Source organism: Triticum aestivum, chromosome 7A, assembly GCF_018294505.1.
Source record: "Triticum aestivum cultivar Chinese Spring chromosome 7A, IWGSC CS RefSeq v2.1, whole genome shotgun sequence".
NCBI lineage: Eukaryota > Viridiplantae > Streptophyta > Magnoliopsida > Poales > Poaceae > Triticum > Triticum aestivum.
In genome coordinates, this window is record NC_057812.1 from 96,836,137 (window position 1) to 96,908,225 (window position 72,089).

Consider the following 72,089-nt stretch of genomic DNA (forward strand, 5'->3'; position numbering starts at 1 on the left):
GTGTATCTTCATCTGGTTGCGTGAACTTGTTCCTTGCGTCCGCCATCCTAAAGAGTAGAAAAGATAAGAGGTCAGAAGAGAAGAGAGTGAATAGTGATCTAGGTCTTCAGATTAGTTGTCGTGTCCTATAGTCAGCGTGTGCTCTGAAACCATCTCTGTAGCGACCAGACCTCAAACAGTCTGATCTCTATGCTCCGGTGTCATCCCTGGACCAGTAATGCTGACACCACACAATACTTGAAGGATTTATAACAGAGTAGCAATCACACACTTATTTCATCGAGTGTCTCAAAAGAGAACTTATTACAATAAATATGACTTAAGGCCATCTAATAACGATAACAGCGGAAGGCTTGGAAGATAAGTGAGTCCATCAACTCCAATGGCATCACTGAGTATAGAACCACGACCTAAAACTCCTTAATCGTCGTCTGAAAGGTCTGCAACATTAACGTTGTAGCCCGAAAATGGGTCAGCACATGGAATATGCTGGCAATGTAACACATAGAGAGTAAAGGAATGAAACAGCTATTCTATATGCATCTTTGGCTGGTGGAAAGCTCTATGATTATAGTTTTGTGTAAAGCCAATTTTTCCCTACTGCAAAGGAATAAATTTATTTAGCTATCATGGTGGTTGTTAAACATTGAGAATGGTTGACAGCATTCTCAATCCCAATTAAACATCATTAAACAAAACCCAGCAAAATTAATTTAGAGTAACATGTTGAGATTCACATGATAATCCAAGTACTAGATACTCAAGATGTCCATAACTGGGGACACGGCTAATCATGATTAGTTTATACACTCTGCAGAGGTTTGCGCACTTTTCCCCACAAGACTCGATCGCCTCCGTTTGGTTTCTCGCACTACATGGTGTTTGAGAAGACGGATGACCGAGAGATAGTCTTTCAGAAGTGCTAGCACCTTACGATCGGGTAGACCGTACCACCTACATCCCCTACATCTGCTAGTCTACCACTATAAGAGTTCGCACGACTTAGTCAACTATGCTAGAGCCCATAATAGCTTGTGGCTGCACACGGAAGTTTCTAGCATGAATAATCTCATGATCCCTTTGAGCCTGGGTGGCGGTCCAAAAGAAAACAGGCAAATCCTGGAATACCCAGGTACCTCAATCCACCCAGATATGTGTTTAAGTTGCCACCTTAGATAAACCATTAATTAACAATCTCCCATCTGTCATGGATATCACTCACCCAATCCACGTCTACTAGCATAGCATGGCATAATAAGCAAACGTAGAAGTAACTCTCAAAGGTTTGATAATAAACTAGTAATAGGTACTACCTCAACTACTTCCCATCCCACAATTTAATTAGATCCTAATCATGCAATGTTTGAGGATTGATCTAATGCAATAAAACTAAGTAGTAGGAGATATGGTCAAAGTGTTACTTGCCTTGCTGATGATCCGCGAAACCTAGAGATTCGAAGTAACAGGCGGCACACTCCGGGAATTCTATCGCAGACAAACAAACAAGCATACAATAAGTACTCATCTAATGCACAGGTAAAAGTCAAATAAGAGAACTAACTAGAAAGTTCAACTTAAGAACTCCGGTTTGCAAAAAGAATCAAATCGAACGAAGCAACAAAAGTCAAACGGCGAAAGAAAACAACTTCGTTCTACTAATCTGGATCTAAGGTAATTTTTACAGTGGCAAAAACTTGTTTAAGTTGGTGAAATGGATAGAGGGTTTCGAGACGAAACTCCAGGTGCTTGAATTGCCTGATTCCGATAAACGAGCGAAAAGTTATACTAAAACGAAAATCGGATCAGAAATCGCGATCAGAAAATAATCGCGGAAAATCCGAGAAAAGAAAAACGACGAACGGATTAACGAATGAACGTTTGTTAACCGGATCTAAACGACGAATACGGTCGTTAAAACGGACGAACGAGCGAACGCTCGTTATTTAGACTAAACCGGAATAAAACCGATTTAATAAAAAAAACGGAACCAAAAAAAAATCGTCGAAAACTGACGGAAAACCGATTGTTTTTTTTGAGAAAAAACCAGGGCGCGGAAATCGAGGCGACCTCGGGCGGCGGATGGGCGAGGCGGCGGGCGGCGGCTCCGGCGAGGCGGCGGCGGGCGGCGCTGGCGGCGGCGGTGGGGCGCGGGCTAGGGTTTGAGTCGGGGCTGGGCTGCCCCGGCTTATAAAGCCTGCCGGGCCAGAGTCCCAGGCGGACACGGCCCGGTTAGGTCGGTGCGCATTTTTTTAAAATAATTACGTGTAGAAGAAAAAATAAAAAGAAATACTAAACTGACTCCAAAAATCCCGAAATAAATTTTCCCCGACTTCTAAAATCAAGCCGGAAAAAGTGAACATTTATTTGGGCCTAAATGCAATTTTGATAAACACACATTTTTCCTAAATTCCAAATAAAATATCGAAAAACTCCGGAATAAAATCTTATTTGATTTTTTATTAAATGCTCAATATTTCTTTATTTTGGAAAGTCATTTTATTACCTCTCTCATAATTTTGTAATAGAAATTATTGATGATAAAATAAATAAAATCAAATGATCCTATTCTCAGAATTTGAGAAAACTCAAATATGAAAATAACGAAATCCCCAACTCTCTCCGTGGGTCCTTGAGTTGCTTAGGATTTCTAGGATCGAAACCAAAAGCAAATAAAATATGATATGCAATGATGATCTAATGTATAACGTTCCAAATTTAAAATTTGGGATGTTACAAACCTACCCCCCCTTAAGATGAATCTCGCCCTCGAGATTCGGGTTGGCTAGAAAATAGGTGAGGGTGGTCCTTGAGCAAATCTTCCTCTCGCTCCTAGGTGGCTTCGTCCTCCATGTGGTGGCTCCACTGAACTTTACAGAACTTGATAACCTTGTTGCGAGTGACTCGACTGGCAAACTCGAGAATCTTAATTGGTTTCTCCTCATAGGTCAAATTGTTATCCAACTGGATTGCTTCCAATGGCACTGTATCCCTCAACGGCATGTCAGTCATCTCCGCGTGACACTTCTTCAACTGAGAAATATGGAACACATCATGAACTCCGGACAATCCTTTGGGCAATTCCAACTTGTAGGCCACTTCTCCCATACGTTCCAATACTCGGTATGGTCCTACAAATCGTGGTGCTAACTTTCCCTTAACTCCAAAACGCTTTGTTCCCCGAAGTGGTGATACTCGAAGATAAGCTCTATCTCCAACTTCGTAAACTGTCTCCTTGCGTTTAGAATCTGCATAACTCTTCTGTCTGGACTGGGCTATCTTGAGCCTATCGCGAATCAATTTCACCTTCTGTTCAGACTCCTTAATCAAGTCAGGTCCAAACAACTGGCGGTCTCCAACTTCATCCCATGACAACGGTGTCCTGCACCTTCTTCCGTACAAGGCTTCAAAAGGGGCAATCTTTAAACTGAATTGATAGATGTTGTTGTAAGAGAACTCTGCATATGGCAAATTGTCGTCCCAACTAGATCCGTAATCTAGCGCACAAGCTCTCAGAATATCCTCCAAAATCTGATTGACTCTCTCGGTCTTTCCATCTGTCTGTGGATGAAAAGCTGTACTGAATTCTAGCCTGGTTCCCAAGGTTTTGTGCAACTTCTTCCAGAACTTTGAGGTAAACTGGGTTCCTCTATCTGATACGATACTCCTTGGAACTCCATGCAGACATACGATCCTGATCATGTATATCTTTGCCAACTTTGCACTTGTATAGGTAGTCTTCACTGGAATGAAATGAGCTACCTTTGTCAAACGATCGACTACAACCCAAATCGATTCATAGCCTGAACGTGTTCTGGGAAATCCTGTGATAAAATCCATGCCTAGCTTATCCCACTTCCATTCGGGTATCAGCAATGGTTGTAGCAATCCTGCTGGCTTCTGATGCTCTGCCTTCACTCTCTGACATACATCACAAACTGCTACGTACTCCGCAATATCCTTCTTCATTCCGGTCCACCAGAAAATATCCTTCAAATCCAAATACATCTTGGTATTTCCTGGGTGAATCGAATATGGTGAATCATGCGACTCTTGCAGTATTAACTTTCTAATCTCCGGATCATTGGGCACGTAAACACGGTCTTCAAACCATAAGGTATCGTGCTCGTCCTCACAAAATCCCTTAGCCTTTCCCTTGCTAAGTTTCTTCTTAATAGAAGCAATCTCCTTGTCAGTCCTTTAGGCTTCTCTGATTTTATCCATCAATGTAGACTGAATCTCCAATGCTGCTACATAGCCTCTCAGGACTATTTCTAAACATAATTCTCGAAGATTTTCGACTAACTCCCTTGGTAATTCTCCCGTCATTAGGGTGTTGACATGACTCTTACAGCTTAATGCGTCGGCTACTACATTAGCCTTTCCGGGGTGATAATGCAATTTATATCATAATCCTTGATGAGCTCCAACCATCTCCTTTGTCTGAGATTCAACTCCTTCTGTGTGAAAATATACTTCAAACTCTTATGATCCGTATACACCTCGCAATGGTTTCCAATCAGAAAATGTCTCCAAGTCTTCAGTGCATGCACTACTACTGTTAACTCCAAATCATGCATAGCATAATTCAACTCATGAGGGTTAAGCTGTCGTGAGGCATATGAAACAACTCTCCCTTCCTGCATAAGCACCGCTCCAAGTCCTCGACGTGAAGCATCGCAATACACCTCATAATCCTTGGTCTGGTCTGGCAAAATCAACACTGGTGAAGTAACCAAACATTTCTTCAACTCCTGGAAACTAGCCTCACATTCCTCCGTCCATATGAACTTGGTATCCTTCTTCAACAACTCCGTCATAGGCTTCGCAATCTTTGAGAAATTCTCAATAAATCTCCGGTAGTACCCTGCGAGTCCAAGAAAACTCTGGATCTCTCCAACTGTTGTTGGTGCTTCCCAGTTGGTCACAGTGATAACCTTTGTGGGGTCAACTGCTATTCCTTCTCCGGATATAATGTGTCCGAGGAATCCTATCAAACTCACATTTGCGAAACTTGGCATATAGTTGATGTTCCTTCAGCTTTCCAAGAACCAAACGCAAATGTTCCTTATGCTCCTCTTCATTCTTTGAGTAAACCAGGATATCATCAATGAACACTACGACGAACTTATCCAAAAACTCCATAAACACTTTGTTCATCATGTTCATAAAATAGGCAGGTGCGTTAGTCAAACCAGATGACATAACGGTATACTCGTACAACCCATACCTGGTTGTAAAAGCCGTCTTGGGTATATCCTGTTCCCGAATCTTCAGCTGGTGGTATCCTGATCGCAGATCGATCTTGGAAAATACCTTAGCTCCTTTCAATCGATCAAACAGATCATTGATCATCGGTAGTGGGTACTTGTTCTTGATTGTTACTTCATTCAATCCTCGATAATCGACTACCATCCTTAACGATCAATCCTTCTTCTCCACCAGAAGTACTGGCGATCCCCAAGGTGAAGAACTTGGGCGAATATAACCTTTATCCAGTAACTCCTTAATTTGCTTCTTAATTTCAACCAAATCCTTTGCAGGCATCCTGTATGGTCTCTTCGATATTGGCCCTGTGCCTGGCAATAGCTCAATCAAAAACTCAATGTCTCTATCCGGCGGCATGCCTGGCAACTCCTCTGGAAATACATCAGGGAATTCCTTTACCACTGGTACTTCCTCCTGCACAATTTCTGTTAAGCAATTTACTTGAGTCCTCTTTGGCACATGTCGGGATACATACTTGATCCTTCTCCCTTCTGGGGTGGTAAGCAAAATTGACTTACTAGCACATTCAATATTCCCTTCATACTTTGATAACCAATCCATGCCTAATATCACATCCAATCCTTGGGATTCCAATACTATTAGCTCTGAGAGAAAAACAGAGTTACCAATCCTTAATGGTAACCGATCACACCATAGACTAGCCATATATTCTGCTCCAGGCGAGGTTACTAACATGGGTGACCTAAGGGCTTGGGTTGACAATTTATACTTATCCACAAATCCCCTGGATATGTATGAATGCGATGCACCAGTATCAAAAGGAACGAGTGCAGTAAATGACTTAACCAAAAACTTACCTATTACTGCATCAGGCTGAGCTTCAACCTCCTCCATGCTAACGTGGTTCGCCTGTCCCCTGTTGAAAGGGTTCGACTTCTTCCCAGAGCTTCCATTGCTATTTCCATTCTGTAATTCAGGACATTTATTGGCATAATGTCCGGTCTTCGAACACTTAAAGCAAGTGACTTGGCTCAGGTCTTTCTTGGCTGGGGTTGATGGGTTGGTGTGGTTCTGGCCGTTGCTTCCTCCATTACCATTACCATTCCTGGGGCCATTTTGATTGTGCGAGCTACCTCCTCCATGGGTATGCTGAAAATGTCCTCCCGGTCTGGGGGTAAATCGTGGCTTCTGCTGAGCTCCTGAATTGTACTTTCCTTGTGCATACTTCCTCTTACGATTTTCAATTTGCTGCTGCTTTCCTTCAATCATAAGAGCATGATCTACTAACTCCTGGTAGTTGTTGAAGGTTGCTACCATCAACTGCATGCTCAACTCATCATTCAGTCCTTCCAGAAACTTCTCCTGCCTAGCTGCATCCGTAGCAACGTCATATGGGGCATAACGTGCTAATTTACTAAAGTCCTCCATATACTGACCAACTGTCCGTCCTCCTTGGCGCAAGTTGCGAAACTCTCGCTTCTTCATGGCCATAGCTCCTGCTGAAACATGGGCAGTTCGAAAAGCCTGCTGAAACTGGTCCCATGTGACAGTGTCGACAGAGAAAGTGGCTGTGAAATTCTCCCACCATGATGCTGCGGGTCCTTCAAGCTGATGTGCGGCAAACTTCACCTTCTCCGCATCCGTGTATCCTGCGGTGGTCAACTCTCTAGCTGTCTTGCGGAGCCAATCATCTGCTACTACCGGCTCGGTGCTACTGGAAAACACCGGCGGATTCAGCCTAAGAAAACGGGCTAAATGATCAACAGGTGGTGGTGGTGGTGGGTTGTTGTTGTTGTTCCCCTGATTCTAATTCTGGACTAGCAACTGCATCAATGTGTTCTGCTGCTGGATCAACTGAGTGAGCTCCGGTGGAAAGGTAAATCCGGGATCACGTCTCGGTGGCATCTGAGGGTTTAGAAAAGATCAGATTTAAGAATAGAGGGGGTCTAAAGAGAAAACACTACCCATATGCACATGAGGCAAAAGCAAACAATTCACTTCATTCATTCAATCAAACAAGGGCATACAATCGATCTAACTATCGCAAAAGTGCTCGGACTATAATATTTACATGGTGGACTACTACTACTGATGAGGTGGTCTACTAGAAATATTCTTCGGTTGCAGAGTCCATGATATCTGCTCCGGCTTCATCAACATAGTCATCATCGCTATCATCTGGATCCGAGTCGGTGTCGTCGATGATGATGTAGTCTTCTGGGAGAATCTCCTTGGGTTCTTCGTCTTCATCTATTGGTGTAGGGCCTCCCATAAATATCCCGATCTTCATTGTTAGGTCGGCATTCTTGTCCACTAATACTTCAATTTCTTCTTCATAATCTTCACGTGTAGCCTTGAGTTCTTCCTCCAGTTCCTTGATTCTTGTCCTTGCCTTCTTCAGGTCTATCATGTCGGCGCACATCTGGTTCTCCTGTCGTCGAATGTGCTGGTTTAACTCCTGGATAAAAGCTGCAACTGATCTATCCTTCCTGGTGCTGATCATCTTCCAGTGCTCATCTCGGCGTCCACAAATCTGGTAGATAGTATCCTTGAGATCATTGCGGTAGACTTCTCCAATGCGTCCCATGGAGTGAGCTGCCATGCTCTTTCCTAGACTCCAAGTTGGTGCATCAAAAGAAAACTCTATGGGCTCAGTGACTGGCATGAACGTCCTTCCTGGAACTTGAACTTGAATCATCCAGCGCTCTTCTTCACGTAAAGTGGCATTGTAGGTTCCGGTGAAGCTTGGTACTCCTATGTTCAGGTATCTAGTGACTTTCTTCAAGTGACGTCCAAAGGGTGTAACTTCATCCGGTTGCGTGAACTTGTTCCTTGCGTCCGCCATCCTAAAGAGTAGAAAAGATGAGAGGTCAGAAGAGAAGAGAGTGAATAGTGATCTAGGTCTTTAGATTAGTGGTCGTGTCCTACAGTCAGCGTGTGCTCTGATACCATCTTTGTAGCGACCAAACCTCAAACAGTCTGATTTCTATGCTCCGGTGTCATTCCTGGATCAGTAATGCTGACACCACACAATACTTGAAATATTTATAACAGAGTAGCAATCACGCACTTATTTCATCGAGTGTCTCAAAAGAGAACTTATTACAATAAATATGGCTTAAGGCCATCTAATAACGATAACAACGGAAGGCTTGGAAGATAAGTGAGTCCATCAACTCCAATGGCATCACTGAGTATAGAACCACGACCTAAAACTCCTTAATCGTCGTTTGAAAGGTCTGCAACATTAACGTTGTAGCCCGAAAACGGGTCAGCACATGGAATATGCTGGCAATGTAACACATAGAGAGTAAAGGAATGAAACAGCTATTCTATATGCATCTTTGGCTGGTGGAAAGCTCTATGGTTATAGTTTTGCGTAAAGCCAAATTTTCCCTACTACAAAGGAATAAATTTATTTAGCTATCATGGTGGTTGTTAAACATTGAGAATGGTTGACAGCATTCTCAATCCCAATTAAACATCATTAAACAAAACCCAGCAAAATTAATTTAGAGTAACATGTTGAGATTCACATGATAATCCAAGTACTAGATACTCAAGATGTCCATAACCGGGGACACGGCTAATCATGATTAGTTTATACGCTTTGCAGAGGTTTGCGCACTTTTCCCCACAAGACTCGATCTGCTCCGTTTGGTTTCTCGCACTACATGGTGTTTGAGAAAACGGATGACTGAGACATAGTCTGGCAGAAGCGCTAGCACCTTATGATCGGGTAGACCGTACCACCTACATCCCCTACATCTGCTAGTCTACCACTGTAAGAGTTCGCACGACTTAGTCAACTATGCTAGAGCCCATAATAGCTTGTGGCTGCACACGGAAGTTTCTAGCATGAATAATCTCATGATCCCTTTGAGCCTGGGTGGCGGTCCAAAAGAAAACAGGCAAATCCTGGAATACCCAGGTACCTCAATCCACCCAGATGTGTATTTAAGTTGCCACCTTAGATAAACCATTAATTAACAATCTCACATCTGTCATGGATATCACTCACCCAATCCACGTCTACTAGCATAGCATGGCATAATAAGCAAATGTAGAAGTAACTCCCAAAGGTTTGATAATAAACTGGTAATAGGTACTACTTCAACTACTTCCCATCCCACAATTTAATTAGATCCTAATCATGCAATGTTTGAGGATTGATCTAATGCAATAAAACTGAGTAGTAGGAGATATGGTCAAAGTGTTACTTGCCTTGCTGATGACCCGCGAAACCTAGAGATTTGAAGTAACAGGCGGCGCACTCCGGGTATTCTATCGCAGACAAACAAACAAGCAAAAAATAAGTACTCATCTAATGCACAGGTAAAAGTCAAATAAGAGAACTAACCAGAAAAATCAACTTAAGAACTCCGGTTTGGAAAAAGAATCAAATCGAACGAAGCAACGAAAGTCAAATGGCGAAAGAAAACAACTTCGTTCTACTAATCTGGATCTAAGGAAATTTTTACAGTGGACAAAAACTTGTTTAAGTTGGTTAAACGGATAGAGGATTTCGAGACAAAACTCCAGGCGCTTGAATCGCCTGATTCCGATAAACGAGCGAAAAGTTATACTAAAACGAAAATCAGATCAAAAATCGCGATCAGAAAATAATCGCGGAAAATCCGAGAAAAAGAAAAACGACGAACGGATTAACGAATGAACGTTCATTAACCGGATCTAAACGACGAATACGTTCGTTAAAATGAACGAACGAGCGAACGCTCGTTATTTAGACTAAACCGGAAATAAAACCAATTTAATAAAAAAACGGAACCTAAAAAACCCGACGAAAACCGACGAAAAACCGATTGGTTTTTTTTGAGAAAAAACCGGGGTATGGAAATCGAGGCGACCTCGGGCGGCGGATCGGCGAGGCGGCGGGCGGCGGCTTCAGCGAGGCGGCGGCGGCGGGGCGCGGGGTTCGAGGGGTGCGGGCTAGGGTTTGGCTCGGGGCTGGGCTGCCTCGGCTTATAAAGCCTGCCGGGCCAGAGTCCCAGGCGGACACGGCCCGGTTAGGTCGGTGCGCATTTTTTTAAATAATTACACGCAGAAGAAAAAATAAAAAGAAATACTAAACGGACTCCAAAAATCCCGAAATAAATTTTCCCCGACTTCTAAAATCAAGCCGGAAAAAGTGAACATTTATTTAGGCCTAAATGCAATTTTGATAAACGCACATTTTTCCTAAATTCCAAATAAAATATCAAAAAACTCTGGAATAAAATCTTATTTGATTTTTTATTAAATCCTCAATATTTCTTTATTTTGGGAAAGTCATTTTATTCCCTCTCTCATACTGTTGTAATAGAAATTATTGATGATAAAATAAATAAAATCAAATGATCCTATTCTCAAAATTTGAGAAAACTCAAATATGAAAATAACGAAATCCCCAACTCTCTCCGTGGGTCCTTGAGTTGCTTAGGATTTCTAGGATCAAAACCAAAAGCAAATAAAATATGATATGCAATGATGATCTAATGTATAACATTCCAAATTGAAAATTTGGGATGTTACACCTCCATGGTCCGAGGACCAGAGGAGATGAGACGGACCGGCGCCGGCACCGGCAAGAGGCACATGAAACCCTAGCTGAGTGCCCTAGGGTCACAACAAGGGAAGGGGTACGAAGCGAATGCTGATATGACAAGTATGCTTAATTAGGTTATGTGTATGATCTGGGGTGCTAAACCGCATATATATATATATATATATATATATATATATATATAGCATATGAGTTACAATTAGGGTACAACATGTATTGCTTGGGGTATACTCCAAGTCGGCTGGTCTACCGCCGTGTCCTTCTCCAACACGCCCCCGCAGTCTGAACCAGGGAGAGGATCGATGTGAAGACTGGACCTGAATTCTCAGAACACGAGAGTCGGCAGCCCTTTGGTGAATATATCAGCAAACTGCAATGATGAAGGAACATGGAGGACTCGCACAGCACCAAGAGCAACTTTCTCATGGACAAAGTGAATATCCAGCTCGATATGTTTAGTACGACGGTGATGCACTGGGTTGGCGGTCATGTAAACAGTGCTGACATTGTCAAAATAGACAATAGTGGTTGTATGAATAGGGTTATGGAGTTCCTGCAGTAGTTGTTGAACCCAACAAGTTTCAGCAACACATGTAGCCACAACACGGTATTCAGCTTCAACACTAGAGCGGGACACAGTGGTTTGACGGCGAGAGGACCAACTGATAAGATTGTCTCCAAGATACACACAAAACCCGGAAGTAGGACGTCTGGTGTCTGAGCAACCAGCCCAATCAGCATCCGAATAGGCCACTAAGGAATGTGAGGAGGATCGGTGGAGAACAAGACCGTGAGCAAGAGTGCCTTTAAGGTAACGAAGGACACGTTTGATAAGAGAGAAGTGAGAGTCACGTGGGTCATGCATATGAAGACAAATCTGTTGAACCGCATAGGCAATCTCAGGTCTAGTTAAGGTGACATACTGAAGGGCACCGGCAAGGCTGCGATATAAGGAAGGATCAGAAAAAGGAGAGCCTGCAGTGGCAGAAAGCTTGGACTGGGTGTCAATGGGAGTGGAAACAGGATGACAGTCATACATGCCGGCTTAGGAAAGAACATCCAAGATATATTGTTTTTGAGAAAGATGAAGACTAGTAGGTGTACGGGTGACAGAGATACCAAGGAAATGATGAAGAGGGCCGAGATCCTTCATGGAAAATTCATGACTAAGAGCAGTAGTGATGGTGGTAAGAAAGGTTGGAGAGGAGGCTGTGAGAATAATATCATCGACATATAGAAGAAGATAAGCCATATCTGAACCACGACGAAGAATAAAGAGGGAAGCATCAGACTTAGATTCGACGAAGCCAAGTGAACATGCATGCGAAGAAAAATGTTGGAACCAAGCGCGAGGGGCTTGTTTAAGACCATAGGGAGATTTAGGAGACGACAAACATGAGTAGGTCGTTGAGGATCAATGAATCCAGGAGGTTGTTGGCTGTAGACCACCTCCTCTAGGTTACCATGAAGAAAAGCGTTTTTGACATCGAGTTGGTGAATAGGCCAGTTGTTAGTTAGAGATAGAGATAGAATGATACAGATGGTGGCAGGTTTCACAACAGGACTAAAGGTCTCATCAAAGTCGATGCCAGGTTGTTGTGAGAAACCTCGGACAACCCAACGAGCTTTGTGGTGAGAGAGAGAAAGCCATCAGAATTTAATTTGTGGCGGAAAATCCATTTGCCACTAACTATGTTGGTACCAGGAGGGGGCGGGACAAGGGTCCAGGTATAGTTGAGAGTTAGGGCATCAAATTCTTCCTGCATGGCATGGCGCCAATTAGGGTCATGAAGGGCGATAAGATAATTGTGAGGAAGGGGGGAAGAGGCTATAGCTGAGAGGTTAAGTTTGTTGGGTCGGTCGGGAAGACGACTGATTACTGACCGAGTTCGGTGTGTAGGAGGAGGTGGTGGTGTGGGTTGTGGTGCAGGGGAGGGTGGCGAGCTTGGGTGGTGGTGTTGGTCAGCCGGTTTAGGGGATGGTGGCGGACTGGGTGGATGGTGTGGTTCAGGAGAGGGTGCAGGGGAGGGGAGCGGACTGGTGTGATGGTGTGGTGTAGGAGAGGGTGCAGGGGAGGGTGGCGGGCTAGTTTGGTGGTGATGATCTGTCGGGGCAGATTGGGATGCATGTTGTAGAGGAGCAGGAAGGACATGATCAAACAAGTCAGGTTCAGGAGGTGTAGGCGTAGGTGTACGAGGGGTCGAGGCATAAGGGAAGGTGTTCTCGTCAAAGATGACATGTCGAGAGATAATAACATGTCGGGTAGCAAGGTCTAGGCATCTATATCCTTTGTGGCGAGGAGGGTAACCAAGGAAGACACATTTAGTAGAGCGAGGAGATAGTTTGTTGGGGGAGGTGGCAATGGTGTTTGGGTAGCATAGGCAGCCGAAAACGGGAAGAGTGTCGTAGGAAGGAGTGGTGCCATATAGGTTTTCGAAGGGTGTAGAGAAGGAAGTGGCTGAGGTAGGTCGGATGTTGAGAAGAAAAATTGCGGTGGAAAGAGCTTTAGCCCAGAACGATGATGGCATGGAGGCTTGAAAGAGAAGTGTGCGAATGACATTATTGGTGGTACGGATGGCACGCTCGGCTTTGCCGTTTTGTTGGGAGGTATATGGGCAAGAAAAACGGAGAAGGATGCCATTGGTGGAGCAAAAAAGATCAAGTTTGGTGTTGTTAAATTCTTGGCCATTGTCACATTGGGTAGAAAGGATACTGTGATTAAACTGAGTTTGAGCATAGGCATGGAAGGCGAGGAAGGTAGCATATACATCGGATTTTTTGCGTAAAGGAAACTCCAAAAGTAATGCGTATAATCATCAACAATAATAAGATAGTAGCACAAACCCGAAGGACTAGGAATCGAAGATGTCCATAAATCACAGTGTAATAGTTGAAAAGGTTTAATACTAGATGACATCGAAGAGTAAAATGGTAATCTACATGACGGCCTAATTGACAAGCATGGCAAAGTGTTGACGACGATTTATTGGGTGGTATGTTTTGACGTTGCTGAAGACGGGACATGGTATGATGGCCAGGATGTCCAAGACGGTGATGCCAAAGGTCGATGGTGGTGACAGCGAGGAGGGCTTGAGCTTTGGGTGGACTGCAGAGTGTGTAGAGGGCGCCAGAGCTATTGCATCGAAGAAGTACGGTCTTGGTGAGGAGATCCTTCACAGAAAAACCGAATGGATCAAACTCGATAGAACAAAGGTTATCCATGGTGAATTGACGAACAAATATACGATTTTTGATAATGCGGGGAACAACGAGAATATTATAAAGATAAAAGGGGTTAGAGGAGGAGGAGAAAAGGATGGATGAACCGATGTGAGTAGTAGGGAGAGATGCACCGTTGCCGACTGTTATTTTATGTGAGGAAGTGGGAGTAATGGAGGAGAGTGTACCATAGTCGGATGCCATGTGAGATGAGGCGCCAGTGTCCATGACCCATTCTTGATTTCCGTGGAGCTACAGGTTCTGGAGAGCAGTTAGCAAAGCATGGTCCAGATGCTGACGAGGTGTGCCAATGGAGCTGGGGGGTGCCATGTGAGATGAGGCGCCAGGAGGAAGCTGCGGGTGCCCATATGCCGTGTATGCGTGGAAGGGGGTAGCGCCAGGACAGGGACCCAGGACACCAGGAGCGTGCCAACGTGGCTGCCATGGTGGTGGTGAGGACTGCTGCTGCTGTTGGCCGGCCCGAGTTGGGAGACCAGTCCAAGGATTGAACATCCAGGGATTGTTGTTGTCGCGTCCTCGACCACGGCCACCGCCGCGTCCACGACAGCCGCCGTAGCCAACACCACGGCCAGTGTTGAAGGAGGGCATGGTGGCGGTGTTGGAGTTGGAGCCACGGTCAGCGGGCGGTGGAGGTGGTGATGCCGATGTGCCGCCATGAGGGAGGATGCTATTGCCACTGGCCCAGAGCGCCGTGGTGGACGCATGCTTCGCGTCGGTCTTCTTCTGGGTTTCCTCAAGAACGAGTGTTGAACGAGTCTGCAGGAAGGAGGGGAATGGGACATGATATGGCAGGAAGGAGCGAAGATGGTTGTATTGCTCATTGAGGCCGCGAAGCACCGTCAGGACAAGCGTCTCGTCGGAAACTGTCTCACCAACGTCGCCCAGAGCGTCGGCGAGAGACTTGAGCTTGGCGCAGTAGTCGTGGACGGACATGTCACTTTGAGGTGTGTTGCGAAATTCCGCATCCAGAGCAAGGGCACGGCTTTTCTTGTTGTCGTGGAAGAGGTTGGCGATGGAGTCCCAGATCTACTGCGCCGTAGACCCAGGTGCCATGATGATGCCGAAGAGCTCGGGGGAGATCGAGCCGTAGATCCATGAAAGGACAGTGAAGTCGTCACGTGCCCAATCAGAGGTGGGCGAAGTGTCGGATGGTGTGGCCGCGCCGTCGCCGGTGACATGGTGGGTGAGGCCATAGCGACCGAGGGCAACGAGAACCAGCTCGCACCACTTGATGTAGTTGGATTCATGGAGGTCTAGGGTTATGGCGACATTAGGTTTGAGGGAAGCGACATATGAGGAGGGGTTTGGGGTGGTGGCTGGGGCTTTGCCTGACTCGGCGAGGCGCCGGTCAAGCTCTTCTTGGCGAGTTCGGAGAAGGGACTCGCGTTCCTTGAGCTCGGCTTCGAGTTTCTGGAGTTCGGCGGCTGAAGCCATGGGAAGGGATCGAGAGTTGGATCGGGGAGGCTAGGGTTTAGGAAGATCGTGGCCCGGTGTCTGATACCATGTAAACAATGATCTGGGGTGCTAAACCGCACGCCCCAGCCTCCATATATATATATATACAACATATGAGTTACAATTAGGGTACAACATGTATTGCTTGGGCTATACTCCAAGTCGGCTGGTCTACCGCCGTGTCCTTCTCCAACAATGTGGATATTTAACCCTGTTTTCAACCAGGAACCTATAATTTGACTTAACAGAGTAGATACCATTTTTGGTAAGAACAAGGGCTGGGATTTCAGTTTATTGTCTGTTCTTCTCTGCTTCTTTCGGGCCTGATCCATTTCTATCCTAAAAACGTTTCATTCGTTTATTAAAACCAGTTAATGTGTAGATGCAATGCACGTTAATTTGAAAGTATATCAAGTGCATGCGAATATTAAGTAGGACATTATTTACGTATTATTATATGTTTAGCATTATATTTGATATGAAACTAACTGCACGCTAAACTTATTTAGCGCTCGACATTGAAACAGTCTAAATCGTTGGATTGACATGATTTAATGACCGAGATTAATTGAATCTACCCTTTAGGTCTCTTTATATTGCTATATAGATATAGATAATATGCCGCTCGGCAACAAGACACCGCAAATTTAACCTCATGGTCTGGTACAACATCCGGGCGTACGCACCAAGGACCAACTTACCGTCTTAGCGTTTATTCGCCAGAAGACACCAAGAAACCCTCCGGTGCAAGCGAGACTATACGGTGATCACTGACCACGTAGCAGCATAATCCGCCTCGACGGCAAGCGCTTGCCGTCGACGAATCCGAAGCTGCCATGCCTACGCGCTATACAAATACTACGCTCCCGGCGCTATCCAAAGTACGGCGCCAAACGCACACGCGTACGATGGCCGGCGCTGCCGCGATCAAGGCTGCCATCGTTGCCGTCCTCTTCCTCCTGGTGACCGGCCTGCATGCTACCGATCACGTTAGCGGCAACGGCGATGGGGGCGACGACGACGAGAGACAGGTCGGATCACGCGCATTAGTTTTCTTCAGGCAAATCACACGTAAGAACATGGAATTATGTGGTGCGTGTGCAGGTATACATCGTGTACATGGGGCATCCACCGGCAGGGGAGGAGAAGACGGCCGGCGGCTTCTCCGTTGCCCACCGCGAGCTTCTGAGCCGGGCCCTCGACCTAGATCACAGGTCAGGATAAATCCTTATTTCCAAACTCTTGGTCAACTTACACGTCACAAAACCCATTTCTCAACTACACCAATGACACAAAAGGAAGTAAACCGAGTTTGTGTTCTGTGCATATGGATTGCAGCTCCGCTCACGAGAGGATCATCTACAGCTACCAGAGGACCCTGAATGGATTTGCAGCAAGACTCACAAAAGAGGAGAAAGAAAAGCTCTCTAGTACGTACGCTCACCAAGTCACTATGGCATCTAATTCAGAAGAATTTCACCACCTTATGTCTCTCTTTGCAGAATTAGTCCGCATTTGTGGAGACAAGACTTTGCCTATTTTGGTATGGGGGATTTTAGCATTATTCGTAGGCGGGAAGAAAAGAATAACGATAACTTTGATGGCGGATGGTCATTCATGTTTTTTTTTGCGGGTGGCAATTCATGTTTAATACTCCCTCCGTCTCGGTGAATAAGTCATTCGCGTAGTTCTAGGTCGACGATTTAACTATCTAAATATGTACTATATGTGACAAAAAATATATATTTACAAACTACATGCGTGTAAAAATATAGTGATATACTTTTCATGACATATAACACATATTTAGTTCTTCAAATCGATGACCTAGAACTATGCGAATGACTTATCCACCTAGACGAAGGTAGTACTATAATTGAAAAACTCAACCTGAGGGAGATAGCTCTTACAGGTTGGCAATAGATAGACATAAGGTGAATCTTGACACGTCCGAAATTCTTCCGAATTAGACATATCTAGAATTCATCCAAGGGAGCATAAGGTGAATCCGGAAGTGGGGGAGCCACTAGATAGACATAGAGGTTGACATGATAGGTGGTGAAAAGAGAGATTTTATAGGCCATGGAGGAGGGATTAGGAGAAATAGGGAGCAAGTAGAGGAAGCTAGTCGACGTACCGATGCTAGCAGGACCGAGCTGCTACAAAAGCTCTTCGTCAAGGTGAACCCAATGAAACTTGCCATAGCTTCATTAGATTAGTCTTTGTTTTCTATACAAAAAAGGCATTGCCCGACTTTATATTGTCAAACCACAATGGCAGAGCACAACTAAACATAGCAAGATCACAAGGAACCTAAAAGCAAATAGGTTAAGTAGATCCAAGATAGGAATAACAACATGACCCAACAAAACATGCCTTGCTTCTAGGGGCATGTATGGGCGCTGTTGTAGGTCGAAGAACAACAAGCAATTATTCAATCTTGATGGCCATGCCAGTGAATGCATCATGGTCTCTAGCAACGCTAAGTGGATTCCACTGCTGAAGCAAGGCATCCATTTTGAAAAGAAAGACAACCAGATGGTTAGGGAACAGAGCTTCAATAGTAAATTTCTTCCTAGTAGTCCAAAGAACCTAGGTGTGGGCACTAAAAGCAATCTAAACTATGTGTTCCCTTTGTCTAGTCATATTAGAAATAAGGGCTAAGAATTGGGGAATGTCTGTGGGTTCGTTCAACCATGGCCGCACTCAAACTTACATGGATTGGGCTAGGACCTACAACACAAAATATGATCAATATGTTCATTGCCCAGCAAAAAGAGCACACAACATTAGCATTCACATGTTCGCCAGATGTCAAGCTTAGCGTCACCAAATCTGTTGCCATAGGAAAATCTTGATTTCTAAGAGGTATATGTGTCCTCTAAACAGCTTTGAAAAGTGATCAAGCGGTCTTGACAAACATGAGCATACATGGACTTGGTGGTATAAGTTGTCGTAGACAAACCAGGCCACATAATAAGGTCAGTTCCGGTAGTTAGTTGTTGTGGCAACTCTGCAATAAGGTTTTGCCTTGTTATCACATTGCCAAGAGAAAAGAGAGATGGGTGTCCCTAACAAAGGCCATGAACATTACATGAAAAAGGATCGACTTCCATCAATAGACATTGTAGTTTGTTCCCCATAAATAAGTTGCATAATTCTATGGACCTAGCCTTGATCAAAATCCTTCCTAGGAAGAACACTCTCAGGAAAGACTAGTGAACTTTGTCATATGATTTTTAGAAACTAATTTTAGGATGATCATCTTGCTCCCTCAAGAGAAAAGGTTGTGCAACGATCACCGGGAGAATAAGAACTGTGCCCAAAATATTACAGCCCTGCACAGTCTAAGTTGTACAAATGGTTAATGAGCTACTAGAGAAAGGCGGATCACATATCCATTGGAAAGGAATTTAAAGCCAACATTAATAAAAATGACTGGCAGAAATTGGCTAATGTTTTCGCGGCATATGGGCCTTGGGAATGAAGGCGAGGACAGCAAAGTTAAGCCATTTAATGACCTTGGATAAAAACCTTTGATAGAACGGTAAATCAGCTCCTTTAGGGTTTCTCCAAATTTCTTTACTTCCATTGGGTCTTGATATAATGGTTCACAGGTACAACCATTGGCACACTAAAAATGCGGTTGAGTTCAAATAGGCCGCTCCAATTTTCGGGAAAAGCAATTCTACCATTGACAGGATATCCCGTGCCATCGATCCTGTTGGAGATTCCTGTGCATGCGTGCTTGCCTCCCAAGTATGTTTAGTATTGGTCATTACCGGTAGAAATGCCACTTTGTGATTTATCATCCCATCAACCGCCTTCATCCCATGCATGCGTGTTTTTGCCAGAGATTGCATGCTCCGCCCATCTCATCATGCTAGTTCCACTCTCCCGTACTTTTTCATTTGATTTCCAATTGTGAATCTATTATATCTTTTGAACTGAAAGTCTAATTTATGTTTCATTTGCATATCTGTGCTCCTTGCAATGACGACTTTGAAACAAGATCACTCTTGAATATATTTGATAGGTTTTAAAATTTGAATTCCCAAACATGATGAAACACGGTAAAACAAAGTAATGCATTCTAGAACACAAAAAACTAATAAAACTTGATAAGAACAAAGGATACTTACAAATTCGTCATATTCAATTTCTGCCAAGTTTTACCAAGTTCCATATGCATCAGCTTGATGCCCATTGGCACACAATGTAACAATATGATACACCAAGGTACCCAATGTAAAACTAGTGATTGAAACGTTATGGAACACTATGGCACATCATGGAACATCTTGTACAATTTGCACGTAATGAATCTTGGTTAAAAGAAGTCACAGTACGTAAATTTACAAACAAGTCTAAAGCGTACAAAATTATGTTGGAACATACATTAGTAGAAAAAGGCCCATTTGTCCTACTTTCAAAGGGCCTTTAGTCCCGGTTCGTAACAAGGCTCTCCACGTGGCCACTGTCTGGAGCTCCACATTTAATCCCGGTTGGTAACACCAACCGAGACTAAAGGAAATTTTACGGATTTTTTTTTAAATTCCTGATTTTCAAATTTCTAAATTATTTTACAATTTAATCTCTAATCACCTCTCATCATTTCAAATCATCTAACTTCCCGGTCGGTCATCCATCCTCTCACTACTCCAGCCTGAGCACGCTTAACTTCTGGGTTCTATTCCCTCTCGTTTCCATGTCTACACTTGTTGTTTTCCTAACAATAGTAAGATGTCAATCCTATTCTACCATTGCTCCCTCCCCTCCCTCCCCCGCCGCCACCCGCGAGGCGTCGGGGAGGGTTCCCGATCCCGGCCGCCGCACCCCCTCCTCCTCCATCCTCTGCCTTCGCCGTCGCCAAGGGGCGCGGCCGGGCGAAGCTCGGCCATCACCGGCAGCGGGGGAGGGGGGGGGGAGAGGCTCCTTCGTCCCCCGCTCGCAGGGTTTGGCGCGGGCCAGATCTAGTGGCTGGGCGTGGTGCTCGATGCCGGGCACGGCGGTGCCCCGAAGCAGGCCGGCGATGGTGGCGTTCGACGGGCGGCGGGCGGCATGGTGGTGGTGGCGTCGGCGGCGGTGCCCCCGGCAGCGCTTCGCCGTGGTGTTCTGGTGAGGGGGCGGCGCGGCAGCGGTGGTGGTGGGCTGCCCCCACCCAGTCGGACCCTCGCGGCTGGGTGGCGGCGCTCGGCTCGGTGGATCCCCCGGTGGCGTCTTCAGGTGGCGGCGGAGACGGCTCCGCAACCCTCCCTCTCCGGCTTCTCGCGATAGCCGATGCCTCCTGATGCTCTGGCCCTTCGAAACGGGGGCGGAACTCGGTTTCGGGGGGAAGTTGGAGCCGACATGGGTGTCGGTCGTGGCCATGGGCCACTTCTCCACCTTCCCCTTCCCCCGGTCGATGTGGTTGCGGCCCTCCTCGAGGCAGCTTGGCCGGCGGCGGTTCTGGAGGTGGTTGGGGTCGTGGATCCGGGCAAAGTCGTGGCCTTTGGTGGCTTCAGGGTGGTCTCATGGCGGGGCGGCGGCCCTGGCGGCGGGAGTCGTGCATTGGTCATGGGCGGGCTGCGCGGCTCGGATGCGGGCAGGCAACCATGGCCGCTTGGGCGGCGTGGCTGCGGGTGTTGTCAGACCGGGGCGGCGGAAGTGTTGAAGCACCGGGGCTCATCACCTACCCAGTGTGTCTGGTCGACGGTGACGGCGTCCGTGGACGTCGTGTCCTCCTTGCAGGCTCCGTCGTGGTGCTTCTTCCCCTTCCATCTTACTCCGGGTGAAAACTCGATCCTCGGATCGGGCGGTGGCGACGTTCATGGCCGTACCCTTCCTGGAGGCACCGTCTTGGAGTCCTCGGTCCGGCATGTCCGTTACACATCCTCCCGGCCGATCGCTCCTCGTGGTGGTGTTCTCCGGCTCTTAGCGGTTTCGTTTTGCTCATCTTTTAGGTGCTTTGTAGTTGTTGTGGTTGTGTGTCGGTGCCCGGCATTCATGTATCTTGCCTTGGGTGTGTGGTGTGCGTTTGTATTGGATGCTTTGTTGTTGTGGTTCGTGCTTTATAATATAAAGCGGGAGGGAAACCCTTTTTCGTAAAAGATGTCAATCCTATTAACCCTCAGGAGTTTAGCTTGAGCATGAAGTCACATGTTTCACTGTTTGAGTTTGAAACTATTATTTTAAAAAACAATAATTATTTAGTAACACTAATATTTCTTGAAAAAGTAGTTTGACCATTGTTTGACCGTAGTTTGACCAGACTTGACCAAAATTCAAAAAAAAAAATCTGAAATAATTATTTAGTAACACTAATACTTCTTGAATAAGTAGTTTGACCAGATTTAACCAAAATTCAAAAAAACTGAAATTTGAGCATAACTTTTTTTCTTTTTAGAATTTGAGGATTCTAAAAATTTGCAAAACGGCTTATGACGGTCAAAATCGGATGCGGATTTTCTTACTGAACATTTTGATATATTATACGTTTTTCCGACATCGTATGCAAAAGTTATAGCCGTTTTACTTTTTTATAACTTTTTTTGCAAAGACATGTCCAAATTTAAATTTTTTTAATTTTCCTAACTAGTAGATGCAGTAATATAACTACGTCTCGAAGGATTTTATTTCTTTTAAGTTTCTATCATTTTTTTAAAAACTGAAATGGCGATACACGGGGGTGGGGGGGGGGTAGAATTTGAGACATGAACCCCTTTAGTCCCGGTTCGAGACACGAACCGGAACAAATGGGCATCGCACCCTTTAGTCCCGATTCGTTTGTCAAACCGGGACTAAAGGACTAAAGGTCTAATCTTTAGTCCCGGTTTGAGACACGAAGCCGGAACTAAAGGTCTCATTTGAACCGGGACTAATGCCTTTGGCCGCTCGAACCGGGACTAATGCTCACATTAGTCCCGATTCGCATTGCAACCGGAACTAATGTGTATATTAAGCTGTGACCAAAGCCCTGTTTTCTACTAGTGATAGTAAAACAGTTGAAGAAACTAGATAGAATCTAGTGTTATCTACAAACTTTTTGGATACATAGAAAAACCACAACAAGCGCCACTGTTTACCATGTTTAACCAAGTTTTGTCAAGCTTCAAAAATTGTTATTTATCAAACAAAAGATGTTCAACTATCGTCACCAGGAACCCAAATGTTTAATCGGATTAAAAAAATGGACTTCCTATGCAAAAGCTATGGAGGTTTCAATTTCAGAATCAGATTTTAATGCATGTGTTTGCGGAAGGAGAGAGTAAGATGAATACTGCATTGTACAACCTCAATGATGACGCGCACACTATGATGTTAATTAGGCGTATGTCCGAAAGTAATTAAGGGCTAAGCTTATGTTGCTGCTGAATGCACTCCATGGCTTTTACCTGCTAGGCATGGAGGGTGTCGTGTCAATCTTTCCAAGCAGGACGCACCAGCTTCTCACGACACGATCATGGGACTTCCTAGGCTTCCCTAAGGCAGCAAAGCGAAGCCTGGAGCTCGAGGGAGACGTCATCATCGGCATGCTCGACACCGGCGTGTGGCCGGACTCCCCCTCCTTCTCCGACGAGGGCTTCGGGCCGCCGCCCAGCAGATGGAAGGGCGCCTGCCTTAACTTCACCTGCAACAAGTACGCCGTTTCTTCTTGCATGCCATGCACGCCGGCGTGCTAGCTCCTAGTTGACCGTGTGCCGTCGACGTGTCGCAGCAAGATCATCGGCGCTCGCGCGTACAACCACGGATCGTCCACCGCCACGCTGTCGCCGGTGGACACCCACGGCCACGGCACCCACACGGCGTCGACGGTGGCCGGCCGGGCGGTGGGGAACGTCAGCCTCGGCGGCCTGGCCGCGGGCACGGCCCGGGGCGCCGTGCCGGGCGCCAGGCTCGCCATCTACAAGGTTTGCTCGGACGACGGCTGCAGCGACGCGGACATGCTGGCGGCGTTCGACGACGCCGTGGCCGACGGCGTCGACCTGATCTCCTTCTCCATCGGGGACGTCCTGCCGGCCCAGTACTTCGAGGACGCGGCTGCGATCGGCTCGTTCCACGCCATGAAGGGCGGGGTGCTCACGTCGGCCGCGGCGGGGAACTCCGGGTTGGAGAACGGGCGTGTCACCAACGTCGCGCCGTGGATTCTGTCCGTCGCCGCCAGCAGCACCGACCGCCGGCTCGTCGACAGGCTGGTGCTCGGAAACGGCAAGACCATCGTGGTAAGTGAGAGGTACAGCAGCTGATCTATCCACTGAAATTCAGAAATCATCTTGCGCGAGGTGGACTTATTACCATATCTTCTTGTGACACAGGGAGCCTCCATAAACAACTTCCCCGAGCTGAAGGATGCTCCATTTGTTCTTCCAATTAATGGGTAATACAGCCTTAGCTACGAGAAAATTGCAGAAAACTACCAGTTTGAAGGCTAGATTTGTGAAAAACACTACATTACATTTTTGTTACAGAAAACATAAGTAATGGTTTAGGAAAAATCACTGATCTGCGGATCGGATTGTTAAGTTGGTTTATGATAGGTTGGACTCGGTTTTTGCCTACATTGCACTGTCAGCCGTCCCAACAAAAAAATGGGTCCCATCTGTCATAAACTAACTTAACAGAGATTGATCCGCTGATCAGTGGTTTTTCAAAATCATTACTAAAGACATGGTGTTTTCTGCAACAAAAATGTAACATAGTGTTTTTCATGAACCTAACCTTCAAACGACTGGTTTTCGGCAATTTACTCCTTAGCTACAGAAACACTCTTATCATTTGTACAATTATCGGATTTATTTGTAGTTTTGTACTATATTATACTGGTTTAACATTTCGTCCGTGATGCAGTTCTTGTGAAGCAGAATCACTGGCCGTGGCCGGACGGTTATACAAGGGGAAGATCCTGCTCTGCGCCTTTTCTGGCAACGGCAGCGGGCCGGCAACCGTAGGCGCTGCCGGCGCGGTCATCGTCACCGACCGGCCCGACATCGCGTTTTCGCTGCCCCTCCCCGCCGTCATGGTTTCCCAGCACCAGTTCACTAGAATCATGGCCTACTTCAACAGAACACGGTATGTTCGTCAGCCCAGAAGACAGAAATGCATTTTGCAGGGCTGAAATGGTGAGATCTCATGCTGTGTTCTTCAGAAATCCTGTGGGCACCATCCTCGCCAGCGAGTCGGCCTTCGATTCTCAGGCCCCCATCGTGGCCAGTTTCTCTTCTCCAGGCCCAAACATGATCACCCCTTCGATCTTGAAGGTTGTCAGATCATCAGTCATGCATGCACAGTAAATAAACGGATTAATTACAGTTGAGAAGGATGGCCAGATCTGGGGCTCATGCATTTGTATGGTCGTTGCACTGCAGCCTGACCTGTCCGCGCCGGGGATCGACATCCTGGCGGCGTGGTCACCGCTGTCGCCGGTGTCCGGGAGGAGCGTGGCGTACAGCATCGACTCGGGAACGTCCATGGCGTGCCCGCACGCGACCGGCGCCGCGGCCTACGTCAAGTCCTTCCACCCCGACTGGTCGCCGGCGATGATCATGTCGGCTCTCATCACCACAGGTAATCTTGTTCTTAACTAGTTATTTACTTAACCCGCTCTCTCATGGTCTCCATGACTCCATCCGCATCATAATCACTTGTGCGACGGCGGCGTTTGGGTGCAGCGACTCCGATGAACACGTCACGCAACCGCGGCGGCGGCGAGCTCACCTACGGCGCGGGGCAGCTCAACCCGGTGCGGGCGCGGGACCCGGGCCTCGTGTACGACGCGCGGGAGGGCGACTACGTGCGCATGCTGTGCGCCCAGGGGTACAACTCCACGCAGCTCCGGCTCGTCACCGACTCCGACGGCGCCGAGCCCTGCCGCGGCGGCCGGAGAGGGTCCGCGGCCGACCTCAACTACCCGACCATGGCGGTCCGCGCCGCTCCGGGGAAGAACTTCAGCTCGCACTTCCCGCGCACCGTCACCAACGTCGGCGTGCCCGGGTCGGTGTACGTTGCCAAGGTCGTCAGCTCGCGGCCTGAGCTCGTCCGCGTCGCAGTTTCGCCGAGGAGACTGGTGTTCAGCCAGCTCCGTCAGAGGCTGTCGTTCACCGTGACGGTCTCCGGCGTGTTGGGTGGGGCGGACGAGTTCGTGTCGGCGGCCGTCGTGTGGTCAGACGGGGATCGCCATGTGAGAAGTCCGGTGATTGTCCATACTGTGGATGTTTAATTGGATATTTGGGTCGCAGAGTGAAAGGAATAATTCATTTCTTTGGATAAATTTAGCTTCAGTACAAATACATGTGGGCTTAAGAATAATTCAGATTCAGTTCCTGCACAAGCAATGGACTGGTCTCATATATTTCTCACGGGGTCAATGTAATTGTCATTACACTATCTATGCTCTCGTGTGTTTGGGTGAAAGTGGTAAATCTACCAGTGCCAGTATTTAACGATAAAACATCCACCGTTTGTGCATTTGAGATTTGTGAGGGTATTTTGGATGTGGATCTTCATCGTCGTCTCCCGAAATAAATTAGACTCGTTATCCGTCTACGGACACGTCCACGGATACAAAAACAGGAAAGGGTTATTCAACCATGTAACCTCTGCGAGGCGACATAAATCATTTCCATTTTCATGTTTCAGTGACTTACATGTCTATGTAAACATATGGAAGAGCATCTACTGCCAGACCTAGCTAATCCGTCCTTCTAAACATCCGCGGACACTTCCAGACGCGTTTGTGGATAGTGTCCCGTCACCCTTTAAATACTCACGTCCACAACAAGGTTCCTTTTTAGCCTCAAATCTATACAGTGTCACGCAACGTAAAATAAACCTACGTGATATATTTCAATCACACATATGGCATACAACTACTTCATCATACATACCATCGAACTACATAAAATTGACATTTTCCCACTTCATCATACATGCCGTCGGAGTATCAAAAATTGATATGTTCTGAATACTAGAGCTATGGAGTTCACCCACGGCTGCCCTTTGCTCTTGACATCGTCTTTGTCGCGGAAGTAATGGTCGAAGACGCAAAATGGATCGAGCCGAATCTGCTCACTACCGGAGTTGTTCGATCCATCACCGTCCTCCTCCTTTTCCTCCTTTTTTTTGTGTGTGTGGGGGAAGGGGGGGGGGGGGTCCAGCCATGGCACACACCTCTTGGTTTTGCTTCTTTGCAAGGGCGCGTGTCATCCTCCTTTGCTGCTTCTCTTCGTCCCCGCATGGGACGAGGTCCTAGTTGTTGGAGTCGGACATCTCAGAGTCGGATCCGTTGTCCGCCATGCTGAAGGAGGCCATAGATCGTAAGAGAGGAGCTGGGAGAGGGCAAAGCGGCACAGACTTGAAGTGGAGTGTACTGGCATGTGGCTAGAGTCTAGTCTGGATGTAGATAGCATGGGGATATTTGTAGGGTTGGGGTGGGTCAGTTTGGACTGTATCTGACGTGGTAGACATGTTCGATCGTGTTCGGACCTTCTAATGTCCGCCAGATATAGGCTACATATAAGGGGGTGCCGGTTAGTCTGGACGTATAAGGATAGATATGAGGAGTGTGTGTGGCTAGGTCGCCATTTCCCGAGCAAACGCATGGGGGCAATATAAGTGTTTCGGCTGTAGATGCTCTGTTATTTGCTTCCAAAACAACAACATGTACTTCTCCCGTCCCATAACATAAGACATTTTTCGACCCTATTATGGGGCGGAGGAAGTATTTATTTACTCTCTTCGTTTCTAAATATTTGTTTTTTGAGAGATTTCAAATGAACTACTACATACGAATGTATATAGACATATTTTAGAGTGTAGATTCACTCATTTACTCTGTATGTAGTCACTTGTTGAAATCTCTAAAAAGACAAATACTCTCTTCATCCAAAAATACTATACATCTAAATACATTCTCTTTATTCATTTTAATGATAAGTATTTCCGGACGAAGAGAGTATTTTGCAACTTTGCGGCACGTAATCTAGTTAAGTGAAGCGTTTGATCTAGCTCGGCATTCTGACAGGGTGTCCCCACACGGTGTTGTAGGGACACTCTGTCAGTAAGCCCAGTCGCGTGTGAGCGGACCAGAAACCCGCGCTCCGCATCCGGCCTCTCTTCCCTTCCTTCCTTCGGGCCGCAATGCGCCCTGAGCTCGAGGTGGAGATCGTCAGCGACGAGGAGATGGCCATCATTGAGGCCGCGCTCGCCGCCGCCGCCGCAGCGCGGCCCCTCCTCTCCGCCGCCACCGTCCGCGGCGCCGCCACGCTCTCCTGCGCGGCCTTCCCGCCCGCCGGCGACATCGAGGACTCCGCGCCGCCGCCGCCGCGGAGGTCGCTGCTGTCCCGGTTCCGGGAGGGCCGTGCCCTCGCCGTCACCGACATCGCCGCCACGGTGAGCCTCCCTCGACTCTTCGCCGCAAATGTGCCGTGTCGCCGTTCGTGTCTGATGTGTACCCATTGAGTGACCCCCCTCCCCTCATTCATTTCGTGGGCTTGTTCTTGTGTGTCAGGAGTGGTGCGATAAGCAGATGGAGTTCGTGCTGGAGCACGGCAAGCCGGAGAGGACCGAGGCCATGAAGGCCGGCTCTGACCGCCACGCCCAGCTCGAGCAAGAGGTCAGCTCTGCTGTTTTTTTTTTTCTGTCATTTCAAGAGATGGTTCCTGTCTTGGAAACTACTAGAATGAAACCCAACACGGAATGATAATGCCAGTTTCCATGGGTAGCAGTGCAGTATCTCTATGTGTTTTCAGCATGACATTAGAATACAGTGTTTTTACTGACAAACCACTTCAGTTTAAGAATGCAGGGATTTTATTAACAAATCACTCCAGGTTCTAGAATAAGACTGATTGGATCTTGTCATTGAGCATTGAGTTCTGCTCGACTTGTCCTTAGAATCTTCCACATCTTTAGGATATTCTTCATGATAGATAACATGACTCGTGGATACTGAATCACCTAATGTGTTTCTTGGCTTCTTACAAAACTTGATATGTGATGGCATAAGTCATCACCACTGCACACTGCTAGTCATATCCTAATTGTATGCATATCCTAATCAAAGCTTGCATAAAATATTAGTAATATCTCAAGGGGAGGTTGGAGAATGAAATCGATTTAAATCTTCAAAAGACGAAAAAAAGAAATGGACTCATTTATTTCATTTTGGAACAGGTTATTGAGAGAGTCGATATTGCCATTAGATCTGCAGAAGAATCGTGGGCAGTCAAATTCATGAACTTTATCGTTGGATCAAACCAATTATTGTTCAACGGCATGACACGGGAACTTCCAGTGTATGTGATAATATGCTTTAAACTTGCAGCTCTGTATCAGTGAAAATGCTTGTGTAATATTGGTTTCTGGGAGGAAGTCTGGAATGGATAGAGTGAAGCTTTTTAAGCTGTGAGAGCAATCTTTCTTGTTAATTTTGTTGTAAATTATGTCCCACTGTCCCTGCAGGATTGGGGTTGTTGAAGGTTCATGGATGGTAGGAATTATTGATGAACTCCGAATGCCTGTGGATGGAATTTCCTTTCATCCAATTCTGGTGGATACAAAGACACGTTTCAAAGCAACAATTCCCTCGGAAGCACAAAAAAGAAATGGAAGGTTTTCCCTTTATCATTGCTTTACTAACCATTAAAAATGGGGAGGCTGGCAAATCATCACATGCTGTGGCATTGGCACGTAACAAGCAAGTGAACTTCTGCCTTGCTCTGAAATTGTGTGATGTTGGGTTATGCTCCATTGGTCTGTTGAGAGTGCCTATTGGTTAATCGTAACCCTTTTTAGATAGGAAAAACGTTGATTTTCTGCAAGACAGAACTTCAGAATTTTCGAAGCAAATTTAACTACTACTTCCTCCGTCTAGAAAAGCATGTCCCTCAAATAGATGTATCTAGCACTAACTTGGTGCTAGATACATCCATTTGAGAGACAAGCTTGGGACAAGCTTTTTTGGACGGAGGGAGTACCTAGATATGTGGAGCTACCTAAGGATCAAGTTATGGTATCTCCTTCCTACTCCAGGATTTATCTTTCAGTTATATAGTGGAATGATACTTAAATTTCATCTGAACTCCATCTGAACTAGTTGTATCAAGTTATGGTATCTCCTTCCTACGTCAGGATTTATCTTTCAGTTATATAGTGGAATGATACTTAAATTTCATCTGAACTCCATCTGAACTAGCTGTATTAAGAAAGTGCAGTCATTAGGATAATTTGTCCCACATGCATTCTGTTTAAAAGATGCATCTTATGCTACTAATACAAAACTATTGCTGAAATTGGTGAGCATTAGTGTTTGGAAACATTCCAGATTTATTATGATGTTGAGCTTCGTACAACTTGTTTTATTTCTCATGCACTATGATGATAGCAAGCTAATAGCTGCGAAAGTTGTATGATATATGGTAATATTTGTCACAGGCTTCAGCTGATGTGTTATAAGTACCTGTGGGACAGTTTGATTTCTGAGAAATTCCCAGCAGAGAATTTCTTCAGCTATTTTGACTTGAACCCCGACTTCTTGTTATCAGATGATGTCAAGCGGTACATTAGCTCAATTGGTTTCAATGCACAGGTTCTGTGTCTCAACTTTAAACTTTCATTTCTGCTGCTGTTCAAACATTTTATAGAGATATGAATAACCTTTTTTTTGGAAAATAATTTCATCTCATTTTCTTAGTATATACTGCATTCAACAAGTAGTTGCTAGAGTCGCTGTTTGACTGCCACTGTGGGTATTCATGCCAGTGTGTGGAACTTACGTTCTAGTGTCTTCTTGAGTTGTGAAAAGGTTTCTGTATGCAGACTTTCGGGGATGTGATGAAATACTATAAGATTACCTGTCATACGCTGTCACGATCTCAAGAACAGCTAAGCTTGAGGTAAATAAGGTGCAGCCTGAACATTACTGACCTGTAGTGATTACTGAACACCTAGTATCTGAAAAGGGGTTCACTGTTAATACCGCCAGTTTGTTTGAATGTCTCGGCAAATGAAAAACTTATATCCTACTTCCGTTTCCTATATATTGCAGATATGAACTGCAGGAAGATCATTCCCTGCTAGAAGAATACAAGTTTTCTTATGACGCTCAGTGGTTCAAGGGTCAAATCCAAGAAGCCCTTAACTTCTGGCGGGGGGCACGAGAAGCTAAATATGTGACTGAAGAGGAGGGGTGGAAATGTAAATTCTGCAAATTCGCGCCGAGTTGCCCGAAGATGCCTTCCACCTCAAGGTGTTGACGTTCAAGGTTGCAAATGGACGGCTCTCTTTTGGGTCAGTAGAGCTTAGGGAATTTTTTTTCTGACATTAGGCTGAGGAACCAACCAATTTGATGAACCATAACACTGGAAGTGGCTTCATCTGTTCTTTTCTTCTTTCCATAGCTAAAATTTAGTCCGAAGTAAAATTTCACCATCTGTAGCATTGTAACGTGGATTTTGCTGATTGGCAAGTGAATATCATTCATGTTGTTTGTATCCCAATGAAGAAATTCACCTCCTGGAGTCTTTTTTATGTAGTGAGTTGCTTGGCACCAACCATCTCAAGTGGTGTCGTGGCTATAGCACTGAATAATTCTCTAACAATATGTGTAATATCTTCGTCTTGGTCAGTCATCATTTGTTAATTTATATCAGGTGTGAACCCTATTATCTTTTTTCATGTATGAGAAATATAAGTCAAAATGTAAAATTTACATGTCTTTTCAAGTTTTATGTTTTCCATCTGCATTCCACTCTCATACCATTAATCGCTAATCATTGTGATGACTTTTAGTATATTTCTGACTGGAATTGAACAAACATTATTTTTCCGAAATCGAATGGCCCTTTTATCCACCTACTCTGGCGCTTGGTCATATATGTATTCTGTTACTATATTTTTACATCAGATGGCCATAATATATTTTGGAAAATATATGTCACTCATCAGGTGAAGTGGCGCAGGCTCATGTAGGGCTGCAAGAAAAGCTCGAGGCTCGTGAGCCGCTCGAGATCGACTCGTCTTTTGGCTCGACTCGAGATCGACTCGAAAAGAAACGAGCCGAGTATGAACATTTTATGTAGCTCGATCGAGAAACGAGCCGATCTTGAGCCAGTACTCGCTCGCTCGATTTTAGCTCGATAGCTCGGCATAAAATCATTATATTAAATGATCATACAATATATTAAATGAAAATAGGATAATTTATTACCATATATGATTTCCAAGATTTTTCTCCATTTTATTTACTAGCAAACATGGAAGTTTAATTAAGTGCAGAGAAAATTCAGGCCTTATTATGGTATGTGATCGGCTGTGTTTTAAAAACCCTGTAACTTTTGGCAAAAAAAATCCCCAGCATATGACCTTCGTTTTACTGTCTTTCTTCCACGAAGAGCACGGTCTGCTGCTAGTTTGTTCAAGAGATCAACATGAGTTCTCTCGGGAACGACGAGATGCCTGTACCATTGATCGAAGTAAGCCTTTTTTTCACATTCACATCATCTGGTTGGTAATAATACTATTTATAAATAAATGAATGACATCAACAACGTCTGCTGTTCCTTCTCAAGATCTGATTTATGGTTAGATTGTTCACGTGTAAAATACTCTTGGATAGGGTGCATGTGATTCAGAGTACTGTAGGCCGAAGTGAACGTTTCTTTTACTCGGTGTAGTCACCGTTCTGGCCTCGGCAGATCGCCAGATTCAGAACACAGCCTTGTCCGTCAGTCAGCGCGTCCGCCTCCGGCCCTTCACCCTCGTTCCCCACCATGACCATGCCTCCCCGTCGACCGGCGGCGCGAACTGACCACACCCAGGCGGCACTCCCACGCTGCCACGCCGCGCCCTGGTCCCTGGACGGCTGGAGTCCCTGCTTTTGATTAGGTGTGTGTATGCACTGTTAGCTGCTGGTTGAATCTCTCCATTATGCCTGGATTTTCGAGCAGGTCTACTGGTTGCGATGTGACTGTTCTTCTTCTATTGTTTAGCGTACTGCAGATTTCCTTGTATGTCTAGTAATTTAAATGTTCTTCTCATTTTCTGGTAAGTTAGATGTTCTTTTTGAGGGCTATTTAAATGTTCTTCTCATCTTCTGGTATTTTAGATGTCCACCCAATCGCTTAATTGATACAGTACGTACTAGAAAATGCATCTTAATGTTCGTTCACATATGCTTAATTGATACAATACGTACTAGAAAATGCATCTTCATGAACAACCTTATCACTGATACTTTGCACCTTAATGTTCGTTCGCATATGCTTAATACCTCTGAATCTTAGGTCCTTTGTGAGAATGAAGCCAAGGATGCCAAGGAAGTTGTGATGGTTGAGGATGATGAATTGCCAAAATCATCCAGGAAAAGGAAACACTCTGATGTATGGGATCACTTTGAGGAGGTTGAGGTGCTTTCAAAGAAGAAAAAAGGAGAAACAGAGAGAAAGGTTAAGTGCAAGGCTTGCAGCAAACTGTACATGTACCCGAAGACTGGAACTACTACTACAATGAAGAGGCATCTGGATGGCTGCTTTGCACATCATGGTGAGGAGAACATCAAAAAAGGTCAAGGCACTCTGAATTTTGATGCGGCTGATGCATGTGGTATTGATCTTCCAGTAGTCAATTTCTCTGGTGGCTATGATCATGCAAAAATTCGTGAGCTTATTGCTACAATGATAATTGTCCATGAGTACCCTTTCCGCATGGTCGAGCATTTCTGGTTCAATGTGCTGATGAAGACTTTGAATCCTTCTTATCAGAAGACATCAAGAACCACCATCAAAAATGAATGTTTGCAGATTTTTAAGTCCCGAAAGGAAACACTGAAGAAGGAACTTAAGCATGTTGGCAAAATTAGCCTCACATGTGATCTCTGGACCTCTAACCAAACTCTCTGTTATATGAGCTTGGTGGCACACTATATTGATTCAGAATGGAATATGCAGTACCGTGTGATTAGTTTTCTTGAACTGGAGCCACCACACACAGGTATTGTGATATCTCAGGCTATATTTGAGTGCCTTTCTGATTGGAAGATTGAAGACAAAATTGCAACTATAACTCTTGATAATGCTTCTTCCAATGAGTGGCTGCTCGTCAACTGATGTCGAAGTTTAAGGCCAGAGGAAGTGTGTTTTTCCATGGTAATTTTTTTCATGTCAGATGCTCTGCTCATATACTCAACCTTTTAGTATCAGATGGCCTAAAGGCTATAGAACCACTCATTGAGAACATCAGGCAAACTGTTAAGTATTTGAAGAAGTCGCCATCTCGGCTCTACAAATTTACTGAGATTGTCAAGTCACTTAACATGTCAACCAAGATGGGGTTGTGTCTTGATGTTCCAACTAGATGGGGATCCACATACAAGATGCTTGAGCGTGCCTTTTCTTTCAAAAATGCATTTTTACATTATGCAGATTTGGATGCCAATTATAAGTGGGAGCCATCTAGTGAAGAGTGGAGGTTGTATGCTAAAATAAGGGATATTTTAGCAGTGTTGAGCATGGCGACCACTGTGTTTTCTGGATCAACCTATCCTACAGCTAATGAGTTCTTTCTTCTCATTGTGAATGTTAAGAGCGTCCTCGATGATGCATCTGTCTCTAAAGATAAATTCTTGCATGATATGGCAAATGCTATGCTTCAGAAATTTGAGAAGTATTGGAAAGAGTGCAGTACTTTGCTGTCAATAGCGTCAATTCTGGATCCAAGGTACAAGATGGATCTAATTAATTTCTGTTTTCCCAAGATATATGTTGCTAGTGACATTGAACACAACATTGACTCAGTAAGTTCAACACTAAAGGAGTTGTATGAACTTTATGAGAGTGACCACACAGCCAACTTGGTTGCAGCAGAAAAGAAAGTGGATAATTAGGTCGTCGCTTTAGAAAATGGGACATCAAGCAATAGTCTCATGGCAATTTCAACTCAGTTTCGTACCTTCATGAAGACTACTGCTAAAAAGGTTTCCAAGTCAGATCTAGTTGCATACTTAGATGAGGCTGCACTTATGATCATTCAGAAGACTTTGATGTGCTACTTTGGTGGAAGCAAAATTCATCAAGGTATCCAATACTATCCAAGGTTGCGAAGATATTCTTACTGTGCCAGTCAGTACTGTTTCTTCGGAATCATCATTTAGTACTGGAGGCAGAGTGCTTGATAATTATAGAAGCTCTTTACTCCCAAATACTGTTGAGGCTTTGGTGTGTTCAGCTAGTTGGATTAGAGGCTCCCAAAAGAAAAAGAAAGCTAACAAGGTGAGTTCCTGAATACTCTGTTTATGCCATATATTTCAAATCATCTAACATGTATATACGTACATCTTACGATTTTGTTGTGCACAAATATTCCCAGGATAAAGAAGACGAGGATGACTTACTTGAAGTTCCTTTTCTGGATAAAGATCCTTCGATCATTTCTACAGACTAGTAAGAAACAAATAGACTATGGTGAACATTCATTTGAATTGTTGCATTGTTTGTATTATCTTGCAAACTAATAGATTCTAATATGCAGGCCAGTTGCGCTTCTTGGTACGGTGATGGAGAGAATTAGTTCAAGTCCTATGACAGCTCCAAGACCATCTCCGGCCTACCCTCTGCAGCAACTTTTTATGATCTTTGGCGAATAATTTGTTTTCCCAATTATATAAGATGTGAATTGTCATCTTATGTTGATGCTAGACTTTTTGTTATGAGAGAATAAGTCAAACTACTTTGATTAAACTACATTATCATCGTCTTGATTGGAATAATATTTTTTTAGTGGTTTCTTATGTCGTGTTGTGCCTTATCTAATTGGAATAATCCCCAGAGATTTTATAGTTTTTACTATTCCATTTAGCTCGAAACTAACTCGAGATCGACCGAAATCGTTACAAGCTGAGCACGAGTCATGTTTTACAGCTCGACCTTGAGCTTTACTCAGTTTGAGCTCGCTCGAATTTTAATATGAGTTGAGCTGAGCCAACTACAACTCGCTCGAACTCGAGCCCTAGGCTCATGTATGGGTGAGGCCTCAGGAGCATGGCCGAAAATGCTGCAGTTTTTCTTGCCAAGTACTTTCCTCTTCGTGTCCTTTTTTTTTTGCAAATACTCTCCAGTTCATCTCTTGGCTACAATATTATTGAAACTTCTACATTACGACAAGTAGTTTGACTTTCTTTTGTATAAAAGGCATTTGCCCAGATTTATTCAAAGCTGAAGGTTCAGTGCAAGGTAGCCAAACTTTCAGGGAGGATACCTGGTTACAGTAGTAGCTTAACTGTAACTGCATTTTGGTTTCAGAAGTAAAAAATCAAAACGCGCATGTAAAATAGCTTATATTCCAGCAAAATTAAGCTTGCATCAGTACATACACACTACTTGTTCCCAGTAGCTACTCCATACATCTGATATAAACCATTCTGCCCAGCAAAGGAAGTTGCAGAAAGCAGTCTCAGCTTAAAAGATAATAGGGCTCACACCTGATATTTGATAATAACACAACAGGAAACATTCTGCCCAGCAAAGGAAGTTGCAGGAAGCAGTCTCAGCTTAAACAAAATAACTCAAGGAACAAGAGTACAAGACCTGGACAACTTCATGACCATATCTTGCCCTGATTACTGAAAGTTCAGTGTGATAAGCCCACACAAATGCTGGGTAACCAACTTACAACTGACGCTTCACGTGGCACCACAGTCCACAGCTAAGGCTCAAATATCAAACATAGGACAAGACTCAAAATAAAAACCAACACCAAAATATTATTGGACTGAACTTCCATGCTTCACCGGTTTGCCCAATATTCAAACTGCCACATCACCGCATCCTGCTTCACTTGCTGATCTTTGTTTCGGCCACTGCCACAGCACCTGCCACCGCTAGATGAAGCAAACAGTTTTGAAGGACGATCGAGTTACAAGGAGAAGAATTCATTTGTTAAACTTCACGATTTCCCTAACGGAAACCTAACATATGTTGGTGAATCAAACACCTTATATAACATATATACATACCTGTTGGGTTGTTGAAGCTCGTGTAGAGAAAGAGGTTGTCAAATGCATCTCGCGTGCATGTGAACTTATACCGCTTACTCGACAACTTCCTCAACCTCAAGGACTTGAGATCAACTGTGAATGCACCGAGATCCGTGACCACAATGATGATGCCGGTGCCCTCCACACAGCCAACCAACTTTCGTGAAGATAACTTCATCGGTTTACGAATGGGGACAAGTGTCTTGAGGTCCATTTCTCTGAGTAGGGTCCACGACGCTACTCCATCAACACTTACCTCCACTGAGCATATGAAGCACATCATGTCCTGGTCTAGATGGACGAGCCCAAGCCCACTGTCACCCGCCGAGATGAGGAGGGGGTTCGAACTGCTCACACACATCCCTGGCAAATCAATGGCTGTCAGGCGATCCGTACCCAAGTCATACTTGAGAATACAAATGTCTGACGCAGTTGGATCCCGACGAAGGAGGAGGTGGACCGCTTGTCCTACCAGGACACTAGGCCTTCCGACGACATAGGCTCCAAATCTCCCAACGCCACCGATGTGAATAGAGGTAGGTGAGGTCCACTCTCGGGTCTCTGATGAGTATATAGACGCCCACACTTGGCTCATATAATTGCCTTCCTGGATCTCATCTTCCTCATACTGCATGTCGAGGGTGGTTAAAGCCACAAAAAATGGGCCCAAGTTGCAGGCAGCGTGGTTGCAGCCATCCAACGCACATAGCACCGTGCCCCAATAGCTTGTGCCGTTGATGTCAGGGTCGAACATGTCAAGACCGCGCAACTTCGTTCGGCTTCCCGACACCGGGTCCCAGACGACCATCTTCAAGTTGCCTTCCTCCTCCCCCACATCTAAATCTCCCTCCTCCATATCATCTTCCTCGCCCTCATCTTCCTTCTCCGCCTCGTCCCAGTCACACTCAAGAAGAACGCGGCCATGGCGGCAGTCCATCACAAAACTTTCCCGCCGATCGGGATTCTGGGGACAGAAGTTTGTGGTGGGAACGAAGCGCTCGACGTGGTCTTCCCAGCTTTGTAAGAAGCCTAGGATGGGAGGTGTTTTGTGCAAGGTGAGGTAGCGGTTGCGGAAGGTATTGCCGGAGAGGAGGCGGCACCAAGGCTTGCAGGCGAGGGAGGCGCGGACGAGGACCGCGGGCTCCTCCGGTGGGATGCGGACGAGGATCTCCTCCACGAGTTCTTCCATCTCCCACAGCTCCCGAACAACCGGCGGCGCCATCATGGTCGCAAAAGTTTATCTGATGGAGAAAGAAACCACAGCGACAGTTAGCAGGATCGATCTAAGCCATTTCTTGCACCATCTTATATACTCTGATGCGATTACAAAATAAATTCTGCCTCGGGCCTTGATGGAATGGAGCACGCGTGCTCAGTTCCCAAACAATTGTCATCAATGCATGCATGCTGAACCGTCAGCTAGGAACTCTCCATGGATGGAAAACTGTTCAATTTTTTTTTGGTTTCCCACCGGTTATGTTTCTCGTTCGTACAAGAATTTGTCGAGGAATATGCATGCGATCGTACGGTTTCGCACTGGCTAGCCAGACAGACGCTTGGTCTAGGCAGTAGGCAAAAGAACGGACAACTTCCAGGTCCCGTCTGTTCAGTTAGGCCTGTTTGGTTCTAAATAAATCACCAACTTATAAGTCGAAAAATGAAAAAAGTGATTTATTTTGCTAAACAGATCCGACTTATAAGTCACCCCAACTTATAAGTCATAAATTGCTCCACCCACTACTAGAAAACATGCTATAGATAATATAAACACTAATGGCGCATTATACATACGGTGCGCCACTATTATATAGTAATGGCGCACCTATACATAGTGCGCCATTAGTATCTAAAATAGTAATAGCGCACCTAGTAAAAAGTGCGCCACTACTATGTTTGACCAAGCTTTGACCCACTTCTGAACATAGTAATGGCGCACTTTTCCCCTGATGCGCCATTGCTATTTTTAATACTAATGGCGCACTTTTCCATGCGGTGCGTCATTGTGGTTTTGTAGGCAAGTGCCGCAGCCCGACCGCCCACCATCTCTCTCCTCTCTCTCTTGCACGGAACCCTATTCTCTTCTCCCTCACCCCACGCACACACGTCTCTCGGCCTTGCCCCGGCCCCGATCCATGCCGCCTCCCAGTGCTCCCTCCTCTTCCTGCGCGGCGGCCCTTGCCCTCCTCTCTCTTCGGTCCCCTTCGCGCCTCCTCGCGGCAGTCGCAGCCAAGGAGCCCGAGCTCGGCGGCGACGGATCGGAAGGCAGCGTCGGCGCTGGATCTGGGAGTGGTGGAGCCGCCGCCGTCTCCACTCGCCGGGAACCGGCCAGATCCGCCCCACGAGCTTCACAGGTGCCACCCCCTCCGCCACCAGCCACGGGGACATCCTCGAGGCCGTCGTCATCACCGACCGCGCTACCGGGAGGTCCAAGGGATACAGATTCGTGAGCACGCTTCCTTCCTCCTCCTCTGTTTCTTCTTTCTTGTTGTGTGTTCTTCCGAGGTGGGGATCATGGGGAGGGTTTGATTTTCAAGCTAGAGTTTTGTGATATTTTGGCCAGAGGTTTGTGGGGATCAGGGGTCTGGGGTTCAATTGGGGTGGTTTGTGACCTCCAACGGCGGTGATCGGCATGCAAGGCTTGTGAATTTGGGAGTTTTGCGGTGCTAATAATAGAGCAAGCTTGCGGAGCTGATTGCTTTGGGGCGGTAACAGGGAAATTTTTCATGAGGCCTAGGGCGTCGTCCATGTAAAAACATTTTTTGGCTGCTTGGGAATTTTTAGGCCTCTAAATTGGACTAAAATTTAGGTGTTTCATCACGAATTGCAGAACTATTTGAAGTGAATGCGGAAGAAATTTCGTTTTTGGGGAAGGAAAATTGGGGGAATGTGTTTCAACGATGTTAATTTGTCTTAATTTTGTGCGGACATGCGAACAGGTGACCTTCCGCGATCCAGATTCGGCGAGGATGGCCTGCATGGATCCCTATCCAGTAATTGACGGGCGGCGTGCCAACTGTAATCTTGCCATCCTGTGGCGACCTGGACCAGCTGTGCCTTTTGGTCAGTCTCTGACCTGGTTTTCTATTGCCCCAATTACAACTTTTTGAACTGCCAAATGTCTGTTGAGTTCTTTCCTGCAGCTTAATATTTTGCCCAGCTGGTTTAATTTAAAGTCAATGCCTGTTTCCGGTGTATTAGAGTTGCCATAATCATCCCATTTTCTATCATTTCAGAGTCTCCGGGATATACAGGTATATGATGTAATACTTTGCTCCCTTGTCAATGAGTACGCTCAGAGTTTCTCGAGCATTTTTTGGGATCGTCAATTTGTTTAGCCATGTCATATAGATATTGTTATGGTTGGTTAATATCCAACTGTGGTAGGTAGACGATAGAAATAAAATGCATTACTGATCTAAATGGGGTTCAGTAGTTCATAGTTACACTCATTGAGAGGTAATATAACTTAATATCAGTTTAATGTGTATGACTGTAACTTGCGGCGGAGGAGCAGAGGCGGCAGCCCGCGCGCAGGGCTGCTGCTCCGGCCAGCCCCTTCGACTTCTCCACCATGATGAACTTGCTGAATGTAACCAAGAGCTTATACTGAATTATCTGAATGAAGCGTTTACAGTTTCATACTCTGTTTTGTTCTGTTCATTTTCATATGCGAGTTCTTGGAGGACTTACATATACTACAGGTTTGAATCGGTTGTTAATTTGGTTGGGTTTCACTGAAGATATTCGCGTCCATTTTTAACATATTCGAACTTGCTCAATGTAACCAAGCTCTACTGAAGCATTTTACAGTTTCTGCAAAACTAGAAATACTCTGCTCTGTTCTCTCCATTTTCAAAGTTGAGTTCTTGGGAAGATTTATTTATACAAGCTCGAATTTCCTGTGAATTTGTTTCGATTTCATGGGAATTTGTGTGACAATTAACTTGAATCGTGGATTTTGTTGTGGCGTGGGCGCAGGACCCGAGCATCAAGGAGATGGCGGAGCAGATCGCCAAGGACCCATCCTTCGGCGAGATGCCCCGTAAATCTACTGTATGATAAATCAAAACACGTTTTGTCCAAAGTCCAAACTTAATGGTAAACAAGAGGCTAATCTTGCTATTTTTGTTTGTTATGCGGTTTGCACTTTCTGTTTCCTTGAACAGTTTACAGTTAATCTAATTTACATTTTTTATGTTAACTTTAGCAATTAATTTACCTCAAACAAGGTAATTTTTTATGTTAAGAAATTAGAATGTTTGTGACCGACTGTTTAATAAGATGCTCTTTTCACAAGGTGTGATATTGTGGCATATTTACCCTGGAGCTAGCATATATATGGAGCTGACTTTGTTCTGGAGGTGAGCATATATTGTTGATCTTCTCATGTCAATTGCAGCAGTACCTTGATTCACAATTTATATAGTGTGGTATAGTGGTTATATTTGGAGGTTTATCCCTGTGAAATAATCACCGCAAGGTGAGTACTTTCTGCAGCTAATGTGTTATGCATAAGCTTAGTGTGTTTGGTCAATTAGCTACTGCTTAATTATAATTGGTGACCTTCCATTGATGATAGGTTTAGAAATTATGCATTGAGTAACTAGGACCTGACCTGGAGTACTTGGTTAATTCAGTGATCTTTCCCAGTCAAAAAAAATTCAGTGATCTTTTAACAAAATTTTAACTGAATTATTTTGGGCAATGGAGTACTGAATTTTAACTGAGTAACTTGCACTTGCATATGCACTAGACCACTTGTAAATTCTTTGGCTCCTCTTTAATCTGGTGCAATTACTTAACTGACGGTAATAGCCCTGACACTTGTAAGTAACCATATCATTCAAACATCCAATTAAATCTATTCTACTCCATTTCCTGAGATGAAATTGTGATGATGGGAGTGACATTAAACAGCTTGAACATCTAATTGTGCATGTACTCCATTGTTATATACTGATCCATCTTGTCTTTGCCCCTTGTTAACATTCAAATTGTTAATTGCATTCAAAGTGTTAATTGCAGGAGCAGACACAGAGGAGGAATCTGCTACCTCAAAATAGTTGATCGACGCCGGGAGGGTGGGTATGTGATGTCGGAGGCTGCTGGGAGGGTGGTGACGAGCTACCGAAGAGATGAGTTCTGGCTCTCCTCGATGCCAGGACGAGGCGCTGCTGCCGATCGGACGTGGACTCGATTGATTTTGATTTGAAATATGATGGGTTGTAATGTAAAATGCACTTTAGTTCAAAATTTCCTCCCCTTGCGAGAGGTATTCTTGAACGGAGGGAGTAGAAGATTAGTTATAGGATTTTGTTTTATTTCTGTGCAATTTTCTTTTTATTGGATACTTGTAAAGACATGGTAATATTCTTGCTATAATAAAAATTATGGTTCTATTTCATTTTTTGTTTTTAAATTATTTTTCCTTATAGGTTGTTTTTTGTAAATTTGTATTTTTTTGTTTTTCAAATATACTGTTAGTGGCGCATTTCAACCTTTATTGGTGGCGCACCTAGCTTTTTAGCTTGTGGTGCACCTCTAAGGTTACTAGTGGTGCACTTGGCTTTATTACTAGTGGGGCACCTAAGGGTTAGTAATGGCGCACTATTAGGTGCGCCATTACTATCTGGGATAGTAATGGCGCACCAAATGTGCGCCATTATAAAACTTACTAATGGCGTGCTAGTAATGGCGCACTTAATATGCGCCATTAGTAGCCAAAATAGGTGCGCCATTAATAACCTGTTTTCCAGTAGTGACCCCAACTTAAAACTTATAAGTCACCCCCTTTTGCGTGGGTCCCACCACCTGCATGATGTTGATTGGTGTGGAAAGGTGTGTCAGGTGACTTATAAGTCAGGTGACAACCAAATAGGCGTGACTTATAAGTCACTAGTTTTAAGTCACCTGACTTATAAGTCGGGTGACTTATTGAAACCAAACAGGCCCTTAGGCTTCCATAGTTCGTAGCACACATGTCCATGGGTAGATTTCATATAAGTTTCATGGAGCTGGTCTCTATTCATCCATTCCAGAACTAAAATGGATGAACTATATTTGGTTTCATATTAATGGACAGTAAATTGAAAAAAAAACACCACAATTGGGACCCTAATTCAGAAAACCACCACCTTTTGTTTTTTTTTCAAAAAACCGCCACGATTGTGCCGACAGTTTTCAAATAACGCTAATTGGACGATTTGCCGCATCTGAGTGGAAACCTGACGGTTGGGGCCTGCTGTCAGGTGCCACGTGGCCAGAGCGAGGCGGCGCCCGTGAAGCGCTGTTAGACGGCGTCGGAGAAAATCTAACGAGCCAGAACTGCCGCCGCCTGCGCCCCCCGCTTCCGTCACTCATTCTCGCCGCTGGCCGCCGCAACCATGATCTCCTGGAATGACGATGGAACTAGCAACGACGAGTCAGTGTCGCCCCCTCTTCAACGCGCGCGTACGCGGACGAATCCTATGTGAGTCTCTCTTCTGTGTCAATTAGGGTTAGGTTTTCTTTGATTTGAGATTTGTTTTCACCGATTTGATTTGGGATTTGAGCATCTACTCTATCATAACTATTGTAGATCCCACGTATAATTGTTGACCCAGAATGGTGCGGCATTGTTGCCGGAGGAGCGACGTGTAGTGACAAGGCGCCGGTGCAGAGGGTTGTTGTATTCCAAGGCATCAACATTGGCTCTAGGTTTTATGGATGCGCTAATGAGGTTAGTGTAGGTCCTCTGTTTGATCTTCAAGCCGGTAGAAGATTATGCATGTCCTCTATTTAGTTCTTATCGATTTAGGTTCAGATTGATATGAACAATACATGTTTATGTTTCTTTGTTAACTGAACATTTGGAGTAGTTCAAGTCTATTTGCTTGTTGCAGATCCTTTATTAGTAGTATTGTGTTTATGTCTTTGTCAGGTTTAATCCATGCTTAGTATTTTTTTATTCTTATAGGAAGGAGACAATTGTGGTCTGGTCGAGTGGATTGACCCAGAATGGCCAGTGGCAATTTTGGGATATGTATGAGCTGAGCGGCAAAGATATTGACGCTAGAGAATAAGTGATACTCAAGCTAGCAGAAGAGAAGAAGCTAACCCACAAGAAGCATCACAACCACATAAAGGAAACAAGCAATTTTTTGTAACAATTCACAATAATATGATGAGGGAGAATTACCAGAAGATTATAGAGAATACTTATGTAGAGAATGTTGTAGTTCAAGCCCAGGAAGAGAGGGCTAAGCATGAGAAAGATAATATGGAACTTAGGACATCACTTTAAGTGATTAAGCGGAGCAATGATGATCCAGTTAGCAATTGGAAGAAGGCTGCAGCAGGTCAAGGTTTGGAACAGGTGAAGCAAGAGAAGAAAAGGCTAGAGTATATCATAGTTGATTTGCTGAAAGTTGGGGAGGTGAACAAGAGTATGATCGGGGAAATCAAAGAAATTTGTGATGAGTAAATGTAATTTCTTGGTATTATGTATGGTGGTTGGTTGGTTGTTGTTTGTTGAACTATGTATGGTGTGAAGACTCTAGTGAACCTATTTGAACCTTGGGTTTATGATGGTTAGTTATAATGGAATATTTGGTAAGTTGAGAACTATGATGTTGGTTCAAATAAAATATGATGTTGTGAAATGAATTATGATGTTGTGAATTGAATTGTGATGATCATATGCATTGTGGTCCAATGTGCTCATATGGAATTATGTTGATAAATGTTGAAAAATTTAGGCTATGGTTGACGCCTTCCTTCGAAGGTTGCCGTGAGGCTAGGGTTAACCAATAGGGTTGATGCCTTTCGTTGACAGTTGCATAGAGGCCATGGTTAACCAATAGGGTTGGTGCCTTTCATCGACAGTTTCTGAGAGGCTAGGGTTACCAAATGGGGCCTCTAGGCAACCATCAATAAAGGCATCAACCCTATTGGTAAACATGAACATTCAACATTTTGATAGTAGCACAACAAGTTGACAAGAACATTCAACATCATATTAAACAACCATAACTAGTTGAATATCAAACATAGCAAGTTCACCTTATCAAATTCAATAGCAAGTCCCCATAGCTTGCCAACATCACAACAAGTTCACGACAGTTTGACAACACCACAAACAAGTTCTTACTTGTCAACACCATAACAAGTACATAGTTTTTTGCAAAATGATCAACAAAGCAGGATTAACTTGCCAACACCACAACAACTAGAACTAGCTGTCTAATTACCACTAGCATATAATTATTCCTCAAACCTGTTTCGCCTCTTCCTCACCCTTCTGTCTGCACCTCTTGAAGAACCAGATGCACCAACATGAGCAAGCCTTGAAGGAGAAAATGAAGACCTAGCAATCCTAGTTGGTGCAGATGGTTGTGTTGAAGCTGCAGCCCTTGATGAAGAAGCTCTTGATGCAGTTGATTCAACTCTTGAAGCAACAAATGGAGTAGCAGTTGATTTAGCTCTGGAAGCATCAATTGTTGCAACTCTTGGTCTAGTTGATGCAACAGGAACTCTTGGACCAGGTTTTGGTGTAGCTCTTGGACCTGTTGATGTAGTAGTTACTCTAGGACTAGGATCTCTAGCAGATGGTGGAGGGCAAGATCTTGCTTCTTGAAACATCAACAAAAATAGATCAAAGATGTGCATTAGTTGTTTGGTGCAATATAAAAGATAAATCAAAGGAAAAATCTATTAATTCTTGGACTTCGTGCTTGTTCTTCCTAGAAGCAAGGGCTGGCCTCAAAGGATCATCATAGTTTGTGTACTTATGCCCTTGCTTCCCACAGTCGCTGCAAGTTATGGTTACAATTTTTGAAGTCTCCTTGGATTTTGGCACTTCAAATTGACCCTTCCTTCTATGAGTTTTCTTTCTACCCTTCTTCTTATAGAACACATGTGGTCTATGTCTCTTGTATCTGTTCTTGTCCATAGGCCAGGTTCAGGAACATGGTAGATCATTGGTTTGTAAGCTTCTAAGTACATGACTTCTTGAAGAATTGATGGACAAAATCTTCAGGTTATTGTTTTGACTTATAGATGGCAAAGACAACGTGGTTACAAGGTACACCTCTCATATTCCATTTTCTACACCCACATGTCCAATTCTTCAAGTTCACAACATATGATTTCTCACCACTGTTCACTTGATATAGATCTAGCCCAGCCATCATAGCCTTGCAATTCCTATAGCCAATTCATTTGACTCCTTTAGCATCTCTATATATGGGTAATTGTCCATCTAGCTGAAGGAAATATGCCCTAGTGGCAATAATAAAGTTGTTATTTATATTTCCTTATATCACGATAAATGTTTATTATTCATGCTAGAATTGTATTAACCGAAAACTTGATACATGTGTGGATACATAGACAAAACACAGTGTCCCTAGTAAGCCTCTACTAGAGAAGCTCGTTAATCAAAGATGGTTAAGTGTCCTAGCCATAGACATGTGTCGTCATTTGATGAACGAGATCACATCATTAGGAGACTGATGTGATGGACAAGACCCATCCGTTAGCTTAGCATTATGATCGTTAAGTTCTATTGCTATTGCTTTCTTCATGTCAAATACATATTCCTTCGACTATGAGATTATGCAACTCCCGGATACCGGAGGAATACCTTATGTGCTATCAAATGTCGCAACAGAACTGGGTGATTATAAAGATGCTCTATAGGTATCTCAGAAGGTGTTTGTTGAGTTGGCATAGATCGAGATTAGGATTTGTCACTCCGAGTATCGAAGAGGTATCTCTGGGCCCTCTCAGTAATGCAAATCATGATAAGCCTTGCAAGCAATGTGACTAATGAGTTAGTTGCGGGATGATGCATTACGGAACGAGTAAAGAGACTTGCCGGTAACGAGATTGAACTAGGTATGAAGATACCGACGATCGAATCTCGGGCAAGTAACATACCGATGACAAAGGTAATAATGTATGTTGTCATTACGGTACGACCGATAAGATCTTCGTAGAATATGTGGGAACCAATATGAGCATCCAGGTTCCGCTATTGGTTATTGACTGGAGAGGTGTCTCGGTCATGCCTACATAGTTCTCGAACCCGTAGGGTCCGCACGCTTAACGTTCGATGATGATTTTGTATTATATGAGTTATGTGATTTGGTGACCGGATGTTGTTCGGAGTCCCGGATGAGATCACGGACATGACGAGGAGTCTCCAAATGGCTGAGAGGTAAAGATTCATATATAATACAATAGTATTTGGACACGGGAAGTGTTCCGGGGGTACCGTGTACATATCGGGTCACCGGAAGGGGTTCCGGGCAACCCCCGACAAGCTATATGGGCTTAATGGGCCCAGGGAGGGACAGACCAGCCCACAGGGGGCTGGTACGCCCCTCCACCAGGCCGGCCAGCCCTAGGGAATGCAAGGGAGGAGGTCTAGCCCCTCTTTCCTTCCCCTTCTCAAGGAGGAAAGGAAGGGGGGTGCCACCTCTTCCTTCCTTCTCCTAGTGCCAAAACAAGGAAGGGGGGGGGGGGGAATTGGGGTGGCACCCGAAGTAGGATTCGGCCTACTTGGGCGCCCCCTAGGCTGCCTCTTCCCCCTCCAACCTATATATATGTGGGGAGGGGGGCGCCTAGAGAACACACAAACATCTGTTAGCCGTGTGCGGCGCCCCCTCCACAGTTTACGCCTCTGGTCATATTGTCGTAGTGCTTCGGCGAAGCCCAGCGCGGATCACTTCACCATCATCGTCACCATGCCATCGTGCTGACGAAACTCTCCCTCGACACTTTGCTGGATCAAGAGTTTGAGGGACGTCATCGAGCTGAACGTGTGCAGAACTCGGAGGTGCCGTACGTTCGGTGCTTGATTGGTCGGAACAAGAAGAAGTTCGACTACATGAACCGCGGTGTCAAATGCTTCCGCTTTCGGTCTACGAGGGTACATAGACACACTCTTCCCCTCTCGTTGCTATGCATCTCCTAGATAGATCTTGCGTGAGCGTAGGAAAATTTTGAAATTGCATGCTACATTCCCCAACAGTGGTATTAGAGCCAGTTCTATGCATAGATGATATGCACGAGTAGAACACAAAGAGTTGTGGGCGGTGATCGCCATACTTCTTACCAGTAATGTCTTATTTTGATTCGGCGGTATTGTTGGATGAAGCGGCCCAGACCAACCTTACATGAATACGTTCATGAGACCGGTTCCAGCGACAGACATGTAACTAGTTTTGCATAAATGTGGCTGGTGGGTGTTTGTTTCTCCAACTTTAGTTGAATCAAATTTGACTGCGGCCGGTCCTTGTTGAAGGTTAAAACAACAAACTTGATAAATCACTATTGTGGTTTTGATGTGTAGGTAAGAACGGTTCTTGCTAGAAGCCCGTAGCAGCCACGTAAAACTTGCAACAACAAAGTAGAGGACGTCTAACTTGTTTTTGCAGGGCATGTTGTGATGTCATATGGTCAAGACATGATGTGATATACGTTATTGTATGAGATGATCATGTTTTGTAAAAGTTATCAGCAACTAGCAGGAGCCTTATGATTGTCGCTTTATTATATGAAATGCAAACGCCATGTAATTGCTTTACTTTATCACTATGCGTTAGCGGTAGTTGTAGAAGCAATAGTTGGCGAGACGACCACGGCGCTACGATGGAGATCAAAGTGTCAAGCCGGTGACGATGGAGATCATGATGGTGCTTTGGAGATGGAGATCAAAGGCATAGGATGATGATGGCCATATCATGTCACATATTTTGATTGCATGTGATGTTTATCTTTTATGCATATTATTTTTCTTAGTACGGCGGTAGCATTATAAGATGATCCCTCACTAAATTTCAAGGTATAAGTGTTCTCCCTGAGTATGCACCGTTGCAACAGTTCATCGTGCCGAGACACCACGTGATGATCGAGTGTGATAAGCTGTACGTTCACATACAACGGGTGCAAGACATTTTTGCACATGCAGAATACTCGGGTTAAACTTGACATGCGGAATACTCGGGTTAAACTTGACGAGCCTAGCATGTACAAACATGGCCTCGGAACACTGGAGAACGAAAGGTCGAACGTGAATCATATAGTAGATATGATCAACATAGAGATGTTCACCATTGAAAACTACTCCATCTCACGTGATGATCGGACATGGTTTAGTTGATATGGATCACGTGATCATTTAGATGACTGGAGGGATGTCTATCTAAGTGGGAGTTCTTTAGTAATATGATTAATTGAACTTAATTTATCATGAACTTAGTCCTGATAGTTTTTGCATATCTATGTTGTAGATCAATGGCCCATGCTACCGTTCCCTTGAATTTTAATGCGTTCCTAGAGAAAGCTAAGTTGAAAGATGATGGTAGCAACTACACGGACTGGGTCCGTAACTTGAGGATTATCCTCATTGCTACATAGAAGAATTATGTCCTTAATGCACGGCTAGGTGACAAGCCCCCTCCTACTAATGTAGATGCTTTGAACGTTTGACAGACGCGGTCTGATGACTACTCTATAGTTCAGTGTGCCATGCTCTATGTCTTAGAATCGGGACTTCAAAGACGTTTTGAATGTCATGGACCATATGAGATGTTCCAGGAGTTTAAGTTAATATTTCAAGCAATGCCCGAGTTGAGAGATATGAAGTATCCAACAAGTTCTATAGCTGCAAGATGGAGGATAATAGTTTTGTTAGTGAACACATACTCAGAATGTCCGGGTATAACCACTTGACTCAGCTGGGAGTTAATCTTCCGGATGATAGTGTTATTGACAGAGTTCTTCAATCACCGCCACCAAGCTGCAAAGGCTTTGTGATGAACTATAATATGCAAGGGAGGATAAGACAATTCTCGAGCTCTTTGCTATGCTCAAAGCTGCGGAGGTAGAAATCAAGAAAGAGCATCAAGTGTTGATGGTTAACAAGACCACTAGTTTCAAGAAAAAGGGCAAGGGAAAGAAGGGGAACTTCAAGAAGAATGGCAAGCAAGTTGTCACTCCCGGGAAGAAGCCCATGTCTGGACCCAAGCCTGAAACTGAGTGCTTCTACTGCAAAGGGACTGGTCACTGGAAGTGGAACTGCCCCAAGTATTTGGCAGATAAGAAGGATGGAAAAGTGAACAAAGGTATATTTGATATACATGTTATTGATGTGTACCTTACTAATGCTCGTAGTAGCGCCTGGGTATTTGATACTGGCTCTGTTGCTCATATTTTCAACTCGAAACAGGGGCTACAGATTAAACGAAGATTGGCTAAGACGAGGTGACGATGCGCATCGGGAATGGTTCCAATGTCAATGTGATCGCCGTCGGCACGCTACCTCTACATCTACCTTCGGGATTAGTTTTAGACCTGAATAATTATTATTTGGTGCCAGCGTTGAGCATGAACAATATATTTGTATCTTGTTTGATGTGAGACAGTTATTCATTTAATCAGAGAATAATGGTTGTTCTATTTATATGAGTAATATTTTTTATGGTCATGCACCCTTGAAGAGTGGTCTATTTTTGTTGAATCTTGATTGTGGTGATACACATATTCATAATATTGATGCCAAAAGATGCAAAGTTAATAATGATGGTGCAACATATTTGTGGCACTGAAGTTTAGGTCATATTGGTATAAAGCACATGAAGAAACTCCATGCAGATGGACTTTTGGAATGACTTGATTATGCATCATTTGATGCTTGCGAGCCATGCCTCATGGGCAAGATGACTAAGACTCCGTTCTCCAGAACAATGGAGCGAGCCACTGACTTATTGGAAATAATACAGACCGATGTATCAGTCCGAGGAGTGTTGAGGCTCGCAGCGAGTATCGTTATTTTCTAACCTTCACAGATGATTTGAGCAGATATGGGTATATCTACTTAATGAAACACAAGTCTGAAACATTTGAAAAGTTTAATGAATTTCAGAGTGAAGTGGAGAATCATCGTAACAAGAAAATAAAGTTTCTACGATCTAATCGCGGAGGCGAATATTTGAGTTACGAGTTTGGCCTTCATTTAAAACAATGTGGAATAGTTCCACAACTCACGCCACCAGGAACACCACAGCGTAATGGTGTGTCTGAACATCGTAACCATACTTTATTAGATATGGTGCGATCTATGATGTCTCTTACCGATTTACCACTATTGTTTTGGGGTTATGCATTAGAGACAACTGTATTCACTTTAAATAGGGCACCATCTAAATCTGTTGAGACAACACCGTATGAACTGTGGTTTGGCATGAAACATAAGCTGTCGTTTCTTAAAGTGCGATGCCTATGTGAAAATGCTTCGTCCTGATAAGCTCGAACCCAAATCGGAGAAGTGCGGCTTCATAGGATACCCAAAAGAAACTGTTGGGTGCACCTTCTATCACAGATGCGAACGCAAGATCTTTGTTGCTAAGAATGGATCCTTTCTAGAGAAGCAGTTTCTCTCGAAAGAAGTGAGTGGGAGGAAAGTAGAACTTGATGAGGTAATTGTACCTTCTCTCGAATTGGAAAGTAACTTATCACAGAAACCAGTTCCAGTGATGCCTACACCAACTAGAGAGGAAGCTAATGATAATGATCATGAAACTTCAGATCGAGTTACTACCGAACCTCGTAGGTCAACCAGAGCATGTTCCGCACCTGAGTGGTACGGTAATCCTGTTCGGGAAGTCATGTTACTAGACCATGATGAACCTACAAACTATGAGGAAGCAATGATGAGCCCAGATTCCGTAAAATGGCTTGAGGCCATGAAATCTGAGATAGGATCCATGTATGAGAACAAAGTATGGACTTTGGTTGACTTGCCCGATGATCGACAAGCCATAGAGAATAAATGGATCTTCAAGGAGAAGACTGATGCTGATGGTAATGTTACTGTCTACAAAGCTCGACTTGTCGCGAAAGGTTTTTGACAAGTTCAAGGAGTTGACTATGATGAGACTTTCTCACCCGTAGCGATGCTTAAGTCTGTCCGAATCATGTTAGCAATTGCTGCATTTTATGATTATGAAATCTGGCAAATGGATGTCAAAACTGCATTCCTTAATGGATTTCTCAAAGAAGAGTTGTATATTATGCAACCAAAAGGTTTTGTCGATCCTAAAGGTGCTAACAAAGTGTGCAAGCTCCAACGATCCATTTATGGACTGGTTCAAGCATCTTGGAGTTGGAATATACGCTTTGATAGTGTGATCAAAGCATATAGTTTTATACAGACTTTCAGAGAAGCCTGTATTTACAAGAAAGTGTGGGAGCTTTGTAGCATTTCTAATATTATATGTGGATGACATATTGTTGATTGGAAATGATATAGAATTTCTGGATAGCACAAAAGGATACTTGAATAAGAGTTTCTCAATGAAAGACCTCGGTGAAGCTGCTTACATATTGGGCATCAAGATCTATAGAGATAGATCATGACGCTTGATTGACCTTTTGTTGGGGAACACAGTAATTTAGAAAAAATTCCTACGCACACGCAAGATCTATCTAGGTGATGCATAGCAATGAGAGGGGAAGAGTGTTGTCCACGTACCCTCGTAGACTGTAAGCGGAAGCGTTATGACAACACGCTTGATGTAGTCGTACATCTTCACGGTCCGACCGATCCTAGAACCGAAGGTACGACACCTCCGCGATCTGCACACGTTCAGCTCGGTGACGTCCCGCGAACTCTAGATCCAGCTGAGTGTCGAGGGAGAGTTTCGTCAGCACGACGGTTTGATGACGGTGATTATGAAGCTACCAGTGCAGGGCTTCGCCTAAGCACTGCAATGATATGACCGAGGTGGATTATGGTGGAGGGGGGCACCGCACACGACTAAAATAATGTCAACCTGTGTGTTCTAGGGTTCCCCCTGCCCCCGTATATAAAGGATCAAGGGGGAGGCCGGCCGGCCCTTGGTGCACCCAAGGAGGGGAGGAATCCTCCTCCTAGTAGGAGTAGGATTCATCCTTTCCTAGTCCTACTAGGAGGGGGAAGGAAGGAGTGGGAGAGGGGAAGGAAAGGGGGGGCGCCCCCTCCTAGTCCAATTCGGACTCAAGGGGGAGGGGGCGCGCGGCCTGCCCTGGCCGCCCCTCTCTCTCCACTAAGGCCCATCTAGGCCCATTAGTTCCCCCCCCCCCGAGGGGGGGGGGGGTTCCGGTAACCCTCCGGCACTCCTTTTTTATCTGAAACTACCCAGAACACTTCCGGTGTCGGAATATAGCCGTCCAATATATCAATCTTTATGTCTCGACCATTTCGAGACTCCTCGTCATGTCCGTGATCACATCCGGGACTTCAAACTATATTCGGTACATTAAAACACATAAACTCATAATACAGATCGTCACTGAACGTTAAACGCGCGGACCCTATGGGTTCGAGAACTATGTAGACATGACCGAGACTCATCTCCGGTCAATAACCAATAGCGGAACCTAGATGCTCATATTGGTTCCTACATATTCTACAAAGATATTTATCGGTCAAACCGCATAACAACATACATTGTTCCCTTTGTGATCGGTATGTTACTTGCCCGAGATTCGATCGCCGGTATCTTAATACCTAGTTCAATCTCGTTACTGGCAAGTCTCTTTACTTGTTCTGTATTGCTACATCCCATAACTAACTCATTAGTTACATTGCTTGCAAGGCTTATTGTGATGTGCATTACCGAGAGGGACCATAGATACCTCTCTGACAATCGGAGTGACAAATCCTAATCTCGATCTATGCCAACTCAACAAACACCATCGAAGACACGTGTAGAGCATCTTTATAATCACCCAGTTATGTTGTGACGTTTGATAGCACACTAAGTGTTCCTCCGGTATTCAGGAGTTGCATAATCTCATAGTCATAGGAACATGTATAAGTCATGAAGAAAACAATAGCAATAAACTAAACGATCATAGTGCTAAGCTAACGGATGGGTCTAGTCCATCGCATCATGCTCTAATGATGTGATCCCGTTCATCAAATGACAACACATGTCCATGGCTAGGAAACTTAACCATCTTTGATTAACGGGCTAGTCAAGTAGAGGCATACTAGGGACACTCTGTTTGTCTTTGTATTCACACATGTACTAAGTTTCCGGTTAATACAATTCTAACATGAATAATAAAAATTTATCATGATATAAGGAAATATAAATAACAACTTTATTATTGCCTCTAGGGCATATTTTCTTCAGTCTCCCACTTGCACTAGAGTCAATAATCTAGTTCACATCGTCATGTGATTTCACACCAATAGTTCACATCTTTATGTGATTAGTTCACATCTTCATGTGAATAATACCCAAAGGGTTTCCTAGAGTCAATAATCTAGTTCACAACTCTATGTGATTAACACCCAAAGAGTGATCTTGTTTTTCTTGTGAGAGTAGTCTACGGGTCTGCAACATTCAGATCCATATGTATTTTGCAAATTTCTATGTCTACAATACTCTACACGGAGCTACTCTAGCTAATTGCTCCCACTTTCAATATGTATCTAGATCAAGACTTAGAGTCATCTAGATCGGTGTGAAAATATTGCATTGACGTAACTCTTTACGGCGAACTCTTTTATCACCTCCATAACCGAGAAATCTTTCCTTAGTCCTTTGAGGATAATTTTGACTGTTGTCCAGTGATCTACTCCTAGATCACTATTTTACTCCATTGCCAAAATCATGCTAAGGTATACAATAGGTCTGGTACATATCATAGCATACTTTATAGAACCTATGACTGAGGCATAGGGAATCACTTTTCATTCTCTTTCTATTTTCTGTCGTGGCCGGGTTTTGAGTCTTTACTCAACTTCACACCTTGCAACACAAGCAGAACTCCTTCTTTGACTATTCCATTTTGAACTACTTCAAAAACATGTCAAGGTATGTACTTATTGAAAAAATTTATCAAGCGTCTTGATCTATCTCTAAAGATCTTGATGCCCAATATGTAAGCAGCTTCACCGAGGTCTTTCATTGAAAAATTCTTATTCAAGTATCCTTTTATGCTATCTAGAAATTTAGTATCATTTCTGATCAACAATATGTCATCCACATATAATATCAGAAATGCTATAGAGCTCCACTCACTTTCTTGTAAATACAGGCTTCTCCAAAAGTCTGTATAAAACTATATGCTTTGATCAACTCATCAAAGCGTATTTCCGAGATGCTTGCACTAGTCCATAGATGGATCGGTGGAGCTTGCACACTTTGTTAGCACCTTTAGGATTGACAAAACCTTCTAGCTGCATCATATATAACTTTTCTTTAATAAATCCATTAAGGAATGTAGTTTTTATATCCATTTGCCAGACTTCATAAAATGCGGCAATTTGCTAACATGATTTGGACTGACTTTTAAGCATCGATACGAGTGAGAAAATCTCATTGTAGTCAACACCTTGAACTTGTCGAAAACCTTTTGCGACAATTCGAGCTTTGTAGATAGTAACACTACTATCAGCGTCCGTCTTCCTCTTGAAGATCCATTTATTCTGAATGGTTCACCGATCAACGGGCAAGTCAATCAAAGTCCATACTTTTTTCGCATACATGGATCCCATCTCAGATTTCATGGCCTTAAGTCATTTCGCAGAATTTGGGCTCATCATCGCTTCCTCATAGTTCGTAGGTTTGTCATGGTCTATTAACATGACTTCTAGACCAGGATTACCGTACCACTCTGGTGCGGAACGTACTCTGGTTGACCTATGAGGTTTGGTAGTAACTTGATCTAAAGTTTCATGATCATCATCGTTAGCTTCCTCACTAATTGGTGTAGGAATCACTGGAACTGATTTCTGTGATACTACTTTCCAATTCGGGAGAAGGTACAATTACCTCATCAAGTTCTACTTTCCTCTCACTCACTTCTTTCGAGAGAAACTCCTTCTCTAGAAAGGAACCATTCTTAGCAACAAAATATCTTGCCTTCGGATCTGTGATAGAAGGTGTACCCACATACCCTCGTAGACCGTAAGCGGAAGCGTTATGACAACGCAGTTGATGTAGTCGAACGTCTTCACGATCCAACCGATCCTAGCACCAAAGGTACAACACCTTCGCGATCTGCACACGTTCAACTCGGTGATGTCCCGCGAACTCTAGATCCAGCTGAGTGTCGAGGGAGAGTTTCGTCGGCACGATGGCGTGATGAGGGTGATGGTGAAGCTACCGGAACAGGGCTTCGCCTAAGCACTGCAACGATATGACCGAGGTGGATTATGGTGGAGGGGGCACCGCACACGGCTAAGACAATTGTCAACTTGTGTGTCTATGGGATGCCCCCTAGCCACGTATATAGATGGAGGGAGGAGGAGGCCGGCCCTCATAGGGCGCACCCAAAGTGTGGAGTCCTACTAGGACTCCCTAGTTCTAGTAGGATTCCACCTCCCACATGGAATAGGAAAAAGGGAAGGGAGAAGGAGAAGGAAGGAAGGGGGCGCCCCCTTTGCTTAGTCCAATTCGGACCAGTCCATGGGGAAGTGGCGTGGCCACCCTTGAGGCCTTTCTCTCCTTTCCCGTATGGCCCATTAAGGCCCAATACGAATTCCCGTAACTCTATGATCCTCCGAAAAATATCTGAATCACTCGTAACCTTTCCGATGTCCGAATACAGCCTTCCAATATATCAATCTTTACGTCTCGACCATTTCGGGACTCCTCGTCATGTCCCCGATCTCATCCGGGACTCCGAACAAACTTCGGTCATCAAATCACATAACTCATAATACAAATCATCACAGAATGTTAAGCGTGCGGATCCTATGGGTTCGAGAACTATGTAGATATGACCGAGACTCATCTCCGGTCAATAACCAATAGCGGAACCTAGATGCTCATATTGGTTCCTACATATTCTACGAAGATCTTTATCGGTCAAACTGCATAACAACATACGGTGTTCCCTTTGTCATCGGTATGTTACTTGCCCGAGATTCGATCGTCGGTATCTCAATACCTAGTTCAATCTTGTTACCAACAAGTCTCTTTACTCGTTCCCTAATGCATCATCCTGCAACTAACTCATTAGTCACATTGCTTGCAAGGATTATAGTGATGTGCATTACCGAGAGGGCCCAGGGATACATCTCCGATAGATGGAGTGACAAATCCTAATCTCGATCTATGCCAACTCAACAAACACCATTGGAGACACATGTAGAGCATCTTTATAATCTCCCAGTTAAATTTGTGACGTTTGATAGCACACAAGGTCTTCCTCCGGTATTCGGGAGTTGCATAATCTCATAGTCAGAGGAACATGTATAAGTCATGAAGAAAGCAGTAGCAATAAAATTGAACGATCATTATGCTAAGCTAATGGTTGGTTCAAGTCAATCACATCATTCTCTAATGATGCGATCCCGTTAATCAAATGACAACTCATGCATATGGTTAGGAAACATAATCATCATTGATTCAACGAGCTAGTCAAGTAGAGGCAAACTAGTGACACTCTGTTTGTCTATGTATTCACACATGTACTAAGTTTCCGGTTAATATAATTCTAGCATGAATAATAAACATTTATCATGATATAAGGAAATATAAATAACAACTTTATTATTGCCTCTAGGGCATATTTCCTTGAGTCTCCCACTTGCACTAGAGTCAATAATCTAGTTCACATCGTCATGTGATTTAACACGAATAGTTCACATCTTCATGTGATTAGTTCACATCTCCACGTGACTAACACCCAAAGGGTTTACTAGAGTCGATAATCTAGTTCACATCACTATGTGATTAACACCCAAAGAGTGATCAGTTTTCCTTGTGAGAGAAAGTTAGTCAACGGGCCAGCCACATTCAGAGCCGTATGTATTTTGCAAATTTTCTATGTCTACAACGCTTTGCATGGAGCTACTCTAGCTAATTGCTCCCACTTTTAATATGTATCTAGATCGAGACTTAGAGTCATCCAGATCGGTGTTAAAGCTTGCATCGACATAACTCTTTACGACGAACTCTTTGTCACCTCCATAATCGAAAAACATTTCCTTATTCCACTAAGGATATTTTTGACCGATGTCTGGTGATCCACTCCTGGATCACTATTATACCCTATTGCCAATCTTATGGTGAGGTACACAATAGGTCTGGTACACAACATAGCATATTTTATAGAACCTATGACTGAGTGATGACCCACAAGTGTAGGGGATCTATCGTAGCCTTTTCGATAAGTAAGAGTGTCGAACCCAACGAGGAGCAGAAGGAAATGATAAGCAGTTTTCAGTAAGGTATTCTCTGCAAGCACTGAAATTATCGGTAATAGATAGTTTTGTGATAATGTAATTTGTAACGAGTAGCAAGCAATAAAAGTAAATAATGTGCGGCAAGATGGCCCAATACTTTTTTTAGCAAAGGACAAGCCTGGACAAACTCTTATATGAAGGAAAGCGCTCCCGAGGACACATGGGAATTATCGTCAAGCTAGTTTTCATCACGTTCATATGATTCGGGTTCGGTACTTTGATAATTTGATATGTGGATGGACCGGTGCTTGGGTACTGTCCTTACTTGGACAAGCATCCCACTTATGATTAACCCCCATTTCAAGCATCCGCAACTACAACATAAGTATTAAGGTAAACCTAACCATAGCATGAAGCATATGGATCCAAATTAGCCCCTTACGAAGCAACGCATAAACTAGGGTTTAAGCTTCTGTCACTCTAGCAACCCATCATCTACTTATTACTTCCCAATGCCTCCCTCTAGGCCCAAACAATGGTGAAGTGTCATGTAGTCAACGTTCACATAACACCACTAGAGGGATGACAACATACATCTCATCAAAATATCAAACGAATACCAGATTCACATGACTACTTATAGCAAGACTTCTCCCATGTCCTCAGGAACAAACGTAATGTAACGCCCTCGATGCGGCTATATCTCCCACGTGTTGAAGCACGACTTAGAGGCATAACCGCATTGAATGCAATGTTGCAAGTGAGGTAATCTTCGCAAACAGCCCATGTAATACAATAAGGGAAAAGATACATAGTTGGCTTACAATCACCACTTCACACAATACATGAATAAAGCATTACATGATCCAGATACAATCAAGGTCCGACTACGGAACCAAAATAAAAGAAGACTACCCCAGATGCTACACAGATCCCCGATCGTCCCAACTGGGCTCCACTACTGATCAACTAGAAACGGAACAACATAAAGAACACGATCTTCATCGAGCTCCGCCTTGAGCTCGGTTGCGTCACCTGCACGATATCATCGGCACCTGCAAGCTGGTTTTGGAAGTATTTGTGAGTCACGGGGACTCAGCAATCTCACACCCTCGCGATCAAGACTATTTAAGCTTATAGGAAGGGTACAAGGTATGAGGTGGAGCTGCAGCAAGCGACTAGCATATTTGGTGGCTAACACACGCAAATAGGAGCGAGAAGAGAAGGCAAAAGCACGTTCAAACAACTATGATCAAGAAGTGATCCTAGCACAACCTACATCAAGCATTACTCCAACACCGTGTTCACTTCCCGGACTACGCCAAAAAGAGACCATCACGGTTACACACGCGGTTGATGTATTTTAATTAAGATCAACTTCAGGTTTTCTACAACCGGACATTAACAAATTCCCATCTGCCCATAACCACGGGCACGACTTTCGAAAGTTCAAATCCCTGCAGGGGTGTCCCAACTTAGCCCATCACAAGCTCTCACGGTCAACGAAGGATATTCCTTCTCCCAAGACAATCCGATCAGACTCGGCATCCCGGTTACAAGACATCCTCGACAATGGTAAAACAAGTCCAGCAACACCGCCCGAATGTGCCAACAAATCCCGATAGGAGCTGCACACATCTCGTTCTCAGGGCACACTCAGATGAGTGCTCCATACAACTAAAACCAAACCTCGAGTTTCCCCGAGGGGGCGCTGCACAGGGCTCTAATTTGGACCAACACTCAGAGGAGCACTGGCCCCGGGGGGGGGGGGGAGGGGTTAAAATAATGATGACCCTCAGGAGCGCGACTCCCAAGGGAAAAAGAGGCTAGGTGGCGAATGGTAAAACCAAGGTTGGCCATTGCTGGAGGAGTTTTATTCAAGGCAAACTGTCAAGGGGTTCCCATTATAACCCAACCATGTAAGGAACGCAAAATCCGGGAACATAACACCGATATGACGGAAACTAGGGCAGCAAGAGTGGAACAATAATGGCGCAATAATGGCGCTCCCACCTCCCACCTCGGCGCTAGTCTCTTCTCCGGCGATCTCCCTTTCTCTCCACTGAAAAGCTGATCGGTTCCGATCATCCTCTTCGGCGTCTTCTCGGGATCAAGGCAATACCCATCTCCAATGGGTTCTACTGGTGGATCTACCCTTGGCTTGGATTTCTCCAAGGGTAGGGTTTTCTCGGATGAAGTCTTCAGATCTACTGGTCGCACAATTCATCCACTGGGAAGAGGGAGATCTTTCAAATTGATTGTGTCCTTCAGTAGGCATGCCTTCCGTTTATCTGAGGATTCAGTGGCAGCGGCGCTAGAGGCTGCGCTTGGTGGTTCTGCAATTGATCTTTGGGTTAGTCATGTCAAGGACAAAGTTTTTTCTTTCCAAGTTTCTTGCATGCAAGTTGGCTTTATTATTATGGATCTTCACTCTTTTGCTTGCGATCTGTTCAAGTGCTATTTTCATCTATGGGGGAATGGAGGACCAAATTGGGTCAGAGAACTTAAGATCTGGCGTAAAGAATGTGATGCTGAATGGATTTTGATTAGCCCCACTAAGCGTAGATCTTCGCTTGGTTTATTGGCTATGCATAAACCCCCTGTTAAGTCTGCTTTCAAATCTAGATCTTCTGCAAATAAGAAACTGTCGTCTGCCACTTTTGAAAAGTATTCGGCTTGCAAGGGCTATAGATACCCTGCATCTCAGGCTTGCATTGATACTATAGTTGATGGGGGTTATGATCTTTCTGCTCATGAGCGAGTTGTCATTCGGCAACCTCCTGCTCCTGGTTTGCATTGGACGGTGACGCAGCCACCCATAGTTTTTGGTACGGTTAATAGTTCACTGGAGTTACTCCGGCGGCCGGATGCGCTTCCGGTGGTGGACGAACCGGTTTCAGTGGATCCGCAAATCATGAGGTCCGGTAATCTCGCAGCACAATTTCAGGAAGCGGGAACTTCGTTAATTCAAAATAAGGCTTTTGCCCCTGGGCCCGCTCAGTTTGGGAACCCGCAGGGTGTGGGCTTGGTGGCCCATGATGATTCATTTACTGGGCCAATACAGGATACCCCCTCTACTGGATCTTCTGATGTTGGTTTGGATTCACCTGCGCACCTCAGCCCGTCTAGTGAACCTATGCAAATTCCTTCTTCACAAGAGGCAGCGCGACTCTTTGAAGCTATGGTCGATGACATGGTGGACCAAGTTCTAACATGTACTGATTGCGGTCAGAAGGGCCACATGGCAGTCACTTGTGGAAGGCGAGCGGTCTGTTCGGCTTGCTCCAGGGTGGGTCACTTTAGACGTGACTGTAATGATTTTGCGCGCTCGCACGGATTGGTTTGGAAGCAGAGCACTCTGCAACGAAACACGAGTATTTCGGAAACATCAGCTGTTCAGGGGAAGGGAGCCGGAGTTATTGGGATATCTAGTCTTGTCATATCGTCTCCCCCCGCATTGCTCCATTCTCCTATTCCACCTGCCAAGGATACCTCCGGTCGTTCCAAAGAAACCCTAAGTTCGTCGCCGTTGCCACCCATGGCGAACTTCGAGCTTGATCCACATCGCCTAGTGCCTCCGGGACATCACATCATTGATGGTGGTGACCGGCGTTTACCTCGCACTTTCTTCACGCCGGCGGCCCGCCCTCCCCGTCGCCATGAAGATTATATGGTTGCTGAAGTCATGCCAGCGCTGGATGGACCTCTAGGGCCGGTCAGAGAGGAAGTGGTGGAGTTTCTTCAGAACAGAGGTATTCTTGTTCATTCTGCTCAGCCTTGGTTTCATGGGGTTGGTTTGCTCCAAGTTCGAGATCCCACTGTCAGATACACCCTGATTCAGCACCCGCCGTTTGCTCTGGGTAATGATCGATTTGTTAGATTTATGAAGCATGATGAGGGTGGCAACTTCAAAGGGAATACTGGTTTTCATAGGGGTTGGTTAATGTTTGTTGGGATTCCCCTGGATTATCGTACGACTGAATATATTTCTCAGGCAGTCGGTACTTTTGGAAAATTTCATTCCTGGGATAGTGAAGACCCGTACCTGGTACGAGCTGTTGTTGAAGCCAGCTTTCCTGATACACCGTTAGTACCACGAGATGTGGTTTTTGGGGACTATGCTGAGTGGGGTGGTGCCCAAGTTTCCTGGACTGCTGCATGTTATGTTCTTGGGGCAGATTTTGCTGATCAGATGCCTAATGATGAAGACCCGATGCCTCTGGATGGTAACCCTCATCCAATGCCTGGTCATCTCATTCCTGACAACATCCCGTTTGTTCTGCCGCCTTACCCGATGATTGGCTGGAATGAAGCGCCTCTTGCACCTGCTCCTCCCCCAGAGAATCCAGTGGATGCTGATTGGGGTAATGCTCAGTGGGGTGACGATGACAATATCAATCACCCACATCCGCCAGAAATGCCAGAACAAGATCAAGTCTCAATTGTCATTGATCAACCGGAACAATCAGAATCTGTGGAACAGCTCCTGCATGATGAAGGGCCTCAACAACAGCAGATAGTTGATTTGGTTGCTGAAGTTCAGGAACAACCTGCTTTTGTGGAACATAATCCTTTGGCTATTGTCCCCTATCAACCTCCGGTGATTCAACATCACCAGATAATCATTGGGATGGCTAGGGTGGTGGCTGGACCCTCTCTTCCACCTGAACTGCTTTGGAAGCGGTCTTTTGAGAATTTGATGTCTGAATTTTCTGTGAAAGAAGTGCCAAGGTCACTTTTCTTCAAGCAGGTTGGGACAGTAACTTTCTCCAAGCGCAAGTGGTCGATTGCTTTTGATGATACCAACAGAGTGTCTTCGCTGGTCCCTTGTTTGTCAAGCTCTGCGTCCGTCAATCGGCGCCCTGTTGCTCGCTCTTTGTTTGATTCTCTAGCAGCCCCTAGTTGCTCAATTGCAAGCGATGAACCTACTGATATTGCTGAGCCTGTGGGATTCAGTAATAATCAGCTGTCTTTGGAGCCCGTGGGTCCTGTTGGTCAGGAAGAAAGCCCAGCGCGGTAGGCCCTTGCCTGTGGACTTTGCGTCTGAAGCGACGCCATGACAGAAAGCCCAGCGCGGTAGGCGCAAGATTTCTGCTCCTTTGGTTGATACCTCAGTCAGAAGATGTACAAGGAGCGCGGCAAAACTTGATGGTTTCAAATCGATGGTCTTTGAGCAGCTCCCTTTACAGCCTGCTAAATGACGCCCAAGGTCCAAGCCCATGGAAGAGAAGGCCCAGCCCATACATGCTGCTGGAGTGGAAAACACTGACGATGCTCGTCATGACAAGCCTGAGGAGGTCCACACGCAGACGCCGATCGCTGTGCTGCAGGCAATTGGAGCTGAGCTGGAGATGGACCCCAACCTGCTTTCCAGGGAGAAGCTTATGGCTGATCCTAAGGATGATACCCCCTCCAGCAACATTTAAATGTTAAAGTTTAATGTGTTTCCTAGGTGTAGCGAGCCTGTCAAATTTGCTGACTGTTATGTTATCTCTGAAACTTGGCACTCTGGTTATGATTTGGCTCTTTTGCTATTATGTGTTATGGGTTGTGCGGCACTAGGTGTCCCACTGTTCTTAATATGCTATCCTGTGTTATCATATGAATCAAATGCCCATGCGTAGCTGGAATGTACTTTGTTGGAATGTACGTGGACTGAATTCTGACGCAAGACAACGTGCGGTCCGGCAGAAAGTTCTTGAGAGTCATTGTGCAGTTGTTTGTCTGCAAGAAACAAAGTTATCAGAGTGCCCACGTGCTTTAATTAAAAGCATTTGTCCTGCGGGTTTTGACCAGTTTATTGAATCCCCTTCTAGGGGAGCTTCCGGTGGCATTCTAGTCGTGTGGCGCTCTGATGTTTTCTCAGGGGATTTAGTGGAAGTAAAACCTTATGGGATTGTCATTAGTTTTAAGTCCATGCATAATGGTGATTTTTGGTACCTGGTTAATGTTTATGGACCCTGTCAAGGTACCTTAAGAGATGAATTTGTCAGCTGGCTTTATAATTTAAATGTGGAACCTGAGAAAAACTGGCTTCTGCTTGGAGATTTCAATTTCATAAGATCTCTGGATAATAGAAATCTTCCTGGGGGTGATATCAATGATATTTTTCTTTTTAATGAGATCATTGGGCATTTGGGACTGCTGGAGCTACCTTTAAAAGGAAGAAGATTCACCTGGTCTAATATGCAGGATTTCCCACTTCTTGAACAGTTGGACTGGTTTTTCACCTCTGCCAGTTGGATTGATCAATATCCAAACACGCAGGTCAATCCTCTAGCCAAAACTGCATCGGATCATGTCCCTTGTGTGGTTTCCATAAGCACCAGAATCCCGAAAGCTCATATTTTCAGATTTGAAAATTATTGGATCCATCAACCTGGTTTTATGGAGTGTGTTCAACAAGTCTGGCAAAGGCAGTCTCAGAAGTCCCACATATCAGCAGTTATTATGGATAAACTGAAATCTTTGAGATTTGCTCTCAAGAAATGGCAGAAGGGTTTATCTCATATTAAAGGTCTTATTGAGAAATGTAACTGGGTGATTTTGTGGCTGGATGATTTGGAAGACTACAGGCCTTTATTTTTGCCTGAATCCAATTTCAGAAAATTGGTGAAATCACATCATGATCACCTGCTACATCTACAGTTCTTATATTGGAAGAAGAGATGCACTATTAGATATATTAAGGTGGGTGAGGAAAACTCAAAATTCTTCCAGGCAATGGCAACTGAAAGATATAGGAAAAATTCTATTGCCACTCTGCTGTTGTCAGATGGATCAGTGTCTTCTGATCATAATACTATTGCCAAGGAATTTCTGGAGATTTTCAAAGGAAGAATGGGTACTGTCAAACCAATTTTCATGGGAAATGACATTCTTTCTCTAATCCCTAGGGTACAGGGACTGGATGTTCTCACCAAGCCTTTTGAGGTCAAGGAGATTGAGCAGGTTATCAAGGAGTTGCCAATTGACAAGGCCCCAGGGCCTGATGGTTTCAATGGACTTTTTATGAAAAAATGTTGGCCAATCATTTCTGGTGACTTTATCTCCCTGGTTAATGAGTTTCATGCAGGAACTGTTAAACTAGAGAATCTCAGTGAGGCATATATCACTCTGATCCCCAAAAAGCTGTCACCGGAGACTGCCAGTGACTTTAGGCCAATAACATTGACAAGTGTGGGGTTGAAGTTCCTTACTAAACTTGCTGCAAACAGATTTCAAGATGAAATAACTAAATGTGTTCACAAGAATCAGTATGGTTTTATCAAATCTAGATCCATTCAGGATTGTATTGCATGGACTTTTGAGTACATTCATCAGTGCAATCAATCAAAAAGGCCAATCATGTTGCTTAAGTTGGATTTTGAAAAAGCATTTGATTCCATACAGCATGAGGCAATTATAAAAATAATGGTGGCAAAGGGATTTGATAATAGATGGATTTCTTGGATACAACAATTGTTGTCCTCTGCAACCTCATCAATCCTGCTTAATGGGGTTCCAGGTAGCCATTTCAAGTGTAAATGTGGGGTAAAGCAGGGTGATCCTATCTCACCTTTGCTCTTTGTGCTTGCTGCTGACCTTCTGCAGACTATGATTAATGATCAACTCAGCAAAGGACTCCTTTCCTTGCCCCTAGTAACTCATGATCCTGACTACCCAGTGGTTCAATATGCTGATGATACATTATTGTTTGTGGCTGCTGAGTCTGCTCAGTTAGAGATGCTAAAAGCTATTCTAGACTCCTTTTCTCTGGCAACTGGTTTGAAGATTAATTACCACAAATCTTCAATGTACCCAATTAATGTGGATACCAATTATGCCAATGTTCTTGCCGCTCAATTTGGATGTCAACTGGGGATGATGCCTTTCACATACCTGGGGTTGCCAGTGGGAACCACTAGGCCCAAAATTGTGGACCTTTTGCCACTTGTGGACTGCATGGAAAGAAGGTTGACTGCTAGCTCTTGGTTTCTACCACAAGGTAGCAGACTGCAGTTGGTAAATTCCGTTATTTCCTCATTGCCAATATTCTTCCTCTGTAGCTTATCTATTCCACAAGGGATTTTGAAACAACTGGAAAGAATACAAAGACAGTGTCTTTGGAGAAAATATGGCCAGGAAAAGGGGAACTCTTTAGCGGCCTGGCCTCTGGTATGTAGACCTAAATTAAAGGGTGGGCTTGGCATCCTGAACCTGGGGCTGCAGAATGAAGCCTTGTTAATGAAGTTCCTCAATAAATTCTACAACAAAGTTGATGTTCCATGGGTTCATTTGATCTGGGACAGTTATTATTATCAGAGAGTCCCACATGACACTGCTATGTGTGGCTCTTTTTGGTGGAGGGCCATATGTAAGCTAATGGATACATTCAGGGCTGTGTCTTCAGTATGCGTGGGAAAAGTTGACTCCTTAGTTTTTTGGTCAGATTCCTGGGAAGTGGATAATTCTTGCATTCCACTACAGGATAGATTCCCCAGGCTGTTCTCATTTTGCATACAAAAAAATTCTTCTGTTCTGGAAGTAATGGCCTCTGGTCAGTTTCATAGCATGTTCTCTCTGCCATTATCTAAAATGGCCTACAGGGAGCTAAATCAACTTTCTGGAATATTGTCTGATATCTCCTTGGATGATAATGCTAAGGATTGCTGGTATTGGAAACATGGAAAGAAGTCTGGATACACAGCCAAGAAATATTATGATCTGGTCCATGAGCCAATTCCAACTAACCCCTTGCTATGTTGGATATGGAAGTCATGCTGTACTATGACAATCAAAATGTTTGCCTGGCTTGTCATTATGGATAGAGTAAACACCAAGGATATGATTCAGCGCAGGAAGTGGAAGATCAATGATGGGCCTGAATGTGTGCTTTGCCCTATAGGAGCTCTTGAAGACAGGAATCATCTGTTTTTTCAGTGTAACTTCAACATGAGAGTCTGGAATTACCTGCAGATTTCATGGCCCAACAATCAGGATATGGTTCAGATTGCATGCCATGCTAGGAAGGAATTCAATAAGCCTTTCTTTTCTGAAGTGGTGTTTCTCACTTGGTGGAATATCTGGAAAGTCAGAAATGATAAAGCGTTCAGGTATATCAGACCTACCTTCAGACAGTGGAGAAATGGTTTTGTCCATGACATTTCCTTTTGGCTCACAGAATCAAGTCAAAACACAGGGAGGCACTGCTTAAATGGATTGATTTCCTTCCTCCTTGAGAGGTGACATGTATACTTAGATTTTCCTTCTCTTGTAGGTTAGATTGTACATAGTTTTCTTTTATCTTCTTCTGTTTTGTTCCTTTTCTTAAGGAACCTTTATATGTACTTGCTGTTCTTGATTTTAATAAAATGCTGTGGGGTGTAAGCCCTGCAGTCTCCAGTCAAAAAAAACAGTGGAACAAAACACCAGGCATAAGCCGAGCCTTCCACCCTTTACCAAGTATATAGATGCATTAATTAAATATGAGGTATTGTGATATCCCAACAAAATATCCATGTTCCAACAAGGAACAACCTCCAATCTTCACCTGCAACTAACAACGCTATAAGAGGGGCTGAGCAAAGCGGCAACATAGCCAAACAATGGTTTGCTAGGACAAGGTGGGTTAGAGGCTTGACATGGCAATATGGGAGGCATGATAAAGCATGTGGTAGGTATCGCAACATAGACATAGCAAAAGAGCGAGCATCTAGCAAGCAAAGATAGAAGTGATTTCGAGGGTATGGTCATCTTGCCTGAAATCCCGCAAGGAAGAAGAACGAGTCCATGAAGAAGACAAACGGACGTAGACGAATGGGTCCTCACAAAAGCGATGTTATCGGAACCAACCCGAAGAAGCAACACTGGAAAGAAGCACACAACATAGTAAACAACCAACACATGAACATGACATGATATGCGGGATGCGGTATGCGGTGCATATGCATGATTTGGAATGGAATGATTGAACCTAGACTCAACTTGGAAATCCAAGAGTTCCACTGGAAAGAGGAGTTGATTTCGGTCGAAATCGATATAAAGATCACCGGAATCGGATGCACGGTTTGGAAATGGCAAGCAAAACAAATATGGCACCGGTATGCGATAATTAGCACGAGACCATCTAAATGCATCAAGAACAACATGCTACAACACTCCAACATGACAACAAAATACATGGCAGGGATCCACTCATGATGCTTGACAAAATATGGACACTGAGATACGGCTAAATCACTCATTAACATGTTCAAACAAGCATGGCAAAAGTGCAAATGATACCAGGTTTCAGACTTAGTGAAATAAACAGCATGGCAGGAATTTATCATCAGGAAGCAATGTTTAGAGCACGATAACTACATGCTACAGGAATATATCATAGGAAACAAAGGCATGGAATGGATCAACTAAAAGCATAGATCAAAAGTACCTTACTGATCATGAGCCAAAAAGGCACAAAAGTTATGATGGAACCCATGTAACATAGCAAGTTTGATTAACAGTTTCAGACTTGCAGAAAAACAGAGCATGGCATAAACGGAATTGTGATAGCAACTTTGCGAGCTCATGCCACTCACCACAAAGCATTGCATGACAATATAAGCATACCAATAGCAAGATGACATGTTCAAGAAGCTAACCATGGCAAGAGTAAGTTCATAGGACACATGGATCACTAGCAACAACCATGGCAATATTGATTAACATGTTAACATTCTTCCAGGAACATTTTATAGCAAAAGTAGAGCAAGAACAAGACATGCTAGAGCCATCCATAATTGCAAATAGGGGCATGGATGGATAGAGCATGACCACATGTTCAAAACATCCTTATTGAAGAAACTCAAAACAAGCATGGATCTCACTGTATCATCATGAACATATGACATAAAAACAATAACAGGACAAGGACTTAGTGAAATTCTAAGTCCCTGAAAACAACATCATTGAGTAAGCTACTTTGCATGCTTGTGCTAGTCACCCCGAAGATCACAAAAATACATGGCAAGCACCTCTGTAAAGATAACATGGCATTCTAAAAAACACATGTAGAGCTTAGGATCATAGCATGCACACATTAATCATGGCAAAAATGACAAAAGGCCATTTGCTGAAACAGATCTGAAATATTCCTCACATAGCCCTCTTCCAACAGCATTTGGGGCATCAAGATGAGCTCAAATGAAAATGATGCACTCGTCGAGACGAACATTTTGATATGCTACACGCCCGAATCGGAGAAACGATGAGGAAGTTATGATGCGTCGAAATATGCAAAAAAAATAACTAGAGAGGGGAAAAAGTCAACTGAGATTTGGATCCAGATCTAGGGTTCCTCACGGCACGCGAACCGAGGCGGCCCGAACAGTGCTTGCCGGAGACGCTTGGGGGCGCCGGAGTTGGGGGAGATGGCCGGAGAGGAGCGGGGAGGCATTGAGGCGGCTCCGATGGCGCAGCGCGGAAGTCGAGGCGGCACACGGCGGCGGCGGTGAAACCGAGGCGGTGGTGGTGGCCGGCGGGCAGCGGCGCGGCCCAGCCTGGCGAGGGAGACGCCGACGCGGCTGGGTCCGGCGAGGTGCGCGGCCGCGCGAGGAGGCGGGCGGTGCGTGGAGCCGCGGTGGAGCAGGCGGTGCACAACTACCCGCGGGCGGCGATGGCGACCGGGCCCGTGCGGGCCGGATCTGGGCCCCGCGGGCCGCGCGATGGTGGGAGACGGCGGAAGACAAGTGGCACTACGGGATTGGGCGCGCCGGCAGCTCGGCTGACGTGGCAAAGCGGGATTGGCTGGCGGACGCGTCCGGCGCGGACGGACATGTCCGGCGGCGCGAGGAAGAGGAAGGCTAGGGTTAGACCGCGAATTTCAGAGGGGATCACATATTTATAGGTAGAGGGAGTTAGGAGAGTCCAAGTGAGGTGCGGTTTTCGGCCACGCGATCATGATCAAACGCTCTAGATGATAGAAGAGGTTTAGGTGGGTTTTGGGCCACTTTGGAGAGGTGTTGGGCTGCAACACACACGAGGCCTTTTCGGTCCCTCAGTTAACCATTGGAGTATCAAACGAAGTCCAAATGGCACGAAACTTGACAGGCGGTCTAACGGTAGTAAACCAATGTCGCATGACAAGTCTCGGTCCAATCCAAAAACGTTTAACACCCGCACACAAAAAGAGGTAGAAAGGGGCACCGGATGACATAGGAGCGCCAGATTGCAAAACGGACAACGAGGATAATGCTCGGATGCATGAGACGAACATGTATGCAAATGAAATGCACATGATGACATGATATGAGATGCATGACATGCAAGCAATGACAAGGCAACAACAGCGAATAACTGGAGGACACCTGGCTATCGGTCTCGGGGCGTTACACGTAACTACTCACAAAGCATATTCATGTTCATAATCAGAGGGGTATTAATATGCATAATAGATCTGAACATATGATCTTCCACCAAGTAAACCAACTAGCATCAACTACAAGGAGTAATCAACACTACTAGCAACCCGCAGGTACCAATCTGAGGTTTGGATACAAAGATTGGATACAAGAGATGAACTAGGGTTTGAGATGAGATGGTGCTGGTGAAGATGTTGATGGAGATTGACCCCCTCCCGATGAGAGGATCATTGGTGGTGATGATGGTGATGATTTCCCCCTCCCGAAGGGAAGTTTCCCTGGCAAAACAGCTCCGCCAGAGCCCTAGATTGGTTCCGCCAAGGTTCCGCCTCGTGGCGGCAGAGTTTCATCCCCTGAGCTTGCTTATGATTTTTTCCTCGACGGAAGACTCCATATAGCCAAAGATGGGCATCGGAGGGCCACCAGGGGGCCCACGAGGTAGGGGGCGCGCCCAGGGAGTAGGGCACGCCCCCACCCTCATGGACGATGGTTGGCCCCCCTCTGGTACTTCTTTCACCCAATATTTTTTATATATTCTGAAATGTGCTCCCATGAAGTTTCAGGACTTTTGGAGATGTGCAGAATAGGTCTCTAATATTTGCTCCTTTTCCAGCCCAGAATTCCAACTGCCGGCATTCCCCCTCTTCATGTAAACCTTGTAAAAGAGAGAATAGGCATAAGTATTGTGACATAATGTGTAATAACAGCCCATAATGCAATAAATATCGATATAAAAGCATGATGCAAAATGGACGTATCAACTCCCCAAGCTTAGACCTCGCTTGTCCTCAAGCGAAAGTCGAGATCGAAAAATATGTCCACGTGTTTAGAGATAGAGGTGTCGATAAAAATAAAATACGGACATGAGGGCATCATGATCATTCTTAGAACAACAACAACAACACACACACACACACACACACACACACACACACACACATATATATATATATATTTTTTTTTTCATATGATCTCCCATGCTAAAGTAACAATTCATTCACATACTCAAGTATGAATCAGAAACTTTATTGAAAACTAACAAACTATAATCTCAGTCATTGAAGCAATTGCAATTTATCATAACATAGGAAAGAGTCAATATAAGAGCTTCTCAACAAGTCCACATACTCAACCATCTTTTAGTCTTTCACAATTGCTAACACTCACGAGATATTTATGGTTATGAAGTTTTAATTGGACACAGAGAAAGATAGGGGCTTATAGTTTTGCCTCCCAACTTTTTACCTCAAGGGTAATGTCAACAATAATAGTTCATGCAAACCCACATCCAATTATCCATATATATCATGATCTTTCCAACACATTGTGCTTGCCAAAGGATAAAATGTAAAAAGGAAATGTGAAGATCACCATGACTCTTTGCATGAAGTATAAGACAAGAATAAAAGATAGGCCCTTCGCAGAGGGAAGCAGAGGTTGTCATGTGCTTTTATGGTTGGATGCACGAAATCTTAATGCAAAAGAACGTCACTTTATATTGCCATTGGTGATATGGACCTTTATTATGCAGTTCGTCTCTTTTATTTCTTCCACATCACAAGATCGTAGAATGCTTATTTTCTCCACACTAATAAGTCATACATATTTAGAGAGCAATTCTTATTGCTTGAAACGATGACAACTTACTTGATGGATCTTACTCAATCCATAGGTAGATATGGTGGACTCTGATGGCAAAACTGGGTTTAGGGATATTTGGAAGCACAAGTAGTATCTCTACTTGGTGCAAAGAAATTGGCTAGCAATAGAGGGAAAGGCAAGCTCAACATGTTGGATGATCCATGACAACACAATTTATCTCAGATGTAAGAAAACATAACCCATTATGTTGTTTTCCTTGTCCAACGTCAACTCTTTAGCATATCATACTTTAATGAGTGCTCACAATTATAAAAGATGTCCAAGATAGTATATTTATATGTGAAAACCTCTCTTTCTTTATTACTTCCTATTAATTGCAAGGATGACCAAGACTATGCTTGTCAACTCGCAACAACTTTTATTCATCATACTTTTTATATGTGA

General features: G+C 44.5%; 3 protein-coding genes across 3 annotated transcripts; all 3 read left to right on the forward strand.

The window, feature by feature from the left end:
• Positions 1-16,392: 16,392 nt before the first annotated feature.
• Positions 16,393-25,813, forward strand: LOC123153108 (subtilisin-like protease SBT4.3). Its single transcript, XM_044572390.1, has 10 exons — positions 16,393-16,515; positions 16,589-16,698; positions 16,823-16,914; positions 22,865-23,102; positions 23,181-23,685; positions 23,779-23,840; positions 24,311-24,532; positions 24,609-24,720; positions 24,829-25,027; positions 25,132-25,813. The coding sequence occupies exons 1-10, from the start codon at positions 16,393-16,395 to the stop codon at positions 25,677-25,679; spliced, it is 2,211 nt and encodes a 736-aa protein (XP_044428325.1). The 3' UTR covers positions 25,680-25,813.
• Positions 25,814-27,539: 1,726 nt separating this feature from the next.
• On the forward strand, positions 27,540-30,988 carry LOC123153414 (exonuclease V, chloroplastic). The gene is made up of 7 exons (XM_044572549.1): positions 27,540-27,850; positions 27,969-28,073; positions 28,634-28,755; positions 28,922-29,071; positions 29,894-30,047; positions 30,278-30,354; positions 30,507-30,988. The coding sequence occupies exons 1-7, from the start codon at positions 27,599-27,601 to the stop codon at positions 30,712-30,714; spliced, it is 1,068 nt and encodes a 355-aa protein (XP_044428484.1). The 5' UTR covers positions 27,540-27,598; the 3' UTR covers positions 30,715-30,988.
• Positions 30,989-38,537: 7,549 nt separating this feature from the next.
• Positions 38,538-39,635, forward strand: LOC123148848 (protein FAM117B-like). Its single transcript, XM_044568362.1, has 2 exons — positions 38,538-38,931; positions 39,425-39,635. The coding sequence occupies exons 1-2, from the start codon at positions 38,621-38,623 to the stop codon at positions 39,426-39,428; spliced, it is 315 nt and encodes a 104-aa protein (XP_044424297.1). The 5' UTR covers positions 38,538-38,620; the 3' UTR covers positions 39,429-39,635.
• Positions 39,636-72,089: the final 32,454 nt, after the last annotated feature.

Bases quoted from the DNA above. Each gene is read 5' to 3' on its own strand.
- LOC123153108 (XM_044572390.1), top strand. From the start codon at position 16,393: ATGGCCGGCGCTGCCGCGATCAAGGCTGCCATCGTTGCCGTCCTCTTC. The intron at 24,721-24,828 runs GTTGTCAGATCA...GTTGCACTGCAG, and splicing joins TCACCCCTTCGATCTTGAAG to CCTGACCTGTCCGCGCCGGG. The intron at 25,028-25,131 runs GTAATCTTGTTC...GTTTGGGTGCAG, and splicing joins GTCGGCTCTCATCACCACAG to CGACTCCGATGAACACGTCA.
- LOC123153414 (XM_044572549.1), top strand. From the start codon at position 27,599: ATGCGCCCTGAGCTCGAGGTGGAGATCGTCAGCGACGAGGAGATGGCC. The intron at 28,756-28,921 runs GTATGTGATAAT...CTGTCCCTGCAG, and splicing joins ATGACACGGGAACTTCCAGT to GATTGGGGTTGTTGAAGGTT. The intron at 30,355-30,506 runs GTAAATAAGGTG...TATATATTGCAG, and splicing joins CAAGAACAGCTAAGCTTGAG to ATATGAACTGCAGGAAGATC.
- LOC123148848 (XM_044568362.1), top strand. From the start codon at position 38,621: ATGCCGCCTCCCAGTGCTCCCTCCTCTTCCTGCGCGGCGGCCCTTGCC.